Here is a 72,089-nt window from a genome sequence, read left to right on the forward strand (position 1 = left end):
GTGATTTAGCTGTTGCAAATCCTAAATTACACCGTTTGTGGTGATGACGCAGAAAAAGAAGGACTAACAAATATTCATATATCATGTAACCAAAATCGTATAAGGTAGTGTGATTTTAGCAAAGAAAATAATGTACGTGGAAAATTGTGCCCATGGAGTAGTTAGCCATTATTATAAACGGGCTTAATTAATCATGAAGAATCAGCAAATGTAGTGATCCGTCATAATTGCAAATGTATTCTATGATTTCTTGTTGAAACTGTTTTATGCTTAGCTTAAATTTAGCAGAGGCTTTGGCCTAGTTGCCGGTTCTCAAATTTAACTGCGTGGTTTTCACTTGCACTAACAAAGACATATTATTTCATTTTAAAGGTTGTATTTTTCCAGTAGAAATGACTAATACACTTATCTCAAGGTTTCGTGCTAGGATGGTTTCATCCCTTTTGATGCAAGGTCAGCTCCTGCAGGTGCGGACAATAAAAGCACTGATACCGAAATAATTGGCAAACTTTGTTGCAACTTGTGTTCCAAGGCTCCAAGGACACCTTATGCATAAATGAGTACTAGGAGAAAGACACTATTCATTGGTCAAATTGAAGCCACCCTATGAACCCTCCAATGGAAGACCCTGAAGAATTTGGAATGTTTCTTACTTAAACCCACCGGACAAAGAGAAGTCAGACATTTTCTACGATGCCATTTTTAAGCAAGATTCAAGAAGCCATTTTAGAGTGACCTCTTGATGCCTTTTCTCTGTCGCAGAGAAAGAGACTTTAAAGAATTTTCACCCTAGAGACTTTAACTTTAATGTTGCCCCGTTTTGCCCATGCAGTAACTCTTGCCCCAATCTCCTTGCTGCCGCAAGTAAACTTGCCCTTAACTTTGCCCCTTTGAAATCTGCCCCATGCTGATCGAACCGATACCTGAAGGACGAAGATTTTCCTTGAATGCTGATTGTATTTGGTAAATATGAAAGGATAATTTTATTATGCATTATGTTTTCCTTCCTAGGTACCAACTGCTTATTTTGATAGGGCCCAAGCTAGAAGTTTTCTAAATTTGTGTTGACTAAATTCGTTTTGCATGAAGCCCCACATGCCAATGCTAATTAGAGGCTAGTCGAGGTATTCATCTGATGCACCATGCTAAATTGAAATCTTGTTATGCCGACCGATGTATGCAATTAGTCAAATTCAGTTACTTATATTAGTGATTTGCATTGCTATAACCGAGTGCATTATAATTCAGATTTTGCGTAGATTGCGTTTCTTAAGCCGTTCTGGACAGCTAGTAATGTTCGTATACATATATCATTTGATTTTGAGATTCACTTATATTATGCTAGCTTTGTTAATATAGGGAAATAAATTAATTAACTTTTAATAAACTGGTGTGGTTATTCATGACTGAAAGGTCATGGCGTGTGAAAATACAAATTGTTAATTATTTTAATGCATTGTTTGATCTATTAATTGAGTATTGGTTATTGATTATGAACGGTTATTGATTATTGATTCGAGTGATCCGACTATTCTAGGATGAGGAGAACCCAACTCGGTTAAAAGGTTCACCGACCTCCAGCGTGTTCAAGTACAGGTAATTTATAAAGACTGGACGCGGTATCAGTAGATGGTAGCAGAGATTGATGGTTTGGCCCTTTGGGACCCCATCCGAACAATAGGCGGAGTCAAGTTAGAATTTACTTTAATAAAACAAGCTGGAGAGATGATGATGCCCTAAATCCCCAATGACTTTCCCGGAATCTCGGAGCTTGCGAATGGAGGAAATGGAGGTGTGAGAATGTTTTTGGCGTTTCTAGTGACGGTATGAATGAAGTTAGGGTTTCGCTCTTGCAAAGCTTATGCCGCAGATGAATTGTGAAGGTTGTGAGGATTTTAGGGGATTACGAACTCCAATTGAAATTTTAGAGGAGTGGTACTCCAAAGTGTGAGAGTAGGGAAGTCGTCGAACTTCACATGTGTGTAGCGCTTTTTGCAGGAAAAATTGTCCACATGGTTGTAGAGACGGGCCCTGCGAGGTCAAGAGACTCCGGAGTATGTTGAAAAGTGTATGAGACGCTTGATTGATGTTGTAATATGTTTGGTTTAATAGGTTGATCGGGTGTGGTCAACGAGTCAGCATGACTATTGAGGAATGAAAGAAAATTTTCGACTTTGAGATTTGACTAATTCTAAGGCGCGCTAGAATAGTTCATTGATCAGTTGAGAGTAAAATTTGTGGGTCAAATTTTGCTTGCGAAAGTGGGAAACCGAGATAGATGGAATAACTGCAGAGGCTAGTGAAAAATCCCTAAGGTTTCTGAAGCGATTGTATTACCTTTCCTGTAGTAAACCGGCAGATTTGTTTTCTTCTTTTTGGTTAGTGCTCGCAAGATATTGAAATTAGTTTTGAGTGAAGCTGAATGAAGGAGGACAAGCCGCGAGACTTTGTCAGCCGCAGTGTGTGGGTGTGACGTCACTAGGAGCCGCGCTGGGATAGGTTGGTTGGTGAGAAGGGTCGCGCACGGATTGGACACAGTCCATGAAGCGCAATTGGTGGGGAAAGGCAAGCAAAGAGCATTCCGGGAATTAAAGTCACTTATTGATTACAATTTTTTAAGAAAATAAAAGACGGAAAGATGAAATTTTTCAAGGCATTTAAGAGTGCCTTAAGGGGAGATGTATATATTAAAGCAAACGTAGGAGAAGAAACACCGCCTGAGGGTACACCAGCTTACATCGTGATTGAAGAAAAGGGTGTCGCACCATGTCTTTGGTTGAAGCAATGGTGCAAATTAACAGAAAAGCATGGAAGTTTAGCGTTCCCTATCCATGGGTCGTTTAATTTAAGAGTTTTGGAGAATCTAAGATTCGCACTATACGACATGAAAGTACCTCCAAGACCAGCACAATTTGAAGCATTAGCGATTTGGGAGCTAATAGCTAGAAGGCAACAACAGAAGAAATTTGAAACAAGAGTGAGAAAAGTAGAAAAGATACTAGCGGATGCTAGATGGGATGCTACTCAAAAGGTTTGGAGATCAGACGTATTGCAGGGAATTAAATTGTTTCCAGCAATTACTGACGAAGCAGAGACGGAAGGAAGGAAAGCTACCTATAAAACAAACAGGAGTCAGTCCAGAGATAGAGAAAACAACAGAAATTCGAAAAGGTCAGACGAGTCAGACGATGAGGAGTTCATTATGCAATTGCTAAATGACCGCCCGCCACCATATGTGGAAAGCGAGAATGGCCCAAGTACTAGTATTGCCCCCCCCAGAACCAGTACAGGGTACTGTAACACCAAATTTGAGAATACCGCAGAGGCACAGTAGTCCCGACATGCCTTTTACACTAGAGATACCACAAGTTCAGAGAATATATCCCGATGTGCCTAAATTGAAACCTGTCAATGATTACCAGCCACAGGTTCAAAGGCGCTATTATGATGAGCATAATTTAGAAATGACTTCTAGTTTAATGGCACAGGGAGGACAGAATTATCAAAGACCGACATTGATTCAAGCCGAATCAACACAAATTTTGATGCCTCAGAAGCAGATGCAAGAAGTGCTGAGGTACACTCAAACAGCAGAAATCCAGTTAGATATACCAGCAATGATGAATCATAATGTGGGAATTAACATGCCACAGAATTCGGGGAACAGACAGAATCCGGATGCAATATCCTTGCCTATCACTGTAGGTCCGCCAGTACCATTGTATATACAGGCAAAGCCGAATGCATGCGACTAAGGGGTAATGACACAAAATGAGACAGGGAGGAGATGCATAGAAAATACCCCAGAAACAACCCCGGTAGTTACACTGCCAAAAAGATCTGGGTCTTTGTTGGAATTTAGTCCAATTCCAGCTTGTGTTCCATCAACTGTGGTAAGGTCAAGTCTACCACTAGTAGTACCGCTAACCTCAAAAACAGAAACGTTACACAAAGCATCAGTAGCAGTCGATGTAAGTGCTACATTGATGGGACTGAACGCGGAACAGTTAACACAATGGTTGAACAGCCTGAACTCCCAACAGAGTACACCCAGCGGAAAGGTAGAAGAATATTTGAATAAGATAAGATTGGGCATGGAAGCAGACGAACTAGTAGAGGGAACAATGGGTCTGAACAGGTTAGAATCATACACAGAAGAAGAGCTGAGATACATGTGCCCTAGAATTACAAGAGAAGTAAGTAACATACATAAAAGGTTACAAGAAATTGCAGACAGAAACCAAGTCGACATAGGTAAAACCAAACACTTGAGCAGAAGTTACAGGTTAGACTTTGAGACAAAAGACTTTGAACACATGAGATCTGCAGGAATCAAAACACACCTTAAAGAGATACTGCAAAGCGCGCAGGTTTGGAGATGTCTAGATAAGTGGGAGAGCATGTGGGTTAAGAAAAAGGACAAGAAGAAAGAAAGTACCCCAGACAGGAATGAGAAAGTACAACAGAATGATGATCTGATAACCATGTTGCCAATGAGAAAAACGGCAGGGGGAAAACTTGTACATGTACCATGGCATAGGTGCGATATTCAGTCCTTTACGGATGATTTCCCCAAATTAAGAGAGAAACCGATCGAATGGTATCAACAAACAGATAGATTTGTGAAACTCGCAAAATGTCTTTGGGAAGACCTAAATACATTGTTCGAAATCGTGGTTCCGGCAGATTTGTGGGAAGATTGTAAAAGGGCCGTAGGGTGGCCAACAAGTGAACCAGAAAGAGATAGGGACACAGGTGCACCATCACCTACGGTGATGAGTTTGTACCACAAGGTGATTGAACATTTGAAAACAAAGGTTGCGTCGAAAAATGTAGATTGGCAGAAAATTGACAGAACAGCATAAGAAGTTAAAGAGTCGATACATGCATACTATGAGAGATTGTTGAAAGCATTTAAAAATTACAGTGGCACGGAAACGATTGAGCCAAAGGACATGCTCCATTTTGTGTTCAGATTTGTGGAAGGATTGAGACCCGAAATCAGCCAGATGATTAAAATGCATCTGATTTGTTGGCAGTCAAAGTCGATCGATGAGGTGTTGAATTATACAAAATACTGCAGTGATGAGATTGAGACGAAGCAGAAAAAGTTGAAGGAACAGGTGATGGTAATGCAGCTTAGAGCAGCTCAGACAGGTTTGCAAAGTTTGCAAGGTTTTTAACAACAGTTGCCGCAGCAGCAACAACAGGGAAATGCTATGTTTCAGCCACAGATGAGAGGCAGAGGCTGAGGAGGTTTTGTGAATAATGGGCCTGATTTAAATACTGTTATGATTCCAAATGGTATACAGGCAATGAAGAAGGTGATGCCGTGTCACACGTGCGGAATCGTCGGGCATTGGAAACGGGAGTGCCCAATGTTGGTGCAGGAAGGTGTAGGTCAGCAAAACAATGATGTCAATTCATTTCAGAATATGAGAGGACCGAAAATGAGGGGTCCAAATCAAAATTTTCTAAATAATGTGAATCATATGCAGGGTTTACAACCCATACAACCACAGCAGGTGCAAATGCCCTGTGTACAAATGGCCCAGTTGCAGCCAATGCAACAGCAGTTTCCCATGGTACCTAATCAGCAAATGCAAATACCCTTAGGCCCAATTAATCAGCAACAAGTAATGCTTCCTCAACAGGTAACGGGTCAAGGAGTGAATCAAAATGACCCAGTACACCAATTCCCGTTACACAGTGAGAATGAAATAAACGATGTGTGGGAGAGTGAAAGTTCAGATGAGGAGGGAAATTGTGTGCTTGCAGCATCCTTGGAAGTTGATCAAAAGGGACCATATGTGGAAGGACGAGTTATGGGTCATAGTGTTTCATTCTTGGTTGATACAGGAGCTACACGCTCTACAGTCAGAAGTATCGAAGTACCAAACTTGCCACTTTCAGGGAGAACGGTTCAAGTAGTGGGAGTAGCAAATAGGTATCTGACAAACCCAATCACAGATCCAGTGCAAGTCAGGATTGGTAACTTTCAAGGGTAGCATAAGTTTGTGGTGTGTGACTCGAGTCCAATATCCCTGTTAGGGAGAGATTTGCTGTGCAAGTTGGAATGTTCGATTATGTGCTCAAACGATGGAATTAAAATACAGACAAACAGTGATGAGGAAGAAGAGGACAGTTTAGGAGGAGACGAAGTGGAAACTGTCGATGAAGAGTATCCCCTGATTAATCTTTATCCAATGCTCACTGAAGCAGATATTCCTACAGAATTACAGGAAACAGTTGGAAAGGAAGTGTGGGACATGACAGGGGAAGAAGTAGGCTTGGTTAAAGGTGCAGAACCAGTGAAAGTGACTGTAAAACCCAATGCGGATTTTCCTCAGACTCCACAATACCATATGTCACAAGACACTCTCATAAAAGTCTCCCAACTCATTGATGAGTTTGTGAAACAGGGAGTACTGAAAGAAGTACTAAGTAGTCCATGTAATTCACCAATCATGGGATTAATAAAACCGAGTGGAAAGGTCCGAATTGTTCAGGATTTGGGAAAAATAAATGACATAATAGTCAAATGTTGTCCCGTGGTACCAAATCCAGCTGTGATAATGTTTCAAATTCCCTGTGATGCAGAGTGGTTTTCAGTCATTGACTTGTCACAAGCATTCTTTTCTGTACCTCTTCATGAGGACAGCCAATTTCTCTTTTGCTTCAAATTCCTAGACAGAGTCTACAGTTGGTGTCGAATTCCTCAAGGGTTTTCGGAGTCACCATCAATATTCAATCAGATCCTAAAGAAAGATTTGGAATCATTGGAATTACCATTTGAATCAAACTTGGTACAGTATATTGACGATTTACTAATCGCATCCAAGACAGAGAATGACTGTACGGTTGACACTATTGCCCTATTGAACCACTTGGGAAGGAATGGACACAAAGGGGGTCATTCTGACCTCGGCGGTAAAAGGCTCTTACCGCCGGTCAGAAGACCGCCATTATACCGCCGCGGCCGCGGTAAACCGCCACGGTCATTCTGACCCACAACTGCCAAACCGCCAAAAACCCGACATCCACGTAAGGCCGCCTCATCAGCGGTCAGCGATAAACTGGAGATGACCAAACATCCACCGTCACGCCAACACAAACACGCCCATGCCATTACGACCCACGAATCCACGTGGCGGTCTTTCAACCGCGTTATTCCATTGGCGGTACACACCGCCGCGCTCAAAATACACACACCTTTACAAAACACAGCCACATTGGCCAATTCGAAATACACACACCTGATACACATACTAACAACACACCCACACACCCATCACTATATAAAACACACACCCACATCACCCTCAAACCCCCACAAATCGAAATTCAGAGACAAGGCGCAATACACAGAGAGAGAGCACAGGGAATGCAAAGCACAACACAAGCAGGAACCCAACACCATCACCCACAGCACATCTACGCACAAAACACCACACACCACCACACTCATCACCACAAACACCACCCCACACCTCATCCACACCACCCCATGGCACCCCAAAGACACCCCAGGTTCTCGGACCAAGAACTCAGGGTCATGGTGGAGGAAATAATTAGGGTAGAGCCCCAGCTCTTCGGCACACAGGTGCAGCACACCACAATAGCCAGGAAGGCGGAGCTATGGCAAAGGATCGTCGACAGGGTCAACGCTGTGGGACAGCATCCCAGAAATCTGGAAGACATCCAAAAGCGCTGGAACGACCTACGGGGGAAGGTGCGGTCGATGGTGTCAAGACACAACATCGCTGTGCAGAAGACTGGCGGCGGACCCCCACCCGAATTCACAGCATGGGAGCAAGAGGTCTTGAACATCCTGCATCCTGAGGGCCTCGCTGGAGTAGGCGGAGGAATGGACTCTGGTAAGTCTGATCTCAACTACTTCACCCCCCCCAACCACCAGCATGCCAACCCACACCCCCACCCTCACTCCCAACCCCCAGCACACAAACTCCCTGTTAATATCTCACCAGCACAACCCACCCAACCCCAACCCAACCCCTGAATGCCAACACAAACCATGGACACCCATCACCTAAGCATGACCACTGCACATACCCATCCCCCCCCATAAACCTCCCTCACAACTCCTCCCACATGGGACTGCCAGCACTGGGGGACAAGGGCACCCACAAATCGCACGCCATGGCACACACAAAAGCTATAACCATACTCTTTTACCCCTGCAGGGCCCGAACGCCAACACACCGGCCAGGAGGGTCCAGATTTGTCCATCCCACCCCCAGAACAGGCCCCCAGTGATGACAGCAGCTCTGTCGACCTAGAACCTGATGACCAGCCTGGCCCATCGGGGACCTCTGGACAGTCTGTTACCCTCAGTCAGCCACAGGCCACAGCAGACCTACCCCCCTCTGGAAACACCAGCACAGCACCCACCCAGCGGGCCCATGCTTCTGTCTCCAGGACAGGTCAAGCAGCGGTGTGTCTACCAGTACAGGGCACCCAGGGTAACCCACAACCCCAACAACAACAGGGACCTGGGGGCACTGGTAGTGGGCACACCGTCCAGGGGACAGAGGCCCAGGAACAAAGGGGAACTGGGAGGGCTGCTGTGCGACAGAGGGAGGACAGGCCTAGGGAACCCACTGTCCAAGAGGCCCTCACCACCATCATGGGAGCGTACCACCACTCCCAAGAGACAATGGCGACGGTCCTGGCCAGGTTGCAGGAGATCCTGCTTCTGCATGAGCAACAGAATATGGGGTTCCGGGAAGAACTGCGCAGCATCAGTGCCGTAATGGGTACAATGGTGGTGGCATTCAAACACATTGTCACCACTTTGCGGGACCATGTGGCCCCCCAAAGGGCCCCTGCCACTAGCATGGAGGAAGAACAGCCCACCACCTCGACCGGCGCTAGTTGTCAGGAGGCCCCGACACAACAGCAACGGCTCACCCGGACCCCACCCCCTGCAGAACAAGAACCACCCCGCAAGAAAGGCCTGAGATCTAGGAAGAAGACAGAGTAGGATGTCAAGACCCCCGCCATGCACGGAAACCCCCGGATGTCATCCCACTGTCCCACTTGTTCACCCTGTCCAACCTTGAACTGCCCCTGCTCCACCTTCCACAGGCATATGGACAATGGACCTGTAGGAACGACAGTCTGGACACTGCCATGGACATGCCTCCACCATCACCCATCACCCTTTTTGAACTATACACCTATTTGAAAACTTCAATAAACACAATTAATGCACAAAAACCAACTGGATTCTGCTATCTATTTATTTAAACCAAATGTATTCGATATAACCAACAAAACATTTCTATTTACATTGTGATGACAACATACCAGTGTCACACAGCGGTAGTCCATGGGGAAAAGAACCAGAGGGCACTTCGTGGGGATCAGATCACTGAAATAGGAAGTGATATACACAACTAAGTTACCATACATTGGGGTGAAAAGTCAGACAGTAGAGAGCCACTACAGTTACAGACATAATACAATGCAGGAGTAGATTATTACCTGTGTGTCACTGGAAATACTGCAGTATCACTCTGTCCCTGTTGTCTGTGTCATCCTCTTCGTCTTCCTCCTCTTCACTCTCCGCAGGCTCCACAGCGGCCACAACACCACCATCTGGATCATCCCCCTGCAGGAAAGGCACCTGGCGTCGCAAAGCCAGGTTGTGAAGCATGCAGCAGGCCACGATGATATGACACACCTTCTTTGGTGAGTACATTAGGGATCCACCAGTCATATGCAGGCACCTAAACCTGGCCTTCAGGAGGCCTAAGGTCCGCTCAATCACCCTCCTAGTACGCCCATGGGCCTCATTGTACCGTTCCTCTGCCCTGGTCCTGGGATTCCTCACTGGGGTCAATAGCCAAGGCAGGTTGGGGTAACCAGAGTCACCAATTAGCCACACACGGTGTCTCTGTAGCTGTTCCATCACATAAGGGATGCTGCTATTTCGCATGATGTACGCGTCATGCACTGACCCTGGGAACTTGGCATTTAAATGGGAGATGTACTGGTCAGCCAAACAGACCACCTGGACATTCATCGAATTATAACTTTTTCGGTTCCTGTACACCTGTTCATTGTCTTTTGGGGGAACCAAAGCCACATGGGTCCCATCAATGGCAAAAATGATATTGGGAATGTGTCCAAGGGCATAGAAATCACCCTTCACTGTAGGCAAGTCACCCACCTCAGGGAAAATGATGTAGCTCCGCATGTATTTCATCAGGGCAGACAACACTCTGGACAACACCTTTGAAAACATAGGCTGAGACATCCCAGATGAAATGGCCACTGTAGTTTGAAATGATCCACTGGCAAAAAAATGCAGTACTGACAGCACCTGCACTAGAGGCGGAATCCCTGTGGGTTGGCAGATGGGTGACATCAGGTCTGGCTCCAGCTGGGCACACAGTTCCTGTATAGTGGCACGGTTGAGTCTGTAGGTGAGTATGACATGTCTTTCTTCCATTGTCGACAGGTCCACCAGCGGTCTGTACACGGGAACATTCCTCCGTCTCCTCGCAAGTCCCAGCGGACGGTGCCTAGGAAGGACAACATGGAGCACAGAGTCAAGCAACCCACAGGTAAGTGCCCACAGCATGCACAGTACACGAATCTCTCGGGATTGAATAGCTAGTATGATTGTCGGCGCAAGGCCTAGCCATGTGTGACGCAGTAGGAATTAAGCCATGTGGGCCCTTGACCTGTGAAGTGTGACAATGTGAAGTGAGGTCATTGCGCAAGTGTGGCACACCGTGGCGGTAGGCGGTCGCAGTCCGCGGCGCAAAGCCGCATTGGACAACATTGAACCCTATGGGTTTCAGGAGCCAATGGCGGTGAGCGCCGGCGGTCGCGGTACGCACCGCGGCGGCCGTAACCGCCATTTTCTCTCTGCTTGATCACACGAGACCTGAGCATCCACAGGAGAGGACCTATACTGCAAGTGCTGCTGTGACCTCGGTCTGAAAGTGACAATGGCTGCTGCGACTGGGGAAAGGGCCCCCGCCTTCAGTTCCGAGGAGTTGGAGAAGCTCGTGGACGGGGTCCTCCCCCAGTATGCGCTACTCTACGGGCCTCCAGACCAACAGGTGAGTACACGGGGGGCAATGCATAGTGCCCAATGCCTGGGTTGAGTGGGGAGGATGTACGATGGAGGGGAGGGGAGGGCAGCGAATGACGAATGCATGACACGACAGATGAGAGCATGTGCCACATGGCAAGGTTGGGGAGGGGGGGCCACTCACATCGAGCATGCAGAAAAGTGATGATGTTTCTCTTCCCCCCTGTACATGTCACATAGGTCAGCGCCCATCAGAAGATCGACATTTGGCGTGCCATCGCCAAGGACGTCCGGGCCCTGGGGGTCCACAACAGAAGGGGCAGCCACTGCCGCAAGAGGTGGGAGGACATCTGCCGCGGGAGCAGGAAGACGGCGGAGGCTCTGCTGGGGATGGCCTCCCAACCTAGGAGGGGTGCCAGTCGTACCTTGACCCCCCTGATGTCCCGGATCCTGGCGGTGGCCTACCCTGATTTAGATGGGCGCTTGAGGACATCACAGCAGACACAAGGGGGTGAGTACCAGCACATTCAGCTATTTTGCGCCCAGTGGAGGTGCCTGGGTGGGGGAGGAGGGCTGTGGGTATCCCTAGGCCATGGCGATTTCTGTAGGATAGGCCCGTCCGTGAGGTATGGTCCTGTGCCCCCGCCCCCTACCTCTGTAGGGTGCCTAGTAACGCGATTCATGGACCAGTGTATACTCTGTGGGCAGTTGTCGCCCATAGGCTTGTAGGGCATGTCCCAGTGAATGAGTAGTGTACCCCAAGTGCGCAGCGTAGTGCAGGGGGCTTCTGTGTCTGTCCTCTCCGCCAACGGTGTCCACAATGCATGCACTCAACTTGTCTTTATGTTTTCCACCCCCCCCCCATTTTCTTTGTTTCTCTGTGAATGTGTGCATTAGCATCATCAGGCGGAGGAGAAGTGGCATCGGCGCAAGAGGGAGCTGCATCTCACATGGCCCCGGAGGGCCATGCAACGGACTCCGACATGACCAGTGAGACGGAGGGCGAGGGGGGCTCCACCACGGGACCCGTGGAGACGTCAGCGACACCGACACGTCCTCGGAAGGGAGCTCCCTTGCGGTGGCAGCAACATCCGTGCCCACCGATCCTACAGGTACAGCCGCCACCCAGCGCACCAGCTCCGCCCTCCCAGCAGCCCCTCGGCCTTCGGCCCGTGCCCGCAAGGCCAGGAAGCTGGCCATCTCCTTCGCCCCAGGCACCTCAGGCCCTGCCCCAGTCACCCCTGCTGCCCTCAGTGAGGAGGTCATTGACCTCCTGAGGACCATCATTGTTGGGCAGTCTACCCTTTTGAATGCCATCCAGGGTGTGGAGAGGGAGGTGCATCAAAGCAATGCATACCTGGAGGGCCTTCATTCGGGTCAGGCTGCCCATAAACGATCATTCAACGCTCTGGCCTCAGCACTCACGGCAGCGATTGTCCCTGTCTCCAGCCTCCCTCTTCTGACTTCCTCCACCCAGTCCCACTCCCCTGTTCCTCTGCCTATCCCATCCACACCTACAGACCAGCCTGCACACCTCAACACCCAAGGGCAGCTCATCCAGACATAAGCACCACAGGACACACAAGCATTCACCCAAGCAACATCCAGATGCAGACATGCCAACAGTCACTACCTCCTCTGTGTCCCCCACCTCCTCGTCTCCCTCCTCCCTCCCTGTGACGTCTCCACACACACCTGCAAGCAGACCACCATCAGCCATTGCACCCATCACCAGCACACCCTCCAGACCAGTCCGCACACGTGCAGTCACCACCCCCACTGCCATGTACACGTCCCCTGTGTCCTCTCCCAGTGTGTCTGTCGCCCCCGCTTCCCAACCACACAAACGCAGGCAGGCACCCAAACAACAGCCATCCACCTCACGTCAGCCTCCAGCCCAAGCACCTGCACCCAAAGACAGCACACTTGACTCTCCTACAACCACATCCTCTTCCTCCACTCCCATACCCACTCCAGCTACCCTTCCCATGGCTCCAAAGAAAATTTTCCTCTCTAAACATGACCCCTTTTCCTCACCTGACCCACCCCCTCCATCCCGTAAGAGTTCCACAAACACCTCAGCCACCACCAGCCCAGCAACTCCCAAGAACGTCGTGCCTGGTTTTTGGAGTCCGCCCTTTCCTTGGGCTGGGACATCGTCCAGCAGCAAAGGCACAGCCAGCCCCCCCCCCCTGGGAAGAGGAGCAAAAAACTGAAGGGCAGGCGTGACAGGCCTGATACGCCTGCCCCCAAGGAGGGTAGCCTTGCACCGTCACCTGCCACATCGGGTAAGGGAGCCAAGGGCCACGGACAGTCTGCCAAGGAGGGCAAGGGCAGCAAGGAGCAAAAGGCAGGGAGCAGCCGACCTGGCCATGAGGGCCCCATTCCGGGGGTATCGGAGGAGACCCAGGGCCCCAGGACTCCATCACAGGAGGGCCCCGCAACGGAAAGGTCCGATACACACTGAGCGGCAAGTATTTGCCAGGTGTGGTTCACTGGAAACACAAGACAGGCACCGCTGAACAGGGCCCCGCCGTGAGGAGCACCACTGAACAGGGCCTCGCCAAGACAGGCACCGCTGAACAGGGCCCCGCCTTGAGAAGCACCGCTGAACAGGGCCCTGCCGTGAGAAGCACCGCTGAACAGGGCCCCACCGTGAGGAGCACTGCTGAACAGGGCCCCGCCGTGAGGAGCACCGCTGAACAGGGCCCCGCCAAGACAGGCACTGCTGAACAGGGCCCCGCCGTGAGAAGCAGCGCTGAACAGGGCCCCGCCGTGAGGAGCACCGTGCTCGAACAGGGCCCCGCCGTGAGGAGCACCGTGCTCGAACAGGGCCCCGCCAAGACAGGCACCGCTGAACAGGGCCCCGCCGTCTCAAGCACCGCTCCGCTGGGCCCTTCCTGTCAAGCACCGCTCCGCTGGGCCCTTCCTGTCAAGCACCGCTCTGCTGGGCCCCGCCGTCTCAAGCACGGCTCTGCTGGGCCCTTCCTGTCAAGCACCGCTCCGCTGGGCCCTTCCTGTCAAGCACCGCTCCGCTGGTCCCTTCCTGTCAAGCACCGCTCCGCTGGTCCCTTCCTGTCAAGCACCGCTCCGCTGGGCCCCGCCGTCTCAAGCACCGCTCCGCTGGGCCCTTCCTGTCAAGCACCGCTCCGCTGGGCCCTTCCTGTCAAGCACCGCTCCGCTGGGCCCCGCCGTCTCAAGCACCGCTCCGCTGGGCCCTTCCTGTCAAGCACCGCTCTGCTGGGCCCTTCCTGTCAAGCACCGCTCCGCTGGGCCCTTCCTGTCAAGCACCGCTCCGCTGGGCCCCGCCGTCTCAAGCACCACTCTGCTGGGCCCTTCCTGTCAAGCACCGCTCCGCTGGGCCCTTCCTGTCAAGCACCACTGGCCCATTGGCAGTCCCGGTTCTGTGTCGGGCAGGCCTTCACGACGCACTCTGCCCACCATGCCTCCTCCATGACCAGTGGTCTCTGTAATCCACCTGATGGACTGTGGCTTTGCACTCCCCAGGATGGCACAGTGGGCAATCCACCCACTGTAGAGACTTGTGAGACTGTGGCTTTGCACTCCCCAGGATGGCACAGTGGGCAATCCACCCACTGTAGAGACTTGTGAGACTGTGGCTTTGCACTCCCCAGGATGGCACAGTGGCCATGGAGGGCCTTCGTGGATCTGGCGTCGTGGACTCATGTGGCTGAGGTGCCCCCCCTTCCCTTCCCCCTGAGGTGCCTGTTTTAACTTTTTGTGATGCCCCAGCAGTGTTCTCTCCAATGGACTCGATCTCGTGTGTGGGCTTTGCCCATGTGTTGCTGCACATTGGCCCACGGACATTTTGACTTTGAAAGACTGGGCCGGACTTTTGCTACTTGTATGGATGTGTATTGATTCTTCATATATTGCTAAGTTCGCTATGCTTTATTGTTGCAATAATATAGTTCTACTTTTACATTCATTGCCTTTTGTCTTTGCTTTTTTTGGGGGGGGGGTTTGGGGGTGTCACTCTGTCTTTTTTATCTGCATAGGTGTGTAGGTATTTCGGTGGGGGTGGGGGTGGGGGGGTGGCGCATATGTGTGCCCGTAACCTTTCCTCCTTCCCCCTCCCCTGTGTCGTAGGTGCAGTACTCACCGTTGTCGTCTGCGGCGTGGTTCGTGATCCTGGAAGAAGAGCAGGAAGGCAATGGCTGGGAGGATGTGGAGTTCGGGTTCCATGCTGTTCCGATTCCGCGTGGAGTGTGTCGGGGTAAGCGTTTTCCATTGGAGATGTCTGTTTCTGCCGTGTTTTTATCGGCGGGGCTCCCGCCCCGGAAAAGGTGCCGGATTGGTGAGTCGTGATAGGGTGGGCGGTACATTGTCTGCCGCCTGCCTGTTGGCGGTGACCGCCGCGCTGTTTGTTTGTACCACCGTGGCAGTCGGAGTGTTAATGCGGCGGTCTGTGTTGGCGGTTCCCGCCAGGGTCAGAATTCAGTTTTTTTGTCCGCCAGCCTGTTGGCGGGTTGGCCGCCGCTTTAACACTGACCGCCAGGGTCAGAATGACCCCCAAAGTGTCTCCTTCAAAATTACAGTTCTGTCAGAAGAAAGTGAAATATTTGGGTCACCAAATAGAGAAAGGGTCGAGAAGAATTATGAAAGAGAGAATAACAAGTGTACTTCAAATGAGTCCACCAAAGACGAGAAGAGAGGTGAGGGCTTTTTTGGGAACGGTGAGCTACTGTCGCCAATGGATTCCCAATTTCTCGGCTCTAGCCAAACCTTTGTTGAAACTGACCCAGAAAGAAGCGCTGGATGAAATAGTGTTGAAAAGAGATTAAATGGATGCTTTTGTTGAATTAAAGGAATGCATGTGCAGAGCTCCAGCTTTAGGAATGCCTGATTACACAAAGCCTTTTACATTGTTTTGTCATGAACGTGATGCATGTTCCTTGTCTGTCTTGACTCAAGCCCATGGTGGCATAAACAGACCAGTGGCATATTTTTCAGCTACTTTGGATCCAGTCACAGCAGCCTTACCGGGATGCTTGCGTGCTGTAGCAGCAGTTGGTATAAGCCTAAATCGGAGTGAAGGAATAGTGATGGGACATCTTCTGACAGTCATGGTCCCCCAGTCGAAATACTTTTGACACGTTCCTGAACACAGCACATGACTGGTGCTAGGCTTACAAGGTATGAGACAATCCTTTTGGGGTCACCCAATGTGCAGCTGAAAAGGTGCACTACGTTGAATCCAGCAACTTTGTTTCCCAGTGAAAATGTCGAAATTGAGAACGCTGAAGACATCGAGCACGACTGTCTTCAGGTGACTGAATTTTGTACAAAGCCAAGACCTGATATCAAAGACACCCCTTTGGAAGAAAATTATCAAATTATTTTTGTTGATGGTTCATGTTTAAGAGATGCACTAGGAATATTGAAAGCAGGATATGCTGTCTGTACGATAACAGGTGTTCTGGAAGCAACTTGGCTTCAAGGAGTTTACTCTGCACAGGTAGCAGAACCAGTAGCCCTCACCAGAGCTTGCCAACTATCCGCATTAACGAAAGTCACCATTTACACTGACAGTGAGTACGGATTTGGGATAGTGCATGATTTTGGACAATTGTGGTCGCAGAGAGGTTTTATGACCTCTTCAGGATCACCAGTGAAAAATGGTGAAAGAATAAGAGAACTGTTACATGCCATCCAGTTACCAGGGGAAGTGGCAGTGGTAAAATGCAGTGCACACTCGAAATCACAAGACTTTGGGGGTCATTCTGACCCCGGCGGGCGGCGGGAGCCGCCCGCCTGGAGGGAACCGCCAGAATACCGCTGCGCGGTCAAAAGACCGCTGCGGGTATTCTGGGTTTCCCACTGGGCTGGCGGGCGACCGCCAAAAGGCCGCCCGCCAGCCCAGTGGGAAACACCCCTCCATGGGGATGCCGGCTCCGAATGGAGCCGGCGGAGTGGAGGATGTTCGACGGGTGCAGTAGCACCCGTCGCGAATTTCAGTGTCTGCTGAGCAGACACTGAAATTCAAAGTGGGGCCCTCTTACGGGGGCCCCTGCAGTGCCCATGCCATTGGCATGGGCACTGCAGGGGCCCCCAGGGGCCCCACGACACCCCTCACCGCCATCCTCTTCCTGGCGGGCGGAACCGCCAGGAACAGGATGGCGGTGAGGGGGTCGGAATCCCCATAGCGGCGCAGCAAGCTGCGCCGCCATGGCGGATTCCCATGGGCAGCGGAAAGTCGGCGGTACACCGCCGACTTTCCGCTTCTGGCCGCGGCTGTACCGCTGCGGTCAGAATGCCCGGCAGAGCACCGCCAGCCTGTTGGCGGTGCTACCGCCGACCCCGGCCCCGGCGGTCCTTGACCGCCAGGATCAGAATGACCCCCTTTGTTTCTTTGGGAAATGGATATGCAGATCAAGTTGCAAGGTTTTGCGCATTGAACTGTATATTGCTCAGAGACGAATGGAACCTGATAAATGAGCCAGAACTTGAACCAAATGAAGCCTTTGCTTTAAAAGTTGTAGATACAATTGAAGAATAGAAATTCCTACAAAATAATGTCAGTAAGGATGAGAAACTCTCATGGAGCAAACTACAATGCATAAAGAAACCAGATGATTTGTGGGTTTCAAGTGAAGGGAGGTTGGTTCTGCCAGACAGTCTTCTAACGCAGCTAGCCAGATTGTATCATGGACAAGTCCATTTTGGAAGGGATGCCATGATTAGGCTATTCAAAATTGATTGGTTTAATCCCAAATTCCGCCAAGTTGCTGAAGCAGTTTGTCATTGTTGTGTCATTTGCCAACAAATGAACGCAGGGAAGGGAACAGTAGTCAATTTGAGCCACATTGGAAGAGCAGGTGGCCCATTCAGCAGGATGCAAATGGATTTCATTGAGATGCCTATGCATGCAGGCTTGAAGTATGTGTTGGTGATTGTGTGTATTTTTAGTCATTGGATTGAAGCATACCCTACACGCAGAAATGACAGTCTCACAGTTGCAAAATTACTCTTGAGAGAACTAATACCACGTTTCGGATTCCCGATCTCTTTAGAATCAGATAGGGGAAGTCACTTCAATAACGAAGTAATCAAATTGTTGTGTGCAGCGCTGAACATTGAGCATAAGTTGCATTGTAGCTGCCGCCCTGAAGCATCAGGACTAGTGAAACAAATGAATGGCACATTGAAATTGAGGATGCCGAAAATATGCACATCCACAAACCTGAAATGGCCTGACGCGTTGCCTTTGGTGTTAATGTCAATGAGAAACACACCTGATAGAAAGACTGGACTGTCACCGCATGAAATGCTCATGGGCAGAGCCATGAGACTTCCAGCCGTTCCTGCAAATGCACTTGTAAATATTACCGATGATATGGTATTGGACTATTGCAAAAGTCTAGCTGATGTGGTCCGCTCTTTTTCTCACCAGGTGGAGGCAACCACCTTGCCACCGATCCAAGGTCCAGGACACGCCCTGAAAGCAGGTGACTGGGTCGTGATATAGAAACATGTGAGGAAGTCGTGTCTGGAACCCTGCTGGAAAGGACCTTTCCAAGTGATTCTGACAACTACCACCACTGTGAAGTGTGTGGGAGTTCCCAACTGGATTCACGCCAGTCACACGAAAAGGGTGACGTGCCCCACAGAAGAGGAAGTCGAAGGGCTGAAATTACCAGCAACTGGCAGGGAAGTACCAGGTACCGAGACAAGACAAAAAGAACCTGGAGGCGAACAAGCAGAAATAGAAGAAGGAGAAATATTTTCTGAAGAAGAAGCAGCTGACCCATTTGAGGAGGTTGGAGGAGAAACATCAGAAAGTGACAAAGATCCTTAAGGTGACGAAGAGCCTGCGACAGGTGAAGAAGCAGGAGAGCCTGATCAGAGGAGGGCTTTCCCAGAAGCAGACGATACAGGAAAAGAAAAGGAAAACCTGATTGACCTCCTAGGGGAAGAAAAGGAGGCGGGACAGAGTGAAATCGTTCAACGTCTTCCAGAACCGGTTGCAGGTCCGTCAGGTGAAAACAGTGCGAAAAGAAGAAAAAGCATATCGCCAGTGGGATCAAAGACTAAAGAAATATTAAAAGAAGGTGAAGAGCCAAAGTTGAAGGAGAAAAGAAAAGAAGTGTCTGTCGCAATAACATCACCTAGTGAAGAAAAGGACACAGCCAAAGAACAAGGCGTGAGCAAGAGAGAATTAAAAGGTGATGCAAAATTGAAGAGGAAAAGAATACCAAGCAGAAGATATTTTGGTCCTGATTGGGCATACATAGCCGCTAACGATTGGTCAGACGAATTCCTATTTCTCAGTCTTGAGAACGAAGAAGCAGAACGTCACTTTAGCACATGAGAAATGAAAATTCCATGAACAATACCAAATAAGACATTGACAACCTGATTGACTTTTAACCGTATAAGACATTGTTAACTTGATTGACTTTGAAACCGATCTTGAGACAAAGCTGCTAAACCGATAAGAGACTAAGCTGCTAAAGAAAACTGTGTGAACATTGAACTCTTTCAGCTTTATATATGTACATCTGCAAACCTGATTTGGTAAATTGTCTTAAACTTTCTGATTCTATATAGATCATGACGGGCTACACTACAAAAGGACACAAAATGAAATGTTGTAAATACATGTGTATAGGTCTAATAATTGCATGTGTACTAATAATTGTAGCAATAGTTCTTGAAATGCATGGGAAGAATGAGAGAGAGACGAATGATGCTTCTACTTCTAAACCTACTACTGAACTAACTCCTCATCAGAAACTCGAACAAGACGAGAAATATTTACACGACAAGAAGGAATTGTCTTCAAACGTTTTCTATCGCTTGCTGAATGAGTATGTTGAGACAATGGACGCGAAAGATTGTTATGTGTGCACACAAATGCCTACCTAAGTAAAAGAAGGAGTGACATATCATAGCATGCCTCTTACGTATGGCATTTCATGTAGTGTATTGATGACCAGATTTTATGGCCAGGAGTATATTCACTACTTTTATTCCAATAATGATGTTGTATTTGCATATATCCCCATAATTGAGTACCTGAGTAAAGTAGCAAGAGATTATTATATCAAACTAATGAGGGGTTTCTTTGAGCCATTGTCACCTTTTCACACAGCTCACGCCCACAGAGAAAACCTTACATGCTTGCTTTCACCGATGGAGAAAAGTTTTTTAGATCACACTGACGATAGGAGGAAGGAGGGGAAGGAGGGGAAGGACAAATTAGAAAGGGAATTACACAAGAGGACATCTGTAGATAATTATGCTTTTGCCGCGATAAAGACACAAGGGAAACTAGCTTTAGATGCAATACACGTAGGGAGGCTTTGTGTATATAGACCTAAATCATATTAGGGCACAATCTTTGTGGGAACGAGTGAATGTAAACCTACGTTTTTGTTTCAAGCTAAATGGATGTTCATGTTAAATGGCCTAGATCCAGTTATTCCAGGGGTATATTATATTTGTGGACTCAATGCCTATTACCGTCTTCCAAAAGGATGGTATGGAAGGTGTTATTTGGGAATAGTATTTCCAAAGATTTATCAACTAGACGACTTAAAGAAGCTTCCAAAGCTGTCTAAATCACATCATGTTCAGAAAAGGGAGACAGCTTCTGGTGTGGTAGGAGATATATTTGGAGCAATGATTCCTTCAGTAGGAGTCATATTGAATTCAATCAAAATATGAAAGTTGTCTACTATCGTGGATAACATGTTGACAAAATTCTCAGGAGCTATAATCCTGATGGATGCTGAACTTGCTGCAGAAAGAGCTCTGACTCTTCAAAATTGGCTTGCTTTAGAAATTCTTTTAGCAAAGGATGGCGGCGTTTGAAAAATGCTTGGTGCACGTCACTGTTGTTCTTATATTCCAGACAACAGTGGGCAAATTAGAAAAATGCTTACAAATTTAACTAACGAGAGTACAGATTTGAAAGAATTGAAAGAACCAGGAGTATGGGAGAAGGTTGGAAAAGGATTTGCTTCTGTGGGAAATTGGCTCAGCAACATTTGGAACGGACTATTACTGAAAATAGTAAAAGGAATATTAATAATATTAATTTGCTTATTGGATATTTGGGGAATATGGAAAGCTATTAAAATATTGAAAACAAGAAACAAAAGGAAAAGAGAAGAGAAAGAACAAAACAAAATGGTAGAAATATACAGAGAAAAATCTAAAGGAACCAAAAGAAATAGGGAATTGACTTAAGTGCCAAATTACTAAAACAGAATTTTAATGAGATAGAATTTGTGGGAATATTTGATGTGATGACATAATTAGTCATCAGAGGAGGGATTGATAACGCAGAAAAAGAAGGACTAACAAATATTCATATATCATGTAACCAAAATCGTATAAGGTAGTGTGATTTTAGCAAAGAAAATAATGTACGTGGGAAATTGTGCCCACGGAGTAGTTCGCCATTATTATAAACGGGCTTAATTAATCATGAAGAATCAGCAAATGTAGTAATCCGTCATAATTGCAAATGTATTCCATGATTTCTTGTTGAAACTGTTTTATGCTGAGCTTAAATTTAGCAGAGGCTTTGGCCTAGTTGCCTGATCTCAAATTTAACTGCCTGGTTTTCACTTGCACTAACAAAGACATATTATTTCATTTTAAAGGTTGTATTTTTGTAGTAGAAATGACTAATACACTTATCTCAAGGTTTCGTGCTAGGATGGTTTCATCCCTTTTGATGCAAGGTCAGCTCCTGCAGGTGCGGACAATAAAAGCACTGATACCAAAATAATTAGCAAACTTTGTTGCAACTTGTGTTCCAAGGCTCCAAGGACACCTTATGCATAAATGAGTACTAGGAGAAAGACACTATTCATTGGTCAAATTGAAGCCACCCTATGAACCCTCCAATGGAAGACCCTGAAGAATTTGGAATGTTTCTTACTTAAACCCCCCGGACAAAGAGAAGTCAGCCATTTTCTACGATGCCATTTTGAAGCAAGATTCAAGAAGCCATTTTAGAGTGACCTCTTGATGCCTTTTCTCTGTCGCAGAGAAAGAGACTTTAAAGAATTTTCACCCTAGAGACTTTAACTTTAATGTTGCCCCGTTTTGCCCATGCAGTAACTCTTGCCCCAATCTCCTTGCTGCCGCAAGTAAACTTGCCCTTAACTTTGCCCCTTTTAAATCTGCACCATGCTGATTGAACCGATACCTGAAGGACGAAGATTTTCCTTGAATGCTGATTGTATTTGGTAAATATGAAAGGATAATTGTATTATGCATTATGTTTTCCTTCCTAGGTACCAACTGCTTATTTTGATAGGGCCCAAGCTAGAAGTTTTCTAAATTTGTGTTGACTAAATTCGTTTTGCATGAAGCCCCACATGCCAATGCTAATTAGAGGCTAGTCGAGGTATTCATCTGATGCACCATGCTAAATTGAAATCTTGTTATGCTGACCGATGTATGCAATTAGTCAAATTCAGTTATTTATATTAGTGATTTGCATTGCTATAACCGAGTGCATTATAATTCAGATTTTGCGTCGATTGCATTTCTTCCGCCATTATGGACAGCTAGTAATGTTCGTATACATATATCATTTGATTTTGAGATTCACTTATATCATGCTAGCTTTGTTAATATAGGGAAATAAATTCATTAACTTTTAATAAACTGGTGTGGTTATTCATGACTGAAAGGTCATGGCGTGTGAAAATACAAATTGTTATTGATTTTAATGCATTGTTTGATCTATTAATTGAGTATTGGTTATTGATTATGAACGGTTATTGATTATTGATTCGAGTGATCCGACTATTGTTGGATGAGGAGAACCCAACTCGGTTAAAAGGTTCACCGACCTCCAGCGTGTCCAAGTACAGGTAATTTCTAAAGACTGGACACGCTATCAGTGGCAACTAACGTTTCAGGCCAAGCCTGATAGGTTCTAGGATTTGTGGGAGTAGCTGCTGCCTGTTTTTGTAATAATACGAATATAACAACATAACACAAAACCAATAATATATGCAAAAAGATCATCTTTAATTACTACAACAAGCACAAGATTACAAACCCTATTACAATGAAAATATATATTATATATTCATCTCTATTCCACATTAGCATCAGGCACTTCAAGATGATATTATTTTGAAGAATGGTCAGTGAGAGGTCATACATCCAACACTTATTTTACGTTATCTTCGCAGTTTAAAATAGTTTCTTCAGGGCTGTGAGGAATATTTATAAAGGCATCACCTAAAAAAATACAATTTATGTAAATGAGTCTCTTATCACTTACAATACTTTTTTATACAGAGGAAAGAAATAACAGATGCATTAGATGCATAATATTTAAATCTTATCACCAATGATTACAAAGTCAGGGAGGCAAGAAGCTCCACATCTTTTTACAAGAATTTGCATTTATAATTAAAACTAAACATGCAGATCTGACACCCCCAGCATGCTCCATTATTTGTCCAAAAGTGAAAAAATACTACACAGGGATAAGATTCCCTTCAGTGTAGAAATTGTTGCCATCATTATTATTAATGAGTCAATCAAGCAAGCATTATGTTAAAGCAACAAGTCCACAAATATTTAAAATCTTTTGGCTAATTAAAATGTTAGGGTGGGGCTACTGGAAAACAGTCACTGGGATGAGTATTTTCTTGGTGTGAGTGATAACAGATACAGTTCTGCAATCTAATGTATTCTGGGTGACTTTGCACTTACAAAATCATATTTGAATATGTTCTTTCAAATGTCACATATGTAAAGGTTGACACTGCACAAATGGCTTATGAAGGACATTTGAATTTTTGCATTATACACAACTCCGGCTAAGGTGGACAGCTTGAGGAAGAAACATGGGCAATGATATACTACCAACCAATACTAGTTAACACATTATTAATTAGGAGGTTTCCTTTTTTGCCAGAGGCATTGGCTCACTGAAAGTAAAAACTGTAATTCTCAGACACAAAAATGACCTCAGGAACTGTCAAGGAAAAGACCATCAGTAGGGAGTGTGCCATGATGGCCAGAAACTAAAAGCGGTGTATTTAAAATAATATACGTACTGGTGAAAGGTTAGAATTATTAAAGTCTCAGGTGGATGTCGAATATTGGTATTTGGAAAAAAAAGGGGGCTCAATTCAGTGAATAAGCTTATATTAAAATTAGTATTTGTGGGAGCAAGTTACATTAAGGCATAACTAAACACTGTCTGACCCAGAATGGTGCTTTTGTCACCTAAAAAAAGAAAAACATTCATGAGTCTGTGGAAAATAAATGAATAACAGCTTGAGGGGAGAAAATAATATTTTTTACTTTAATATATGAGCTGGGTAGACTGGCATCATCTTCCCACAGTGGGGAACTCTGTATTTTCTTGATTCTGAAATCTGGATGCAAGGGAAAGTCAGACCTGACTCTCCATCTATAAATAGCCTCTGGACACAAGCCTGACTTTGGTGCTGGCCACAGGGCAAGAGGCAATTAGAAACAGCTGTGGACAAGTCGAAGAGAAAGATATAGTTTGGGCTTGTATGGATTAGTTATTATATACAATAATAATGAGAAAGTTGATTGTGAATTGGAACAGACGTATAAGTGAGGTGAATTTAATCGATTAGAAATAAATACTGAGCAGAAATAAAAAAAGGGGAAAAAAGGTCAAATGGAGAATTGAGCCTAGTACCTCAGCCTTAAGAAGTAATGGAATTGCCACAGAGTCATCCAGAAGATGATCAGAGTGCGATCCCAAAATAAGGGATAAATAAATACTCAGTGGAAATAAAAAAAGGGAAAATAGGTTGAATGAAAATTCAAACCTAGTACCTCGGCCTTAACAGGTAATGGAATTAACACAGACCCATCCAGAAGATGATTGGAGCGGTTTCCTAAAATAAGGGTAAATGTAATTTGGACTAATGGGTCACTAATACCAATAATTCGAGAGAATTAATGATCTTCTCGGAATCCAGAAACTGCAAGTAAATTAAATACTTTGTGGGAGAAAGAATTAATAACAAAAAATATATAAAAAATCCAAAATACATAAAAAGGTCGAAATAGCGTCAAACTTGGCTACTTGGCAGGTAACGGAAGTGTCACACAGCCCCCAAGGAGATGATTGAAATAACTTCTGAATAATGGTGAAAAATCTGTTTTACCACTGATTCAGGAGCATTACAAACATCATTGGAGTGGATATAGTTCACTCAGCCAATATGATGTGTATTTGTGGGATAGGAATTTTGTGGCTATGTTCACTCTGCCAACATATATGTAAAAGAGTTTCTACGAAGTGCTAGATGTGGGGCATGAACAATGAGGGAAGTAAAAAATGTTCAGATAGGAAATTAATGAGGTAAAGGACATAAAGAACGAGTAAAAGGACATAATAACAGTGGCACCATCAAATTCAAGTAGTAAAAAAACAGGTTGCAACAGCAGCATTCAAACAAAGGAGAAACATTGTTTTCCAACTAAAAGTGAATGATTCACAACTTAACAGGCATATTTGTGATTGTTTTGCAAAATGTCCTTTATAAGGTTTTTCCTCATGCCCAGAGGTATAAAATGTCAGTTCATGAATTGTGTTTGTAAAGAACATAGCCCATATTCAATTTGTTCAGTTGCTGTACGTTTACACACAGCAACATGTCAACAAATGACCATCCATGCTTCCCTATTTTGTACCCTGTACAAATGACAAGGCATGTTGTTTTGTGTTCTGCAATATGCACCATATGTGCAATATTTGTCATACTCTGTATCAACGATGCTGAGAATTTGTGCTCTCATGTATTCCTGTAGAGACATCTGTTGCTTAAATTTGTATTTTCCATAATGAGTGACATTACAATATGACCTCTCTAGTGCAATTCTTGGGATTTAGAATGTATTTGCACCTAGTGTTTATAGCAATCTGCATATTAAGCAATACCAATTTGTTATTTTTATGATGTCATTTATATCATTTGCAGAAATACTTCATTTGTTCAATATTTCAACACTTAGGACATGCAACTCTTTGAACTGATTTGTTGCAGATGTAGTCATGAAAAGCAGTGTATTGTTTGGAAAACAGGATAAACTGTCACTAGAACGATAAACAGTATTGTCAGAAGTGCTATCATCACATGAATGATAAATAGCACTACTCCATTCAGATACCACAGGTTCAATGTCCTCGGCTCACTCCAGCTCCATCTTCTTCTTTTTAGTAACATGAGAAGCACTATCCTTCTGTAACCACTTTAGCAAATGCATCTCCACCATGTAGATTGAACTTGTGTTCTGTCTAGTTAATGTCTGATTCGGACATCCCTGACATTTGCAAGGTCTGATAAAGCCCAATGCAGTGAAACTGAAACAGAGGAAAAAAAGATTTTGCTTTGAGCTGCAGTGACAATACATAGAGGTACGAATGGGGTAAACTTACTTAGCAATGTGAAGGCTGGAATGAAGTGACAGTATTACAGGCATAGTTTACATCTTGAGAAGATCACACTATCCAAGTGAAGGAAAGTACCCTCTTTCTTGGCATGGTTACCCCTTTTTTCTGCCAGATGTCAGAGTGTTTGACTATGTTCACTGGGATCCTGCTAACCAGGAGCCCAGTGATTATGCTCTCTCTCCCAAAACTCTGTATTTCATCCCACAGTTGGCATACTGGTACCTCCATGTTAGCCCCTAGTATATGTTACCTAGGTACCTAGTGCATTAGGGCTCCAGTTATTCTACTACCCATAGGGAGCCCATGCAAAGGGTTCTGCAGGACTGCCTTTGCAGACTGCGTGAGCCAGGTGCATGCACCCGTTTTTACTATAGGTCACTTCACCAGGTCACTTTAAGTTACCCCTATTGTAGGCCCTCTCAGCCCAGAGGACAAGGGTGCAGATACCTGTGTGTGAGGGTACCCCCGCACTAGCAGAGGTGCCCGCTCAAACTCCAGACCCACTTTCCTGGACTTTGTGAGTGTGGGGAAGCCATTTTACATGAGTACAGGACATAGGTCACTACCTATGTCCAGTGTTAGACTTGGCATCCTTGGCGTGGTCTCACACAATGCAGTCTCCAACCCCCTGGTGTGTGTCTGGGGCCTGGCCTGGGCAAGGCAGGATCTTACAAACAAAAGAGACTTTCCTTTGAAGTTTCCCTTGCTTGGACAGGGGTAACCTGAATGCCAACCAAAGTCCCCATTTCCATCACTGGTGATCAGCAGTGAGGATTTGAGTTTGTATTCATACTTGACATACAGTGATTAAGTGAACATTACTGTTTTCAGTGCAGACCATTGCGTGACCAGGTACAGTTTTGTGCTTTTGCTCTCCTTTGGACTTTTCCCCTACTTCCATATTTTTGGTAATCGCTATATTGACTTTTTCAACTTCATTGGGAACTCTTTTTCTGCCTTTGGAACTTTGCACTTTTGTTAATTCATCATCATGTCTTAATGTGGCGATGCATCAGCTGGAACTTCTTTTGACTTAGGTGAACTGGAGAGCTATACAGTTGCTCAGTTGAAGCTGTTTTGCAAGAATATTGCCAGTCCAATTAAGGGCTCCACCAGGAAGAAGGAGCTGCAAAAGGCACTGAGGGCCTGGGTGACAGCCAAGGAAGCTGGGGAGGAGGAGGAGGATGAAGATGAGGAGGTGCAATCCATACACAATGGTATAGTGGGTGGGCCTGTATTATCCAGAAAGAGGGTCTCCAAGAGCAGGTAGCAGTGTATCATCCAATGGTCTGACTCCTGAAGAGTTACAGGACAGACAGGCAGAGAAGGCTCACCAGTTGGAGTTGGAAAGGTTTAGGATGGAAGAAGGAGGATGGCCATAGAAGAGAAGAGGTTACTGCTGGCTCAAGAGCTTAGCTTGAGGGAGCTGGATCATAGGAGCCAGTCCAGTAGCGATGGTGGCAGAAATATCACAGTGCAGCCTGAGAGGAAGGTGCACATTTCAAAAGACCTGGTGAAAGACTGCAAAAGGGAGGATGACATATTCTTGTGGTTCAAGGGGTATGAGTCTGCTCTAAATATGAATCTGGTCCCAGAAGCTCATTGGGGGACAGGTCTGTGGAAGCACTTTGAGGTAGAAGGGAGGGACACTCTGTCATCCTTAGGGGATCCTCAGGGACTAACCTTCACCAGAATGAAAGTCGGCCTGGTTTCAAGGTGATCTTGATAAATGTGTATGTAAAATCTGTCTCACGTGGCACAGAGTCTAATGTTCGAACTCAGTTAGTCGATTATATGGAGCTCCTGCATCCATCAGTTTACCTGATGGTTGCGGTGATTTTAACTGTTTCTTGGTATCAAAGAACATTATTAGCAGCCTGACAACAGAGGAAGATGAGCTATGGGGTATTCCCCAATCTAAGGAGGTTGTCTCCCCCTCTGCTTCTTTTGTCGCCTCACAGATGGCCTCTGTATGTTTAAAATTTGGACTAAGAGAATGCAATGGCCACACTAGATTTGATCCTAACCGTGCTTCCACCTTTAAGCGAGGGTTTTCCTCTAGCACCATTGACTACCTCCTTGTGGACATTAGGCTTCGGACAAGTACCTTAGATATGGAAATAATATCTTGCCATGATAGCGACCATAACTCTTTGTGTCTTACTCTAACTAATCATGTATTTGTAAGAGCCCAGCACTTAGAGACCACTGTTGTTCTGTCTCCTTGTTTGAATCTTAGACAAACCTGTGTCAGTTGGCCAAAAGTGATCTGAAATCCATATCTGATCAAGGAAATCTATTTATCGTTTCTAAAAAAATTCTCTAGTTTTGGGGAACAAGAGGCTGCCGTTGCCACTATCCAATCAAGACTATTCATATAGAAATGGTAGGTACCCTACAGGCCATCTTTTATCAGGAAACTTCTTCTAGGCAGAAATCTGATAATACTCAATGTAGGGAATGGTTTAATAAGGATTGTGTTAATGCAAGATCCAACTTAAAAGCAGCTCTAAAAAAAAACTCACCGGTGGAGATTAGGAATGCCAGACTTAGGTACACCAGGGCCCAGGAACGAGCCAAAACAGCTGGGAATTTGAGATTTGGCAGAGGTTGTTGGATGCAGTCAAGAATCGAGACAATGGCTCCTTTTGGAGGCTGCTGGCTAGTAGATCAAGGGGGTGCAATGACACTATTAGTATGTATATCCAGCCTGAAAGATAGGTTGCTTATTTCTCCGAGATCTATGCTTCCCCTGCACAACAGGACTTTGCGGATATTGGGTGTGATGACTACAGAGTTTCCACCAAAGGTACTGCGGAGGACATTGTTTTTACAATAGCCAAAACAACACCAGCCATCAATTCCTTGAAACCAGCGAAGGCCCCTGGCCCTGATAAGATACCGGGAGACCTGTTCAAATCCGAACCCATCATATGGGCATGGTATATAAATACACTGTCAAATGCTATAGCAGCAGAGAGTCCCATTCCGGATTCATGGCATGGGGCAGAAATAATCCTTGTGAGAAAAAAGGGCTGATTGCAGAGGCCCCATAACCTTTTGCCCCCATTTTCCTCTTTTTGCTGGTGTTTTCCTGACTTTGATGGTGCCCTGGGTACTGCTAACCAGTCCCAGGGCCTGTGCTCTGTGTAAAATGGATATGCAAATTAGGCTAATTATAATTGGCTAAGTTAACCTACCTATAAGTCCCTAGTATATGGTAGGGCATGTAGGTTTAGGGACCACAGCATAGGTGGTGCACACCTAGGTGCACTGCTGAGGTGCCCAGTGTCATTTTAAAAGCAAGCCTGCCTTGCTGGCTGCTTTTAAGTTAAAGTTATATGCAAATTCGACTTTGGAATTAAAGGTACTTCCAAAGTCTTAAACTACCTTATTTTTACATATAAGTCACCCCTAAGGTGTGCCCTATGTGCCCCTAGGGCTGGGTGCCATGTAACTATAAGCAGGGACTTTATAAAAATAGATTTATAAGCCCTGGTGAGGTAAAAACAGCCAAATTTGTTTTTCCCTCATTGAAGTAAATGGCCTTCATAGGCTAGAATGGGCATACTTTATTTTACATTTTAAAGTCTCCTTAAATGTTACATACCAAGAATTTGGTATCAAATTAATTGTTGTAATAAATCCCACAACTTCCAGTTGTTGGATTTAATATAACTTGTTCAGGTAAAAAGTTTAGACTTTACCTAAAAAGTTGCCAATTTCAGCTCTGCATTGTTTTTGCTGCTGTGCTCTGATTGGCCAGCCTGCAGCAGCTTCTGCCAGGCTGCCTTGATGAGGTGTGAAGTGGCCAGGCTTCACACAAAGGAATGTGCTTGGGGGAGAGAATCTCCCCTCAGCAGATGGTGAGGCAGGAAGGGGGAGGGCTGCCAAACTGGTCTTCAAAGGCAGAGAAGGACATTTGCAGCACCCAGCAACACCCCCACATCCTGCAACCCCAGACAATTAGGTGCCCCCTTGATTAGATTAGGAGAGGGCAGGAGAGGGGTGTGTTTATGATTTTTAGCCACACCAGTGGGTGGGCTCAGCCAGATGTAACCTCCAAAAATCAGATTCATCCATGTTGGATTTTTAGAGACTGTTGCCTTCTGGGATGGATTTTTGCCACACTTCCCAGGAAGTGGTCATCACAGGGGGACGACCCTGTCCCTGATTGGAGAACCAGGGCCCCCCTGCTTTTCACCCAGGATCAAGGATAAAACTGGCAGACCTGCACCCACACCTCAGATCCCCACCAAATTTCAAGAAGAAAGAACTTAAGGAGAAGAAGGACTGCCCTGCTGGACCTCTGGCCTGCACCTGGAACCTGCACTCAGAAGGACTGCACCAGCTGCACACTTGGGCTTCACCACAAGAAGGACTTTGCCTGGCTTCAACTGGTTCAAGGAGGGACTCCCTGTTTGCTACAGGTGAAAAATTGCTAACCAGAGTCCCCTGCACCAACTCCTGAAGAAAGCGACCAGCTGACCACTGTCCAGTGGCCAAAAAGGAGTTTGCGCCAGGTGCATTCTGGGAGTTGAAGTCCGCACCCCCCAAGGACCATCACAGAACTTCTGGACCCTTGGGGTGAGCTGTGAGCTGTGGACCCCAAAAGAACCTTAAAAGAACATCTGGGTGAAGCCCCAGAAGTTTGGAAAAGATTTGAGAATTTTTGGAAAAAAGCTCCAGAGAGGGACCGACCCGCCGCGGAAATTCTAGCCGGCTTGCCTCAACCGTGACCCGGGTCCGAAGGTAAAAAGTTGACCGGGACCTCCCAGCCATCGTAACCGAGAAGGGCTCCATGGACGTCGGATCAAGATCCAGGTTTACCCCGGTCGAAGGATTTTCATCTCGAAAAAACGACTAAGTCCGAAGGTAAAAGTCTCCACCGAGGAAACCCACATCGCGTATCCGGACAAGGGCTCCAGGAGGTCGGATTCAACTGGCAGGTTCGTCCCGGTGAAGAAAAACTTCAAAATAAAGACTAAGTCAGAAGGTAACTTTTTAACCGAGGCCTCCCGCGACCTGTAGCCGAGCAGGGCTCCATCGCGGTCGGCCTGAAAGTTTGACTTTGCCCCGGTCGAGGTGCAACCAGATGACCCGATTGGCGCTTTTTGTTTCTAAGCGCTAGAAAAGTAATAATTCTTTAAAAATTCATATCTCCGGTTCCCCTGAACCGATTTTAATCGTTTTTGTGTCATTTTAAAGATAAAAATATAAACTATTTTTATAAATTGGTTTTGGATTTTTAAACTGTTTCCTGTGTTTTATTTAATTACTGTTTTGTGATATTTGAATGCTTTACACTTTGTCTCCTAAGTTAAGCCTTGACGCTCGTTGCCAAGCTACCAAGGGTTGAGCTGGGATTAATTTACTGAGACCTAACTGTACCTAGGTGGAGGTTAGTGGCTTGTTGCTAGGTGTAGGTACCTACCTGCCCTACCAATAACCCATTTTCCAACAATCCTTATATATAAAAAAGGTGATGTGGGTTTGCCAGCTAATTACTGACCAATCAGTCTTACTGATAACCTGCAAAAGATCTTTTCCAAGCAAGTCCTAGACAGGCTCACGGAATGGGTTCAAGACAACCAGGTTTTATCCCCTCTTCAGGCCGGTTTTCGTCCAAAAACCAGCACCATGGACCAAGTCTTTAGGCTTTCATTGCTATTTTGGAAATACGTCACCTTAGCTAAACAAAAATTGTATGTTGCTTTTGTAGATTTAAGATCTGCCTTTGATCTTGTCCCTAGAGAGAAGCTATGGGAAGTTCTGAACAAGGTTGGTACCCCAGGGAACTTAGTGCATTTAATTCAAAGGTTGCATGAGAACAAATACTCACGAGTAAGATGGGGCAGCCAGGGGGAACTCACCGACAGAATAGATATCAGGCGGGGAGTGCGCCAGGGCTATGTCCTTGCCACAACCCTTTTCACCCTGTTTATTAATGAGGTGGTGCAAGTTGTAACCGATTGCCATAATGACACGCCCTCCTTGAACAATCACAAAATCCCGATTTTATTATTTGTCGATGATTCCCTTTTGATCTCCAAATCTCCTATGGGTCTTCAGGTCCTAGTGGACAGGTTCAGTTCATTCTGTGCTGAATACGGATTGGAGCTTAATCATAATAAAACTAAACTTATGACCCTGGGCTGTAGTCTCACTAAAAGATATACCATGCTTCACAGTGGGATCCCCCTAAGCAAGGTATATTCTATCGATTACTTGGGGGTAAGAATTAGTGATAACATGCAATGGGAGGCCCAGATTGATAAAAGCACAGCCCTCCTATCGCCCAGATCTGGGGCCCTTTTGCGATTCTATAAATCCACCACTGAGAAAGTGGTTTCTCCAGCCATTAAAATCTTTCTGTCGAAGGCTCAGGGTGCTGCGGCCTATGGTGCAGAGGTCTGGGAATGCTCTAATGTTAGTTAACTTTCTGTGGGGGAAAACAGCTTTGGAAGGTCGCTTTTGGCATGCCCTCGAAACACCCCATTGATCCCAATGTTCTGGGATCTTGGACTTTCTTGTATCTCAAACGTAATTGCCCTAAGACCACTGCTTTTCTGGGTACGTATCTGGACCACTCCTGAATTAATTGTATACAAGGAGTCTCTTCAGGACATCCTAGATAGACCCAATGAACTTTCCATTCCTTGGCTTAAGTATATCTCAAGATGGTTTCATACTTTGGGACTTAGTAACTTCTGGAGTCAACCCCACAACCTAAGGAGGGACCAGAAGAAACACTTGAAAACGGTTTATTGGGCTTATGTCAGGGAAAACTATTTGCTACGTATGTCACACAGCAGATTGACATCCCAATTCCTTGACTTCAAGTGGTACCCTCACTTTGAACCATTTATGGATCTAATCTTTGACTCCTTAAGTAAAAGCTTGTATGTCCAGTTTAGATACGGATGTTTACCTCTCAAATCTTTTAGCAGCTCCTCGAGTTCTGCCTTGATAATCGATTTATGTCCCAGCTGCAATTGTACCTCAGAAACTGTAGTACATTTTATGTTTATCTGTCCTGCATATAGGATTGCTCGGCGGAAGTGGCTCCGCCCAGTTTGCAGGAATATGGGCATGAGACACTGTAAAGATGCTCTAAGGATTATGATGAGGGACACCTCTACTCCCTTATTCTGTGCGGTCAGCAAGTTCCTTGCGGCCGCACGGCATATACGCATACGTCACCTAAAAAGCTAAAATGAGTTGTCTCAAGTTTTATAGTTTTAATTATTTATTCTTGATTAATATTATAGTTTTATGAGGATGATAAGAGAGATGGGCTTTTAGGTGGTTAAATATAATTCGCAGGAAAAGTATGCCAAGGATTTTAAGTATTTATGTTTTTATTCCTTTTCTTAATTATCCTTGATAGCATGATAGTTGTGTTTTCTTTCTTGGATTTGATTTTATTCTTTTAACATTATGATGTTATTGCTTTGATGGTTGAATATATAACCGAATAAAGCTTGTTTCTTTGTGAAAGACGCCCTACTTACAAGGAATGGTCTGACCCCTGATCAGTAAAAGGCTAAGAGAAAGAGTCTCAAACCTGGTTGGAGTGTGTGGATTCTTTTTGCAGGTCACTGGATGGATGGATGAATGAGGGGGAGTAAGGTGACAATGTATGAGGGGCTTTACAATTTAATTGCTTGGGAGCATTTGTACAGTTTATGTTTTCTAGAACTGCGCCAGCACCTGATTGACAGCAAGCTCACTGATCCCAGGAAGCTTGTGCAGGAAGTGGACCATTGGGAGAGCACCAGGATCCAGTAGAGGTATGGGGGAGACCAGGTCAAGGGTGGGCAGGGTCCCTCTCAGAAGAAAGGGGAGATAAGGGTAAACAGGGGGAGTTCTCAAAACGGCCCCAACCTAGTTCGCAGGGTAAGGATTCCTCCCCCCCCCCCAGTGAGAAGAAAACATGGTTCTACAAAGGGAAATCTGCAGAGGGGGGTCCCCGCAAGTACTTTGCATGTGACCAGATAGGTCATGTAAGCGGGGACCCCAAATGCCCCAAGGGTACACCAGCACTCACTGGTGCTCAGCCACAGTGTTTGGCTAGTGTGGGGCTTGGGGAGGAGTTGGTTTCAGGTGAGTAGGAGCCAGGTGAGATAACCCTTGTCTCACTAGGGGACAGTGAGATGGTCCAGAGAACCCTAGTGCCTGAGAACACTAAAAATTACAGGCAGTGGGTGACCATCAATGGACAGATGGTGGAAGATCTGAGAGATACAGGAGCCAGTGTGACCACAGTGAGGAGTCACCTGGTGTCTGAGGAGCAAATAGATCCCTGTGTACTCCACTAAGTAGTTGCAGTGGACAACTCAGAGCACCTGTGCAGAGTGGCTCAGGTTCCTTGAAAGTACCTGTGAGTCCAACCATGCCTATGCGGATTGTTTGCTTGGCAATGACCCAGAGGATTCCCCTTAGAAGGAGGTGGAACACATGTCACACTTGGAGATGTTGGGTCTTGCTCGGTGGGTATGCATATCTACCCAGTCAATGGCAGCTCATCAGGGTGGTCAGAAGCCCCTGGAGCCTGAAAGTGGCCCAGGGGTCCGCCAGGAAGAGGAAGGGCAAGGGGTACAGGAATCTGGACCCTGAACTTCCCAGTGCCCAGGAGAAGGCTGAACCTGAGGGTGACGCCCAGGAGCCTACATGGGAACAGGTGGCTGAGCTGGAGGAGGTCCCTGAGCTGTCACAGAGACAGCAGGAAGGGGGACACACCGGGAAGCCTTCTGTGAAGCACAGAAAGTATGCTCTACTCTAGAGGGTTTGCGGCAGCAGGCTGCAGACCAGGTGGCTGGTAAGGAGCCAGGATCTCACCTGATCTATTGAGAGGACGGCCTCCCATATAGTGAGCCTAAGGTTGCTGAGCATGGGTCATCCCATGTGCTGGTGGTACCCCAATGCTACAGAGCCTTCCTACTGGGTCTGGCTCATGATGTGCATTTAGCTGGACATTTGGGGCAGGGAAAGACCTTTGAATGGCTTGTCACCCACTTTCACTGGTCCCTAATGCACAGGCACTCAGATGCACACTGTAGGTCTTGCCCAACTTGTCAGGTAAATGGCAAGAGTGGGGGGGAAATGCAAGGCTCCCCTCAAACATTTTCCAGTGGTTAGTAGCCCCTTTGAAATGGTTTGTATTGACATTGTGGGGCCTCTGGGTCCAAAGACAGCCATGGGCAACAGGTTCATCCTGGTCTTGGTGGACCATGCCACCTGGTTCCCAGAAGCCATTCCGCTGAGGTCAATCACCTCCCCTGTGGTAGGACGTGCATTGATGGGTGTTTTTACCCACATGGCGTTCCCAAAGGAAGTGGTATCTGATAGGGGTACCAATTTCATATCTACGTACATAAAGTCTGTGTGGCAGGAGTTTGGGGTATGTATAAGTTCCACTACTTACCACCCACAAAGCAATGATCTGGTTGAGAGATTCAACCGCACCTTAAAAGGCATGATCATGGGCCTGTCAGAGCCCTTGAGGTGGAAGTGGGATGCCCTTTTGCCATGCCCTCTGTTCGCCTGCAGGGAGGTGCCTCAAAGAGGACTTGGATTTAGTCCTTTTAAGTTACTGTATGGCCACTCTGTCAGGGGACCTTTGAGTCTAGTGAAGGAGGGCTTAGCGAAAGCCTCCAGTAAACCTCCCCAGGATGTATTTAGTTATATGCTGGCTTTCAGAAACCAGACTGTCCGCTTCAGGAGTCTCGCACAGGAGAACCTAGAAGCAAGCCAGGAGGATATGAAACGCTGGTATAACCAGAATGCCACTTTAGTCGAGTTTCAGCCTGGGCAAAAAGTGTGGGTAATGGTGCCAGTGGAGCCTAGGGTGCTCCAGAACAAGTGGACTGGGTCATTTGAGATGGTGGAGCGCAAGAGTGAAGTCACCCTTGAGGGTCCTGCATGTGAACCGTCTCAAGCCACACTTTGAGCAGACTGATTTGTCCATGCTCTTAGCGACAGATGATGGGGTGGAGGAAGAGATTAAGCCTCTTCCTGACCTCCTGTCTGCTGGAGAGAAGGATGGGTCTGTGGAGGGTGGGAACCTCCCCCCCGACCTCAGAACAACAGAGTGACTCTCACCAGGTATTGGGTCAGTTTGCCTCCCTGTACTCCTTGATCCCAGGGGATCACACAGTTGTGTACACATGATGTGGACACTGGGGACAGTTCACCTATTAAACAGAAGTTTTACCAGGTTACTGATAAGATCAGGGCTAGCATCAAAGATGAGGTTTCTAATTTGTTAACCGTAGGGGTGATTGAGTTTTCTAGCAGTCCTTGGGCCAGCCCTGTGGTCTTGGTACCAAAGGCTGCTGCTCCTGGTGCCACCCCAGAGCTCCAGTTCTATGTGGACTACCGGGGTCTCAATACATTCACTAAGACTGATGCGCACCCCATACCCCGAGCAGATGAGCTCATTGATCACTTGGGAGCTGCCAAATACCTCAGCACATTTGATTTGACGTCTGGGTATTGGCAGATTGCCCTAACTGAGGGGGCCAAGGAGAGATCAGCATTTTCTACCCCAGATGGGCACATCCAGTTTAAAGTGATGTCTTTTGGGGTGAAAAATGCCCCTGCCACATTGCAGAGGTTGGTCATCCATGTGTTGACTGGGCCAGATGATTTCAGCGCAGCCTACCTGGATGACATTGCAGTGTTTAGTTTCACTTGGGAGGAACATTTCCAGCACCTCTGCAAAGGCCTCACTATTAAGTCCTGTATGTGCCAAATAGGGCAGGGTTCAGTGCTGTATTTGGGACACCAGGTATGGAGTGCCCAGGTGGCACCCCTACAGCCAAAAATTGACACCATTCTGGCTTGCGAGCCTCCCAAGACCCAGACTGAGGTGAGGGCCTTTCTAGGCCTCACTGGTTATTACAGGAGGTTTGTCAAGGGATATAGCACCATTGTTGTCCCCTTGAATGAGTTGGCTTCCAAGAACCAACCAAGGAAAGTGATCTAGACAGAGGCTTACCAGACCGCTTTTGAAGCCCTGAAGGCTGCCACGTGCACAGCACCTGTGCAGAGGGCACCTGACTACTCCAAGGAGTTTGTTATGCAAACCAAAGCCTCGGAGCATGATATAGGAGCAGTACTCTCACAGCTTAATGAAGAGGGCCTAGATCAACCTGTAGCCTTCATTAGCAGGAGGTTACTTCCCAGGGAAAGTAGGGTGGGTGCAATAGAGCGTGAAGCTTTTGTTTTGTGGTCTGGATACTGAAGAAGCTAAGACCCTACTTGTTTGGGACTCACTTCTGGGTTCAGACCGTCCACAGGCCCTCAGACAGTTAATGCAAATGAAGGGTGGGAATCCAAAACTGTTGAGGTGGTCCATTTCCCTACAGGGGATAGACTTTATGGTGGAACACCACCCTGGTACAGAACACCCCAATGCTGATGGTCTGTTCAGATTCTTCCGCCTTAGTGAGGAAAACTCCCATGAGGTTGGGTAGTTGCTCCCCACTTTTAGCTGGGGGGACACGTGCTAGACTTGGCATCCTTGGCGTGGTCTCCCCTAATTTTTCGTCTCTGTTTCTCAGGTTGTTGATGAGTGCTGGACTCTGTTTTTGCTGTTTTTGATACTCTGTGCACTTTACCACTGCTATCCAGTGCTAAAGTGCAAGTGCTCCCATGTAAAGTATATGTGTAATTGGCTTTCCATGATTGGCATATTTGATTTACTAGTACGTTCCTAGAACAGTGCACTAGAGGTGCCCAGGGCCTGTGAATCAAATGCTACTAGTGGGCCTGCAGCACTGGTTGTGCCACCCACACGAGGAGCTCTGTAAACATGGCTAAGACCTGCCACTGCAGTATCTGTGTGTGCAGTTTTGCAAGGCCTAAACCTTCCCTTTTTATACACGTAAGGCACCCCTAAGGTAGGCCCTAGGTAGTCCCACAGGCAGGGTGCAGTGTATGTTTAAGATAGGACATATATGAATGTGTTTTATATGTCCTAGCAGTGTACTACTGCCACATTTGGTTTTCATTGTGCAAGGCCTATCTCTCTCATAGGTTAACCTGGGGGCTGCCTTTAAACAATATTAAAGTGTAGATTTATTTTGGGAGCAGATAGAAATTGGAGTTTAGGGTCTCTGAACTCACAATTTAAAAATACATCTTTTGGTAAGGGTTGTTTTTAGATTGTGTGGTTGAAAATGCCACTTTTAGAAAGTAGGCGTTTTCTTGCTTAAACCATTCTGTGACTCTGCCTGTTTGTGGATTTCCTTTTATGGGTCAGTTTGACAGCTGAGCTGTTTGCACCTCTCCTCTAGACAGTGACACAAAGGGAGCTGGGGTGTAGCCTGCATATCCTGATGACTGTCTGTGTTGGGAGGGAGGGGAGGAGTGGTCACTCACACCTGAAAGGGCTGTGCCTGCCACACAATGCAATCTACAACCCCCTGGTGTGTGTCTGGGGCCTGGCCTGGGCAAGGTAGGTTCTCACAAACAAGAGAGATTTTCCTTTGAAATTTGCCTACTTCAGAGGCAGAAAGGGGTATAAGTAGTGGACCCAAAACCCCTAAAAATTAAAAGACTTCAAGGAGTCAAGAGGAATCTCTGCCTGGAGAAGATCTGAAGAGCTGAGGAGAAGTGTTGCCCTGGCCTGTGACTGTGCTGTGTTGGGATATCCTGCAGATGCTGCTTCTGTCTGTGCAAGGGGACAGAGACTGTACTTTGTTGCATTCCTGCTTGAGAACTCACTCCAAGGGCTTGGAGTAGAGCTTACCTCCTGTTTTGAAGCCTCAGGGACAGCAAAGGGTTCACCAACCAGACCCGAGTCTACTTGCTGTGGACTCTAGCTTGCCAGAGGGTGCCATTCCAGTTTCTGGTACCTGGAAGTGAATTCCTGGAGAAAACATAGTCTAGCGACGATGGACGACTCTGTGCAACTTTGCAAAGGATGCCGATGTCCGGAACTGCGACACTGCCTGCCCCCATTCAGTGGACCTTCCTGAGTGCGACAAACCCAACAACCCTGTAAGCTGATGCTGCTACCCCGGAACCGCAACGCCATCTGTCCTGGGGCCGTGGACCTCGTAGAACTCCAACGACCCTGTAGGACTTGCGTTGCTGTAGCCACCGATCGCACCCAATTTCGTTGACACTGGAGTGTCATAAGTCCGATGTCCATGACGAACCAATGCCGTTGCAGCGCCTGTGATCCTGTGACGACATCGCTACCCAGTGAGGTTGCACTGCAACATCGTGACTCCACCGGACTTCGCATCTGCGGGAACCAAGGGACAAACTTCGCATCCAATGCCGCTTCACCTCCACCACTCTGCAGTAAGGACCCGACGCCGCAGTGCGACACCTCTGCCCTTCTGCCCCGTGGCACCGGAACCGATGCAGCATTGGACCTAGCGAAACCACTCTCCCCGACTCCGTGCACCGGCCTGTTTGCTACTTGTCTACTAAGGTACTGTACCTTGGGGTCGAACGACTCTGTAAACAGCACCATTGACATCGAGTTGTAGGAACGACTCCGTCACTACGCTGCTTGGTACCAACTTTCAGTATTTGTGCCTCAAGGCACTGTTTGCATGCCTAAATGCAGTGCTAAATTTGTATTTTTAACTGTATATTGTGGATTTTTATCGTATTTGGTCTTGTTTATTTAGATAAAATAAAATAATAACAATTTCCCAGTTTCATAGAAATGACCACTAAATTTGCACAGATGCATTTTGATTGATAAAATTATAAATCACACAAGGATAATATGTGGAAACCTAGTTCCAGTCAGTGGGGTAGCCAGTGTGTCATGAGCCTGTATGCAAAGAAGGAAATGGACCCCTAAAACCCATGTTTGATCACTGAAATACAGCAATAAACAGGATATAGCGGGGCCTTCAGGCCTCTGTGCTTTGATGCCACTGCATTAATGGAAGCTATGCCCCTAGTTCAAGCGAATATTTATTGTTTGTACATTACATAATAAAGTATCGTGCTTTATACTGACCCCATTAAAATCTTCCATGGCATTCCAGCATTACAAAGAACATGTTTCATTTGTCCTTCAACTATTACTTTAAAATATTAATACAGTTCAATTAGATATTCATGGTTTGTTGTATTACAAAACAATTACATCCTACAGCCCTACCAATATCCTCTCATCCTGCAAGCAGAGAAAAAGTAAACATCAATCACCAGATTAGAAGAATACTTGGCAATTTGACCAATGGACCTCTGTTACAAAACAAAATGTAAAGGAATCTTTTTTGCTCTAACACCTTAACACCATAATGGCTATTTACAAGATACCCATCACCTTACAAAAACACAAAAGAATATGCTCACTGAGCACTAGAATTGGTCTCAATGAAAATATTTCACACATTTATCTTAACTTTTTTATCCTGTGGTGAAAAATTGAGTTGTTGGTTGACTGGGTTGTGAGCCCTGGCCAAGCAGCAGCCACAATCCTTGTCTGGGTAAGATATAAGCAAACCCCAAATTAACCTGTGCTAACTCTCTGGTAGCTTGAGTTGGATAATCGCAGAAACAAGAATTCTGTCTCTACGTGTAGTATACATCAGCACCATTACTGCAAGATCGGATATATACTTTAATTACACAATCTTTGCGGTATGATTTACACATTCTTACCTTTTCAATGATTGATCTTTATGCGCTCTCCACTATTGTGACCACATTCAGATGGGTTTCATGCTTGTCACGGGTTTCACCAGGTTGTGTCTCTGTCACATATGGGGTCATTTGGAGTTTGTCACGTGTGTTTGTGAACCCTAGCTGGACACATGGGCATGCCATGAAATGTTGATCAACACTGAATTTCCACAGATGGCCTCCAATATTTTGTTGGAGGCACCTCACTAGGACACCACTGTTTTTTGTTTTGTTTTGTGTATAGTTGTTTGGAAGTATAAACAAAGTTTAGTAACTTAATTTGTAGACAGTCGAAATTAGTTAGCTGATGAGCTTTCCTTTATGAACTGTATTTGCAGCCTTGAAAAAGTCAAGTATTGACGAAACACGTGTCGGCTGTGGATGGTTTTGAACTGTCACATCTGTTGCGGTTGTTGACGTTTTCGATTTCTACAGACTTTGTGAACATCATCTGTTTGGACACCGACTAACTTATCACGGAAAAATAAAATAAGAAATATGGAAGATGTGATGTGCCATGGTTGGATCTTCGTAAAAGAGCAGTCAGGCTTAACCTGAAGGCAATGTGTCAAATATTTGTGCAGCGCTTTAAACAGTAAAACTTTGAAAAGCCACACAAAAGGGTCCCACACCAGGTAAGGAAAATAGAACTAAATGTAATAAATAACACAGAACCAAAACAAAAACTTCCAATCGGTAAAACTTGGGATAGGAATTTTTGAAGAATAAACAGTTGCATAGCACCTAAAAGTACAACCTAGAACATCAGGTCATGCTGGACGGTGACAAAACCATAGTTCAGAGTGACCGCGAAGGAGTGTGGGCCAGCTACGGGGATCAGCTGGGCTCGCTGAACAAAATACCTTAAATCATAGTTTTGAAGCTTTCTGTGGATCCAAGGCAAAGATACATCTCGCAGCTGATGCAATGTGCTGCTTCCGAGACGTGGCAAGGTTGCAGTGGAAGGTCCTGTTGCATTGACATAGACATGGCTTGCGATGCGAAGCATGCATTGTGCAGACATGGCGAGGACCTGCTCTCGGGAAGTGTTGGCTCTAAAGACGATGCTTCAAATCCAAGTTGTGGGATGTAGCAGCAACGAGTCTCCTGTGCTGGACCCAGTCCTGGTAACAGTGGCGATACCTTGGTTCTGCTCGAGTATGTGCCCCTCAGCCGAAAAGATGCATAGGTTCAACTCAGAGATGCACTGCTCAGCAGAAAGGATGTGTCTGTTCTACTGAGAAGCACCTTAGGCATACTTCCAAGAGTCTAGGACTGAGGTGGCACCACTTGGCAGGGTAGACTCACAGATGGCAGAGACCAGGTGCAGAAGGAAGGTGGTTGGAAGTCATTTATGTCCCTGAGGGTCTGTTTCAGGAGGCCAGCAAACTAGTCTTTGGAGTCACTCTGAGTTGGAGTCCTCATTCCCAGGCAAAAGGGCAGCAGTCAACAGGTCAGCACAGCAAAGCAGGAGTCCAGCAGAGTGCAGTCCTTCAGCAGCACAGTAGCCCTTCTTCCTGGCAGAGTATTCACAGGTCCAAAATTATGATGAAATGGCGATGTCTGAAGTCCATTTCTTACACCCAGTGGTGCCTTTGATGTGGTAGAGACTTCAAAGTAATGCCTTTGAAGTGCACAGATGTCCTTCCCTTTCTGCACTAGCTCCGGACTGGCTACAGGGGATAAGCAGCCCTTTGTGTGGGAACAGGACACAGCCTACTCAGGTGTAGGTGAGGCTGTGTCTAGCTCCTTCCTCCCATCCATCCCTCCATCCCAAGTTGACCCATCAAGTCGCAAATGGCTCATCAGGTCACATCTGAGCTCCCACCGTCTGTGCCTCTCTAGAAGGAATACACAAAGCCCAGCTGCTAATTACACCCAGTCGTGACCAGAGGCAGGCTGCAGGCACTAAACGAATAAGGCAAGAAAATGCTACCTTTCTAAAAGTGGTATTTTCAGAATTGAAATTTAAAAAGGAAATTACAGTTTTAAAAGGTAACCAGTAACCCCAATGTTCTCGTATGGGAGAGATAGTCCTTGCAGTAGTGTAAAGAGTTTTTCACCACTAAGACATGTAAAACTTTCAGGGTCAACCCTAGGTTTGAACTATATGTATTAAAAAGGAAGGTTTGGCCTGGCCAAAGGGTTATTTTGTCAGGTAAAAATGACAGTTTAAAACTGCACGCACAGACTCTTCAGTGGCAGGCCTGAGACATGTTGTGGGTGGCACAATCAGTGCTGCAAACCCACTAGTATCATTTAACTTAAAGGCCCTTGGCATAGGTGGTGCACTTTATTATAAAGTTATAAGTAAATTAAATATGCCAATTGGGTATATGCCAATGTTACCATGTTTTAGGGAAGGAGCACAGGCACTTCAGCACTAGTTAGCAGTGGCAAGGTACGCAAAATCCTAAGGCCAGCAAAAACCAAGTCCGCAAAAACAGGAGGCCTGAAGGCAAGACATTAAAGGGAAATCACACTAAGACTGTCAGGTCTAAAATGTGTCCCCCATCTGAAAGTGGGAAAAACTACCCAATCCCTTGACAATTCTCTTCAATAAGGTGGGAGAACCTAGAGAGACCATCAGCACTGATGTGGTATGTTCCAGGTCAGTGTTCCACCACAAAGTCCATTCCTTTTAGGGAGCTGGACCACCTTAGCAGTTTGGGATTCTTAACCCTTATCTGCTTTAAAGATCTGAAGGGTCTGTGGCCTGTCTGAACTAGGAAATGAGTACCAAACAGATATGGTCTCAGCTTCTTCATTTTCCAGACCACAGCAAAGGCTTCCCATTCTATTGCACCACACCTCTGTTCCCTGGGAAACAACTTCCTACTGATAAAGGGTACAGGTTGATCTAGATCCTCTTCGTTTAGCTGTCAGAGCATGGGCCATACACCATGCTCTGAAACATCTGTCTGCACAATTAATTCTTGGTAGAAGCTGGGGGATTTGAGCACTGGTGTTGTGTACATGGTCTTTGTCAGGATGTCAAAAGCTTTCTGACATGCCTCTGTCCATATTACCTGATGTGGCTGTTTCATGGAATCAGCTCTGTCAAGGGTGCCACAATGGTGCCATACCCCTTGACAAATCTCCTGTAGTAGCTAGTGATGTCTAGGAAGGCCCTCAACTCTGCCGGGTTCTCGGGGTGGGGGTTCTAAAGCGAGAATGTTTCAATCTTGGCCCCAAGGGACTGCACCTTGCCTCCTCCCACGTGGTGTTCCAAGTAGACCACTGCCTACTGCCCTATCTGGTACTTACTGGCCTTGATACAAAGGCTGGCCCTCTGGAGAGCCTGAAGCACTTTCCTGAGGTGGCACAGGTAGTCCTCCTATCTAGGACTGAAGTCTACAATGTCATCTAGATAGGCAGCACTGAAGTTCTCCAACCCACCTAGGACCTGGTTTACCACCTGCTGGAATGTGGCAAGGGCATTCTTCAACCCAAAAGGCATTTCCTGGAACTTGAAGTGGCTTTTTGGGGTGGCGATCACAGACCTCCCTTTTGCCCCCTAAGTTAAAGCAATCTACCAGTACCCAGACATTAAATCAAACATGCTGAGGAACGTGGCAGCTCCTAGCCTATCTATGGGCTCATCAGTTCCGGGGAAGGGGTGTGCATCAGTTTTGGTGACTGCATGGAGCCACAGTAGTCTACACAGATCGCAAGTTCTGGAGTCATACATGGAGGGGTAGCCTTGGTGACCAACCCTTGGTGACCAACACCACTGGTCGGTACCAAGGGCTGTTTGAGGGCTCAATAATACCTAAATCCAGCATCTTGGACACTTCTTCCTTAATGCTGGCTCTCACCTTATTACACAACCTGTACATTTAACTCTTCACAGGCATTCTGTCCTCAGTATCAATATCATGGGAACATCATGTAGTGAGTTCTGGGGTAAGGGAGAATAAAGAGACAAAATGCCCCAACAACTGGTGGCAGTCTCTGTTGTTCTAGGGTCAGTGTAGAGGAGAGACTGAGACCATCCACTGACCCATCCTGCTCCTTGGAAGAGAAGAGGTCGGGGAGCGGTTCCCTCTCCTCTTCCACTCCATTATCCTTGACCAGATGCTTGGTCAACTCAAACCTCCCAAAGTGGGCTTGCTGGAAAATCGTAGAGGTTAAATGGGGACAAATCATTTCAGAACAGTGACTGGTACACCAGGAAAACCGTGTCCCGAGAGGTTCCCCATCTGGCTGCTCCCTTGAATGACGTGGAAAAGACTGATTGGAAAGCTAAGTCAGGAAGCCTCCCTGGGACATAGAAAAGAGGAGAAAGACAGAAAGTGGGAGTTCAGCGGCATGGTAGAAGCGAACAGAACCGCAGAAAGGGAAGAGAGTAGCAGGAGTCTTGATGTGTCCAGGGCAGAGCCGAAGGACAATCCTGAAAGATAACCCTGCAACCCTTGAGTGGACAAGGAAAACACACCTGACAGCTGCATCCCTGGAGGGACATGGCTCTTCAAGGTACGTGATCTCATACTCTGTCAGAACGGGTGGTTACAGGAAAGAGGGGGAGGACGGAGGGCAGAAAGCGGAAAAGGGGGCATCACCAATGCATGAATCTTGTTTTTCCTTCTTGTTTCATGACACACTTGACAGCAGTGTGCATGAGGGTAAATACTGGAAAGGAAAGCATGCAATTAAAGAGTGAAGGGGCACACAAAACCTATTACTTTGGTGAAACCAAAAGTGTGCACTGGGTCCCTTTACCCCACCTTCTTTCCCCCACACATCCGTCTTTCCTCCCCTTTCTCATCGCTTACACAGAGAAAGACCTCAGACATCCACGTACCAGTTATTGTGCCTTCTTTCTGAGGTACCAAGAGTCATCCCAGGAGCCAAGATGTACCTAAAGAAGAAATAAAAGCTGGGAAGAAATTATATTAACCCAACGTTACGGACATTTCTCCTGGTCAAAAGAAAGGGACACAAGACAAAGATAAAGGAAAAGACGGCACAACTGTGAAAATAAAGCAAGTTCAGTGAAACTATTTCCCTGTTTTGGGCCTATTTATTCTAAGAAATAGGAAACAGCCATGGACAGTCCCTACACAGATTCACAAACCCTGGTACAGTGGGTCTTGAGGCAATGGACGTGTAGTACCCTCAAATGGTTTCTTGGAGTTTTGAGGTCCACGAGGTAGGTGGCATCATTCACTCCTTCACCTTATAAGGCCCAGACCAGTCTTGCAAGGCCCTGGGCTCCACAGGCTTAATTTGAAGGTAAAAAGTTATGAGGGAAACCATTCCAAGGATGCCAGGTCTAACTTCAGTGAAGAGTGTGGGGCACTGGAAAGGATCTCAATAACATGTGCTGGATGGATGGAGGGCCCAGCAGCTGTTGGATTCGAGTACCAGTGTCCTGGATGCAGAACATCTTTTGGTGGACAGAGGGGCCCAGCTGCAAGAATCCGATGCTTACTTCCTTGAGCGTCGGTTGACCTGGATGTAACTATCCAGTCTTGGGTCCCTGGATCAAACCTTGCAAGATTCAGGTCCTTGCTGCTGATGATGATCCTCGTCAACCTGGCTGGCACTGGAGGTTAACCTGCTCTGTGTAGGTGCTATCTCTAGATGCTCTTTTCTGGTCCTCAACTTGCTGTTATAATGCAAAGAAGAAAGGGAAGGCCATCAAGAATTGCATTTTTAAAGGGCTTCAATGCCTTCACGTAATAAAGCAACCGAGAAGGTGGCATTACTTATTGTACTGAAGTGTCCTTGGCTCATCACTGCTGCTGTGAAATGGTAATTATTTGAGCATGCACCACAAAGAAGAAATGCTGTGAATGTTCACATGATAAACATTTATTTTTAAACTCCCAGCATGCTATAGTGATTATCAGTATTCTCCTTAGACATGGAGAAGTTCCGGTACTAATGGGAGGCGGGGAGGGGAAATTGCCAAAATTAAGTACCAGCGAGTATTAGCTCATTTAAAGTATTGTCCCTAAGAAGGCCTTACTGCTCATAAGGCAGGATGCATGATGTTAACAAGTAGGACATGTAAACGCTTATTACAAATTTCCTTACAGTGAAAATGCCCCAAAGCCATTTTTACATTAGCAAGGCTGACTGTTCCATAAGAAAACACAGGGATATAATAGTAAGTACTAATACTGGATCTTAGGATTGGGACCAGCTGCAAAAATAATTAAACAACTACTTAATAGTTATTATGCTGAAAATGTTTTATTTGCCACTTCTGCTAGCCAGAAATTATCGTTTGAATAACCCCTTGACGAGGTGTGAACTTGCTCCCAGAGTTGAGACAAAGGCTTTGGGTGTTGGGAAGTGGTGCTTTTCTCTTGACAGTTTGCCACCTGGCTGTGCCCAGATGCTTGATAAACTTCAAAGAGGACTACAGGTCACAAACAGATGGAGCTAACACTCAGGCTTGCCCCCCAGCTAGGCCGACCTGAATCACATTGGCCCTCTATTTGATGTTACAGTGCCAAAGCGTGCTTCACGGATCTGGTGGGTTTACATATAAAACACGGGTTCACTTCAAAGGAGAGATGCAGGATACCAAAATTATTCTCCCGAAAATCACACTTTTTATTCTACTAGACTTCTTTCTCTGGGTTTTTGGGGCTCTTGTGGCTATTTCAAACTGGATTTTAATGTTAGATGTTGAAGAACACTAGGAGTACCATATTACACTCCCACCACATAACCCCAGAGGCCACGTTTACTCTGGTTAAAGACTGCTGCCATCTTGAAAATGCCCAAAGTGAGTAGGGGTAGCCCTGGCAACATTTACCCCATTGGTAAGGACATAGCCAAAGTTCATTCCCACCCACTAGCTTGTGCGAGGCATAAATGTGGCACCTCCAGACACCCACTTTAGAACACTCCTGGACTTGTGAAAGATCAGAGGAGGTCTAGGCCTGAACAGAATAATTCCACTGGCAGAGTCGGAAGAATTTGTTAATTTGGCTATACTCTTGTAACACAGAATAACTTTTAAAATCTGCCGCTACATCAGCTGCATTCATCTACAGCAATTATTTGTTTCTAAGAGGGATGGACAGGGAGCAGTCCCTGCATGTTTACAAACCACTGCAGAATAAAGTTTAATATGCAGTGGTTTTTAAACATAGAAGGACTGCACCCTCTTGCAGCCCTGTTTAGAAACAACCACTGCAGTGCACACCCTCGGCGCCCTTAGATACCCTTCAGTAATTATTACTACACAGTATGTAAGGGTGCTGAAGAGTGTGCACTGCAGTGATTTTTTATACAGGGCAGAAAGAGGGAGAAGTCCCTCCTGGTTCAAAAACTCCTGCAGGGCATAGTCGATGATGGCCTTATATACTTTGCAGTAATTACTTCAGAGTAATTAAGGAGTATGCATTGTAGAGTGGTATGCTGTGGTTTCTGAAGTTTAAAAACCACTGCATACCACTTGGCTGCAGCACTCATACATACTCTGCAGTAATCACTGCAGATTATATAAGGGCACTGAGTGAAGTTCGGTTGTGTTATTTTCTTAGCCCAAAATGCATACTCGCATTCAGTTTTAGAAGTAAGGGTGCCTTTTGCACTAAGAAAATAGCACCAAATGCCCACACCGCCCCACCACTGAATCTTAATGTAACTTTGCAGATTTTAATAGAATCAAATTCTGCCAATTCCACCCACCTCTAATGAGGAGTGAACTTGCTGTCTGATATCTGAGAAGAGCAATTGCCAAGAGTCAACTGGGAGTCAGAGGCTGACCTGTCATTCTGCCCACCTGATTTAGATGTTTTCACTGCCTGTCACCACCAGAAAACCCTGGTAGTAAGGGGCTGTGAAAACTGATAAGTTCTCCACTCACCATGGGAGAGGACTCCCATAGTGAGGGGAATACTGTATTTTTTATTTTTCAAAAAAGAAATATCCAATTTCAGGATTTTCTGTCTGAAAATTAGAAAAGGAACCTGCTTGGTTGAGGGCTCTGTCCTGCTGATGGAGCACTGTACAGCACAGAAAAAAGCATTGACAGGAACTGCTGTGACAGCGGCTCCTGACAGTGCTTTATGAATGACTGCAGCTTTCCGGTCATTTATATATCTGGTGGGCGGTCCCTTCACCAGGGCAATGGAGTAATTTACTCCATTGACCTTGCAGAACAACAGGATTTCCACAAATATTTAAATGAGGCCCTAAGTCAGAAGGTAAAGTATTTTGCCCAGGACGAACCTGGTTGGTGTATACGACCTTTACTCCATCACAACCGGCATCAAATTGTACATAGGTCCTATTCTACTGCGACCAATGACCATCAATGGCGCTTTGTGCTTTTTGGCACTCTTTATTTGTAAAACTTTAATTATTATTTTTTATTTTGTTTAGTAAATGTTACTCTATTTTTTTAATTTGCTTTGAGATTTTTATTGTTTTAGTTTTCACCTTCATTACTGTCTAGTTCTGTGTAATTCATTGAAATATCTAATTTAAGCATGTTTGCTCCGTGCCATATATACCAGCAGTGCTTGATTTGTGAACTAAAGAGTGCAGGTGTCCAGATATCTGCTCAGAAACTCGTGGATGGAGCAATTAAGCTTCAGCACATTGAATAGGAAAGCTGGCAGTCTTTAATGTACTACCGGACACCACTCACCCTTTTTTCTTGCTCTTGCGGGCTCCTGCTTTCTTCCTTTATGACGGTTTTGCCGTCCTCTCCTCCCTCCCCCTACCCGATCTGTTTTTTCATACTTTTGCACTCTGTATATAGCTCATATGAAAAAACTAAGTGCTGGCCCCCAAAAATAAGTGCTGGCGCCCCCACCAGATCAAATTAAGCACTGGCTACCAGGATGTTGAGCTCAGGTTTATTTAGTGACTTGAGGAGATCACCCTAACAAAGATTGCGATTATTACTTGAAGTGGGCACTTAGACACCTCAAGTAATAAACCAATTTCTTATAGCAAATGATACAGATATACTGAAGAAATAACAAAGGCCGCAGACCAGGTTGACTTACATTTAATGGGGTGTTGATTCATAAATAATGATTGTGAAAAAACAGGTAAGCCCTTAATAAGGCATGCCTGAGGATGTATACGTTTATACTAACTAATTCATTGAGCGTCATTGCCATAAGTGTAAGGAACAACAACATAAACAAAAATCTTGCATGGCTACCTTCCAGTTTATCGTATGAGGCTTGATTTTCTAGGAAGTACTAACCAGAGATCTACTTATCTGCACATAGACTTAAAATATTTGTTATAGTTCAATAGAAAACATAACTTCAGCAACGACTGTAATCTATGTCGCAATAAATAATAGTATCTTACTGTTCCTTAAAAGGTTCCTAAAAATGAAAATAATTCAGAACTATTATAGTAAAGGAAAAATGAATATATGTATCTACAAAGCAGACTCGCCAAGATTAAATATAGATCTCGTAAAATTATTGAAACACCAACTTTTCACAATCAAATATTGTAGATTCCTCACGTGTAGTAGATTTCCAAATTAGCTGATCCGCCATTTTTGTTTAGAATTTTCAACATCCCTGTGCCATAGGTTTCTCAGGATTATATTAACGCTCTGAAAAGGAGTGAATAAAACTCATAATAGGCCCCAGAATACAAAGGATTCGCAAAACCTAAGAAACCACAAAGTTTCCCTCTATCAAACATGGGTGATGTTATTAACAGACCGCATGGTATGTTTAATTCACAGTCGTCCTGAAACAAAGCCACTCATTTTGTAACAACAAAAATTAAAGAGCTATTGTGACTACTAACTGGCGTCCTACAAGCACTGTTACTGGCGAGCTCAAACACTTTTTAATTTACATCTTTCAGTCACGTTGTGGATAGAAGCTGGATTCTTGTCAAACTACCCTGGAACCCTATATTCTGAAACTACCATCTGCAGTGCCCCTCGCAATGCAACATCCTCAATCCATCAAGTCGAATTCGTATCCAGCCATCCAAAATCCAAATATTGTGAAACTAAGCGCCCCTCTCATTCCAACAGACCTCAGCAAATCACTCCGGCTGCTAGCCATATCCATTTCACTAGTCACCAGCATCCTACATAAACAAGTAATTTACAAACCAACTATACTTTGCATCTGACCTGCATAAACAATATAAGTCTCCGAGCACACTTTTTCATCTGTAACGTTTTCGTCTCATTAGGGACGGAGGACAAGTTCATACCAAGTAAAATGAGATCTCAGTATATTGTAGCAACCATATGCCGAGCCCCTCAAATGTAATAACCCCAATCAAACAAACACACTTATGACTCTCATCATTCCGATCCCTAGGGGTGAGGGGGGGGAGCGGTCACATCTCTTTAAACAAACAGTAAAGCACCTTGCATTTTTTTTTAGCGAAACAGTGATTCATTCCAACTTGAAATGATTTATAATGAAACTCGTTCATGTCAGAAAAACATTATTTTTCACCCTGCAAAGAAAATGCGCCCACAAAATTGTTATTCTCAAACGAAATCACTGTTTTGTTTTAACCACTTACCCATGGCAAAGATTCTTCATCGCGAGCGACGTTGAATTGAGTCCCGCAAACGTGGGAGTTTTAAAAGCTCCTACAAACTTTGTTAACTCAACAGTCTTTTAAGTATTCCCTCAATCGCAGGTTACAGGTTTCGAAACACCGTTAAGTGATTAGGGCTCGATTGAATTAAATAGACGAGCCAATCGCTAATTGAATTACCGAGCCACTATCAAAACGGAATTCACAGAACACTTTATTCTAATTCCATTTCTAAATCATCTTTTTTCCTGAACTGAATTTGAACAAGGACACACACAAATTGTTAACGAGTTATAACTATAATTGTACAAACCATTCAATAAAAATATTTTAAATATATCTTAACATTACCCATGGCAAGAATAGATCTCAACACAAAACATTAACTGTGCCAATCGGCTGAGACTTTGTTCCTGTTGCCACACTGCTGCCCTTCCCAATCTAGCCATCAATATATACACACCAAATTACATTGTGCACGTAGGAAAACAGAAGAGGAGAAAGACATTTCTGTATTACTCTTGACAAGGAAGAAATTGAACCCACCACTTTAGCCAGGGCCGGCTTTAGGGAAATGCGGCAGGTGCAGCCGCACCTAACACTGACCTTTGCAGGAGGCGCTGTGTTAAAAAAAGATCTTATGGGTTTAAAAGATGTAAACTTCACTCTGTCTCCAGCAGTTTCCAAAAATGTCAAGATAACTGGTGATTAATGTTCCAGCTGATGAGAGATCAGAATGCTGTCTAGTGGCAGTTTTGACTCAGCATAGTCGTGCAGAGGGTAATGGGCCTGCTGCAAAGAAAGTGTACCATGCAGATCACAGAACTGAGTGTGAGTGAATTATGAGTTGCAAAATATGAATGTACTAACCATATTAAGCAATTCGGAAAACAACTCTCTACAACAAAATGTTAAGCGTGAATGTTCCTTCCAAAATATTGAATTGTTAAGGTATGTATCAAGGGTTTGTGACTGTAATTATCGTTGCAAACCATTGATCTGTTACATGTCACATGTTGGGGTGGCAACTGTTTTGCAAATGGGAAGGGGTTGCCTTTACACCCTTTCCTCTTAGAGAAAAAATGAGTTAGATTCAAGGGCTACAGGTGGTGATCGGGATGACCACTGCCTGCTCTAACTGAAGTTTTCCTTAAGGTAGTCGGGCCACTTTAAATAAAAGGTTTCTGCTTTGTAATACATTCATAGGAATGGTGGTTTGCTGTCCCTTGCAGGAAGCCATCCTAGTGAATGTTGGCAATCACATGGGGTTGCAAATTGTGACCTGCGTAATAATAATTAGGCAGGTTACTCTGCCATCCCCTGCAAATCAAAATTTTCTGAAGAACTTATTTGTATAGAGGTCTTTTTTGCCAAATCAAATTGCTTTCTCAAATAGTCAGAGCCAACACGAGACCACTTTTCTAAATTAAACTATGTACATTAGGCTACATCTTCACTAAGGAGCACTGTACAGAGTGAGTATACTAATCCGGGCAGCCATTTGCTCTATTGGAAAGTAATCCCAGGATAGAAACTTTTTAAAAATATTTATTTAAAGTTTATTTCTAGATTTTAATGTTAATCTCTGTTTGAAGCTATAAATCACGGAGTCCTTTTTAATTTATAATTTACATTTTGTTTGAAAGTGATGCTCCTAGATATTTTGCTGGAATTCTCTCTCCACCTATCTTTGTTTTTTTTTCAGAAATTCGTCTTTTAGGTGTAATTTTCCCTTTGCCATTACATTGGAAAGTTAGCATTCTAGTGCCTCAGGTTAAGACAACAGTGTACCTCCAGAGCATTATATAATGCCACCAGGTGGACATCCATGGTAATTAAGAATCCACTTCAATTGCACTAAATCGTAATCGTCATATATCAATATGGACAGACACTTGCTCTTTGCATACGTGATCGCAGCATGTCGCAATGGTTTTACTTGTATTCTTTTTTAGTGTTCATTTCTACTTGACGCTGCAAGCAGTAGGATACTTTGGGGCATATTTATACTCTGTTTGCGCCGGAATTGCGTCGTTTTTTTTGACGCAATTCCGACGCAAAACTAACTCCATATTTATACTTTGGCGTTAAACGCGTCTAGCGCCAAAGTCCATGGAGTTTGCGTCATTTTTTAGCGTGGACACCTACTTTGCGTTAATGATATGCAAGGTAGGCGTTCCCGTCTAAAAAATTGACTCCGAGGCATGTGCGCCGTATTTACACTCCCGGGCAAAATTCACGGTAAGTATTTTGTAAAAAAATGTTTGTGGCATAGGGGGGCCTAATTTGTGCCCCCCTACATGCCACTATGCACAATGACCATGCCCAGGGGACAGAAGTCCCCTGGGCATGGCCATTGGGCAAGACAGGAGTCATTTCTATGGGGGTTGGGAGTCGAAAAAAATGGCGCAAATCGGGTTGAGGTGAAAAATTTGCCTCAGCCTCACTTGCCCCATTTTTTGACGCCCAAGCTCCATTTTCCCCTACGCCGGCGCTGCCTGGTGTACGTCGTTTTTTTCCACGCACACCAGGCAGCGCCCGCGGCTAACGCCGGCTAACGTCATTGATTAAATACGGTGCCCGCATGGCGCTTCAGAATGGCGTTAGCCGGCGCTAATTTTTTTGACGCAAAACTGCGTTAGCGCAGTTTTGCGTCAAAAAGTATAAATATGGCCCTTTGTATTCTGTTAATCACGTTCGACATGATACTTGTCTTCAGCCTTACCCGCAGCTTGCTGGATGTAAGCGGGGGTTCCAGATATTTTGACAGTGATCATCTATCAATCGCGAGATATTATTTGCAAAGGTAATCTTTTAGGAGCCAATCTGTCTTTGCCAATATGGTGAAGAGTTAGCCCTCTAGTGATTCAGCTAGATCATAAGACGAACCCCATATCACTGTATGATGTGATCAGATGTATGTCCGCACAGTGAATGTTCTCTAAGGGTGCGCTGCCAGTGCACTAAAAGCAAACTTGTCTGAGCTTGTCAGTGCTTAATGTGTAAAAAAAACGTGCTGGTGCCCAAAGTTCTCCTCTGAAACACGCGGCTGCTGCAATTAAATGTGCGAGCACCGAATGCTGAGGCAGCCTAATCCTGAAGCTGTCCTGTTTAATACATCAACAACCAGTCCATGCCCCTTCAGGTCACTCTTGCAGTTTTGTAATTTCTCCCTTTGTGAAGCTTTTTTGTTTTTGTCTTCCTCCGACTTTCCCATAAGAGGCTTTTGCTCACAGTAAGTGGCTGAGGCACAAAAATAAGTGCTGGCCCTCAAAAGTAAGTGCTGGTGACCGCACCAGAAACCACCAGCTCAGTTTAAGCACTGGTGCTTGTTTGCTCTCCGGCCAGGCACAGGACAGGCCATGCTTCAGGTTTGGTCCCCCAACATCAGGAGAAAGAAGGGCTCTCACACTCTCACTTAGACACTCAGCTAGATGTAATTTAATCCCTAGCGACATTTTGAAATCAGTGCCTATCTTGGAGGTCAATTATTCTTCACCTAAAATTGCTAAGGTACGGCCAGGACCTCAATCATCCTATTCAGCTCTCAGATCATCTAAGCAGCTGCGGCTCCTCTGCAATGACGGAGGAGCGTTGTCCCACTGGCTAAGAGCTAGAAATTGAAAAATAAAATCTTATTTCATTTTATTTTTCAGCTGCTGGTTCAGCTGAGCCAGCGTGTGAAGGCAGGGGCGGTGCTGGGCCATGGGATTGGGGGCGGGAGGGGAGTGGAGTGCACTCAAGTGTGCATGTTAGTTTAGCCGGCCAAACTGATATGCGCACTTAGGTTTCTCCAACGCGGTTGTGTTACACAGCTGGGTTAGAGAAACCTCACAGACTCCACCGCAGTGTCTGAGCGGCAGACTAAGCCACTCAGACCAATCTTGGTGCTGCTCTCATCCTAGGTATAGCATGAGAGTAGTGCCAGAATTGTGTCGGGATCCTGTGCTGGTTTCCCGGGTCCTGCTGGGACACCATTAGAAGGGGGGGCACGAGGAAGCCAGCAGCGTTGGGACAGGTAAGTTAATTATTTTTTTTACTCACCCCCCTCCCATCACCAATGCCCCTGCACCCCCGATGAGATTTGTGGCACCAACTCCTACATCTAAGAGGGTTCTACCAGAAAATCTTTTAGTGTAAAAATTAACTACAAAATAAGGATAAAACACGTGATTGAAGTCCATTATTCCATTACTAACTATAATACTGGCTTACTTTTATAACAGACACATTGATTAGAGATTCCTCTTGCTCTGTAATCCAAAAGCCAACCTTGTAGGATAAATAATTAATTACGTATGACCTTAAGATCTGCAGTTTGGTGGAACAGTGCTATGTTGTTGTGAAGATTGCAATGCCTCAAAGGTTAATATCAATCCCATACCCATGCCTGGAGTCATCCCACTAAATATTAAACTTAATGCCACACAGAAGCATAAACCCATAGTGATATATAGGCCTCCTTATTATTTAAAGTTCACTATTGAACATCTTATTGATCATCTCATACCACCGACTTTCCCCCATCAAAATCATTTTAGTGGGATACTTTAATATCTAGGTTGATGACCCCTCAATAAATATGCAACGGGACAGACTTGGTTTACAGACCTATACATAGAGGTAATCACAAAATGTTTACATTTTTTTATTGGGCAGTACATTACCAGTACATGAAAAATAAATTAAGAGTTTCTATCCGTATACATACAAGATGGACAGATACACAACATACCATGTGAAAACGCAATCCATTAAGTCATTATAAAGTAAAAGTGAGAGAGGTGCCAAGTGCAAACATCATCAATTCATGTTGTACTGGATAACATCTGACAGTTTTCACAATTAAGACAGTGCGAAAAGGTATTTGAAAAATGTTAAATACTCAGGATACCCATGCGTTAGTGGCTTTCCAATTCATCATTAATAAAGAAGAAGATCTAGTACTTAGTGTGACTTGATTAAAAAAGAAATTCTTGAGAAATATATATATGAATCAAACAAATGTGTGACATATAGCAGTGCAAACTACGAAAACAATGTAAATTGCGGGCTAAAAACGGTGTCTAGTGCAAGTGATAGTGTCAATAAGCAGAGTGCAGAATATAATCTGACAAGTTGCTCCATTCTCCAATTTAACCAATGAGTAAGGGTTTTGTGACAAAACCACACATGGTAGAACCACGCATGGCTTAACAACGTGGTTGAAACCACTTCTGCGTCTTTACCACACATACCTTTACCGCGCATACCTTTAAAGCGAATTTCATTGTAAAAGCATGCTTAGTAAAGGTACATGTGATAATGCCATGTGTGGTTGTGTGATACAACCCCTGACCCCCCTTGCCCCACCCCAAACCCTAAAACCTACTCTGTCCTAAAAACTATGCTGACCCCTCGCCCCGCCCTAAAACCTACCCTGCCTTGTCCTAAAAACTACCCTGACCCCGCCCTGAACCCTAAAGGCTACCTTACCCTGACCTAAAACCTACCCCACCCTGTTCTAAAAACGACCTCGACCCCCTGCCCCCACCCTAGACTGTAAAACCTCCCCTGTCCTAAAAACTACCCTGACAACCCCACCCTAAACCATAAAACCTACCATGTACTAAAAACTACCCCACCCGGTTCTAAAAACTACCCCAACCCAGGCCTCCACCCCCACCTTAAACCCTAAACCCTACCCTATCCTAAAAACTACCACACCCTGTCCAAAAAACTACCCTGACCCCCACACTGAACCCTAAAAACTACCATGCCCTGTCCTAAAAATTACCCTGACCCTGACCCCCACCCTAAAACCTACCCCACTCTGTCCTAAAAACTACCCCGGCCCCCCACCTTGAACCCTAAAATCTACCCCACCCTGTCCTAAAAACGACCCAACCCCCACCCCTGAACCCTAAAACCTACCCTGCCCTAAGAACTATCCCACTCTGTCCTTAAAACTACCCCGACCCCCTGCTCCGAACCCTAAAACCTACCCTGCTATGTCCAAAAAACTACCCTCACCCTGACCCCCTGCCCTCTCCTTAAACCCTAAAACCTACTCTGTCCTAAAAACTACCCCACCCTGTCCTAAAACCTACCTCGATCCCCTGCCCTAAACCCTAAAAGCTACCCTGCCCTTTCCTAAAAACGACCTCGACCCCTGCCCTTGCTCTCAACCCTAAAACCTACCCTGTCCTAAAAACAACCCCACCCTGACCTAAAAACGACCCTAACCCCCACCCTAAACCCTGAAACCTACCCCACCCTGTCCTGAAACTTATCCCACTCTGTTTTAAAAACTACCCCAACCCCTCACCCTGCCCTGAACCCTAAAACCTATCATGTCCTAAAATTACTCCAACTTGTCCTAAAAACTAACTGGACCCCCTGCCCTGAAACTTAAATCCTACCCCTCCCAAAAACACCCCATCCTATAAACTTCCTCAGCCCCCCACCCCTGCCCTGAAGCCTACCCTGGCATGTTCTAAGAATTACCCTGATCACCCACCCTGAACCCTAAAACCTATCCCACTACGTCCTAAAAACTACCCCACCCTTTTTTTAAAACTACACTGACCCTCACCCTGAACCCTAAAACCTACCCCACCCTGTCCTAAAATCTACCCCAACACCCTGCCCTATACTCTAAAACCTACCCCACCCTTTTCTTAAAAATTTCCCCACCTGCCCCAGCCTCACTTACCCAGTCGCCTCGTTCCTCTCCCAGCTGTTCCTGCTGTGTGCCTGAACCACGCTTATGCATGGTGCTTTACCCACACATTTGCGTGGTTCAGGCACATTCTTGGTTCAGGCAAGTGTGGTAACACTCGTGTGGCTACACTATGCTTAACTCCAACCACGTAGAAAAGGCTGTTTCCCATGAATAAAAGCTGTGCTATTGCCATAAGATCCACACAGCCTGAAGGCCATCACAGGAGGACGAGATGCTCATCAAGCGATACAGACATATTTACCCCTTCTCACCTATACCTGATGTCCAGCTTGTCCAGACTGTCAACTATGCACCTCAACTTTTACACATACTGAGGAGAACCTCAGGAACACCCCACTCATCTGGCATAGGCTTCCACAAATACTTTGGTTCTCTGAATTTTAGCCTGCCCTTGATATAGGGATGGAATCTCTGTAGTTCTCTATTTTTGTCATATTAGGCGACAGGTCTCTGCTATACCAAATGAACGCCAAGTACTGGACATTCTTATTAGCTTTCCAGACAGTGTGGGAAGAGCCAAATAGTGCAAGTCTGCATTGGGGTACATCGGAAAATGCTTTGGGGCATATTTATACTCCGTTTGCGCCGATCAGCGCAAATGTTGCCCCATATTTAAACTCTGACGCCCGAGCCCGCGGACGACAAAATTCCTCCGTGTGCGTCATTTCTTGGATGCGGCAACCCGCCCTGCGTTAATGATATGCAGGGTAGGCGTTCCCGTCCAAAAAACTACGCAAACGGCCGTGCGTCGTATTTATGCTTCCGGGCAAAAATGGCACACGGCCGGGAGGCGGAGCCAGAAAATGACGCACAGCCCGATTTGCGTCAAAATTTAACACCTGGGTCAGGGCAGGCGTTAAAATGGGGCAAACACACCTGTATTTAATCAGAACACACAGAACAAACAGCAGAGCAGCAGAGCAGCAACAGGGAGCCATGGAGGTGATTCTTATCCAGCATGCACGCAGACGCAGAGCCCAGCAGCAACAACAGCAGCTACCACAACACCAGCAGGGACCCCAAAGGCAGCGCAGAAGGCAGGAGAGGATATTCCGCCCAAGAACAACCCTTCAGGGCCTCAGGGAACACGACATCATACAGAGGTACCGGTTGAACTGGCAGGCCATCCAGCAGCAGCTGCGAAACATTGAACAGCAGTTGGCCCCCACTTTGGTGACACCCCGCACCATACCAACAGAAACAAAGCTGCTTGCCGTACTTTACATGCTGGCAAGTGGCTCATTTCAAACAACTGGTGCCCTGGTTGGCGGAATCTCAAAACCATCATTCTCCGCATTTCTGCCAAAAGTACTGGATGCCATCATTCGCCTGACACCCGCCACATCTCCTTCCCTAACACACTGCAGAAGCAGCAGGAAACTAAACAGGGGTTCTACGCAATCAGTGGCTTCCCACACGTCCTTGGTGCAATCGACTGCACACATGTACACCTTGTGCCACCTGCTGCGACTGAACACCTCTACCGCAACAGGAAGCACACACATTCAATCAACGTGCAGGCCATTGTTGATCACCAAGGAATGTTCACAAACATCGTGGCTAAATATCCTGGGAGTGTCCATGACTCATTCATCCTCCGTCACTGCACCATCAACCAACACTTCCAGGATGGACGGTATGGCAATGGACTACTTGTTGGTAAGTACTAAAACCTACTTATTCACACACTGCAAAGCAACCCTCTAGAACACACAACACATACACCACAACAGCAACATCTAGACAGGAACACACTGAGGTCCTGACATCACTAGCCATGTTTCGTATGCCACCATTGAACCTGTCACACATTGGAATTTACTGTACAGCCTAATGTGAAGACATTAATGAGTGTGGTAGCCGAAATGTCACCTTGCAAATTGTAAGTGTCACAATGACCTTTACATTAATACACTGCCTAAGTCTAACGGTATGGGATGTCCAGGGTACTTTCATATGAACGTGCTAATAACACTTATAAATTAAACTCTACATTGAACTATCTACTCACCCCAAGTGAAGACACAAGGACACCTGTATCACAAGTCACAATGTTAGGGAGGGCACACTGCACTGAAAATCACAAAACATACTGATGACAAACTGTTAGCAGACAAACACATGCTCAGCCAAGGTAAAAACACAATGCAGATGGTATAGCCTACAAGTATAGGATGTCACATCAGTACACAAAAGAGTCACAGACAACACAAGACAACTACTGCCATGAACGGTCTTTTCAATAATGAAAGCTACATCAACATGATCCCATTGTTTTTTTTCTTTCAGCTGATCAGGGGTATGGCATCCAGCCATGGCTAATGACACCATTTGGGAACCCGAGTACTGCTGCAGAGCGGGCATACAACGACGCCCATAAGAGGACACGCAGCATTGTCGAGCGGACCTTCGGCATCCTCAAGTCAAGGTTCCGCTGCCTCGACATCACTGGTGGTAGCCTACTATATTCCCCTGAGATGGTCTGTAGGATCATACTAACATGTGCAATATTGCACAACATTTGTGTCAAAAGGAACATTCCCCTCCTCGAACCAGACCTATACATGCCTGAAGACGAGGAAGAGGAGGATGCTGGCCTGCAACAGGAGGGGGTACAACCAAACACGGCTGCTGGAGTGCGTAGGCGCCAACAGATTGTAAAAAATTTCTTTTCATAATTATCACCATCACCACTTAATGCACTATTGTAAATAAATACTGATAACAAACACCACATCATGGTTTGGCCTATTCATTTCTGCCCACCTTCAGCTTTAAATATCAGAAGAAGAATGTCATCTCATGGAGCAATAATGATATAACAATCAGGACACAGAAAAACACACAACAAATGTAATGCCCATCATACAATGGTCACATACACACACAATGTAAATGACTGACATCCTGTACAGTTCACCTTTGAAGGGCAATAGCTGAGGACCACACATATGACACACATACATGTAGGAAACATGGTTCATCGCAGCAGATGGCACACAACTAAAACACCATCACTCAACTAGGGGAAAACAGGCCTCATACATCAGGCAGTTGACGTGCTTATGCTTCAGGAACAGGAATGTATTACCAGACTCTTGGCAGCAGTAATTCCAGCTACTTACAATCTTTGCAATGACTATCTGTCACTAGAGTTACACATAAGCAGAACATACACAGCACAAGTGCCACACATATGACAAGCATCCAGCACATCACTACCCATCTACATGTCAGCCCTTTTCTAAAAACATTACACACACATGCGGCTGGTCACACCCCACCTGTCTGAAGAGGTCCCTGGAATGCTGATATGTGTACACTGAGATTCCCTCATCTACACACACACACTCACAAGAGTCATCCAGTGTGCCACACTCCTATGCCTACGATTGTCATAGTACCATCTCACTGCATGGAACTCAGCTCATATAATACACTGGCTTGGAGTTTTTAAGGCTTGGTATCACCTGTAGATTGATTCTCGTGTGAAAGGTACTGTAGGCTAATTTTCAGCAAATCTCATCCGACAGGACTAGTGAGACACTGATGGAGGCCACACCAGTGATCCCCTCCATGCACACCACCCAAATGTACATGCCCCGTCCCTGCTGATGCCTCCTACAGCATAGATGTTGGCATTTGGGCAATTACATCATTAAGCATTGCTACTAATGTTGCCGTGTAACACTTTATCAGGGTTCATGTGTCACCTTCAAGACAACACAGGACATACACAGTGTGACATGTCAACTGTCTACTCCTCCCTCTGACCAGTCCTAGTCAGACTACTGATCAGGTAATTTGTGAAAGAGCTGGCTCCTGTGTGACCCAGCATCCTGTCAGCCTGACTGGCACCTGTCCGTGGGTCACCCTAAAGATGCCTGAGGTCCACCTATGGACCACACGTGCTGTCCAAAACCTCTTGTACCTCAGAGACTAATTTGTCATTTGCCTCATCAATGTATACTCAAATACATAGTATAGCATAATCTGACTGTTATTTGTATCATATTTGTGACAGTGCCCTTGAATAGCTAAATCATGGCCCTTCCGTTGTCTGGGCCTCATTAATGCCTAAACTACAAAGTGTGACAGTGTACCTGGACCATAGCGTTTGATGGTGTACGTGGCCTCCAGCCGAACCAGCAACCTCATATAATGTCCATGAAAAGTCAACACATATGAGGACCCAGACAGTTCACACGCTGAGTTACATTGTTCAAATAATAGAGATGAGTTGTGTGTGCTGAATACCACCCATTTACTTCTGCACAGAGGCTATGATGTTTTCTGATACATTACCATCCACAGAGGCCAACTTGAGTACAAATGTTGCAATGACACATGCAAGATCCAGACACCTGAGACATTCTCTCACTCAGCGCACCAAGGTTGCCCAGTTGAAAGTCTCATTACACGTCTTCAGTGACAGGGTGGGACCATCCACGTATAGGTTACCATGTCCTCAATGACTTTTCTCACATTTAGCTACAAACTATACTCATTAGATACACGATTAGCTGCCACTAACTCATGAGGAGACGTGGACGTTACAGTGACAACATACACCTTAACAGTTGATACTGGATCAAATATGGACCACACACATGTACATGTACCATCCAATCAACAAAATGATTGCAAGCAGCCTATCACAGTAGTGTCCCAGTTGTAACCTAGCAGGAAGAATGAAACATGCCACTAAACCAGGTAATGCATAAAGGGCCACATACATCAACAACCTATTTGCTATCATGACATAAGGAACGTAGAGAATTTGCTATTAAATCAATGCTAATTGGTATGTCAGAATTCTACAAAGAATCAATAGGGCAAACGTCAAATGGGCAAATGGGATTACAGATTAGCAAACAGGGAATCATACCCAATTTGCTTCCATGGGCCTGCTGCCATTGGTTTTGCATTACTGAATTTGGGAAAACCTTGGATAAAGTTGCAAGTCAGGAACAGCAAGCCCCAGGGTGCTGGGGGCCTAAGTCCCCCTCTGCAGCACCCCAAATATACATTTTTTATGCACATGTGAAGCACACACATGCATAAGGCGCATGTGTGCCCTACATGTCAATAGTGAAACACATTTTAGATACATTAACTGGTAATTAGGACATGGTTACCCCCAAAAAAGGTTTAGGCGACAATTGCAGGCCTTTATGCAATTTGGAATAGCTTGATACATGTGGACACAATTTTGCTAAGGAATACATCCTGGTATCTCTTTCATATATTGAAATTAGCAATCAAAAATTACCTACATATGTGCACAATTATGAGTAATATCCATTCTGGCCAATCATTACTATTGCACTGTGAATACCTTCTATACATCCCATAAGGGACATTTGCTATAGCTAACCCCAAAGTTTATCACTTAGCACCGTTTGGTCATGCCAAAATTAATTTCTCATTTGGACCAATTAAATACATATTTGTCAGAATGCGTCATATTTTCACGCATACAGCTTGTGCGTCATAATTTTTGACACACAGGAGTGCAGATAATGCAGAGTCAAAAATATATTTCATAAATAGATATCATAATATCCTGCATAACATGGCCACCGTTTTTTTCCATTATGCGTCATATTTCCTTGCATACAGCTTGTGCGTCATATTTTTTGATGCACAGGAGTGCAGATAATGCTGAGTCAAAAATATTTTTCATAAATAGATATCATAATTTGCTGCGGCTTAATTTTCACCTCTAGAAATGTAAAATATGCCTCAAACAAATATTATATCCCAATTATGAAAAATATTTTGACTCTGCATTATTTGCACTCCTGTGCGTCAAAAAATATGACGCACAAGCTGTATGCGTGAAAATATGACGCATAATGGAAAAAAACGGCAGCCATTTTATGCAGGATGTGATGTAATAGGATATCCTGTTTACAGAATCTGTACAGTGGGTGTACTTTCACTTTCACTTTGCAGTCTCTGATTATTCTAGACTGTGTGGCTGTGTGCAAAGTGTTGTCCTGTGTATTAGTGCTTTTGTGTCCAGTGTGCCATCTCACTTGTTCTTTTGTCATCATTATCTTGTTGTAGAATACTGTCTGAGTCTGTGTTGTATAAATTTGTCAAGTCCAGTGTTGTATATATTGTCTGTGGGAGTCTGTTGTGGGTACTGTGATATAGGGGATAGTTGGGCTCTTCTTTTTGTTAAGTTTTCTTTGTAGTTCCCCACTCTAACTTTCCCCATTTCCCCCTTTTCCTTTTTTCTACTACTTTTTCCCCTTTTTCAGTGCTGAAATGTCTGGTAGGCCACGGCTTTCCAGGATGGGTGAGGAGGATTTGGGGGGTTTTATATGGCTTGTTTGCCATTTCCTCCCACTTATGCTGGAGGCTGGGGGTCGGGTGATACAGGGGTATCACACGGAGGCCCGAAAAGTCCGGTGGGGGAAGGTGCGCCATCACTTGGTGCGTCTATATGGTAGCCAACGGAATGACCATCAATTGAAGCACCGATGGGCTGATCTGAACTCCAGGGAGCAAGATCTGCTGGACCACCTGGGAATCAGGATTGGTGGCCATGTTGGTGAGTACAAATCATGTAAATGTGCACAATTTAAAGCTGTGTTATGACATGTGATGATTGTTACCCAATCTGCCAGATAAGTAGCTGACTGTGTGTAATGGTAGGGAAACATACAGGGTAATTGATGCACTATGTGAAGGATGACAAATGCTAGCAGTCAGGTAGCTCATGTTTTCAACAAATACAGGTTGCTTGTAGCAGAATGTAATGTAGTGCCGCCTTTGTGTCAGACAAGCGACACATTAATGACGCAATCAGGACTCTATAGGCCACAATAGCCAGTGAAGTATGGATGTAGAAACATCATACCTACATATGTTGACGCTATAGCTAGACTGACATTTGTAAACCCTACATGATGCTGAAAATGAGTGCTGCCTTCACGTCAATTGAAGTTAGCAATGTGGCCCACACATATGTCACATGTGTGTCTGGTTGGTGTGTAGGCAAAATGTTCACGGAAGTGCCATGCCTTGTCGTGATAAATGTGCTCCTTCACATTTAATTGTTACATGCCAGATCTGAGCATGAACCATATTTGTAAAGGACTCAGGTGCCCTCAGCTAACATATTAGACAGGTATTTATTGTCACTTGTGCCCAAATCAGAATAGGGATGGCAGTCCAAAGGTACGGACTAGGGTACAAACATCTATGTTTGGTGCCAATCACCATTGTTTGGACACATCAATGTATGAAACTGTAACAACATGAGGTATTGCAAAAGTACCTGGCCCTCTGTACCATGTACCTATCTGTCACATATGTGTCATGACCACATAGGCTGTTTGACAGGTCAGGCAGTCCTCAAGTAACCAGCTTTTGGATGTCTCTCTTGGATGCACATGATGAGATGAATGCACACCTATATTGTTGCTGCATACTAATGGAGGTGCATCTTTGCCACCACATGACAGTCCGGGCCACTGCATGTGTGTAGAACTGTGTGTAACTGTAGCAGGAGACTCATCCGATGTAAATGTTGCGCATGAATAATTCCATGCAGTATGAGCATGTGTGAAAGTGTTTCATTACTCATGTCATATTATCACATTGTGTTTGTATTTGCAATTGTTTGTCAGTGCACGGATTCTGAGTATATTCTTCCTTCCATGCTTTACAGGTGGACCTGCACCGTACACAGTGGGAGAGGTGGCTCATTTTGAGGACCCCAACACCTACAGTGAGTGTTGCATGTGTGGTATGTTTTGTGTTTGCTGGTGATGCGTGATGGACTACTGTGTGTTGAACACATTGCAAGGTTTGATGCGCTGCCCAATCATTAGTCTTGTTCCATTAGTGGGATTTCAGTTATCACTTCATTTTGAGTTGACCTATGCTTATCCATTTGTCTGAATTTGGGTCTGTAAGCCATTCCTGTAGGGCCCGCTATGGAAAATGGGGTGAGTCATGTGGAATACACTAGTTAATGTAAGAGTTGCACTGGGACTCGTCTTGGACTGAGTCTGCATGTCAGACTGACATTCTCCCAGATAGCTTCTGCAAATGGCTTGTCTGAAATCTGCTGCTTCTCTAGTAACCGATGTACTGAGTACACTGTAGGTTGGATCTTCCGGGGGCATGTACTTCCACAAGTTGTACTAGAAGTGTGTGGGACTAGAGTGCAATGGCCTAGGTGTGCATGCTATTCATGATCATGGGTGTTCTTGCTCCTCTGTGTCTGTAGAAAAATATGCCTCACTGGAAGTATGTGATGTTGGCCTAGATCAGTACATTTTGACATGTGTGGACCTTGGATAGGACAAGGTTTAGCTGACTCCAATTTGTTGATAGCCCTTCGCTGGTGGTGTGTGTGTTGAGGCAAAAACATGTTGAGCTTTCTATACACTCCTGGGTGTGCATCTATTTTGGGATTGTTGGTTGTTCTTCCCACCCCCCCCCCTAAAAGACAGGCATGTGTTTGGAAATAGGGTACCTAGGACTGAAGCAACCAGTATGTTACACATACTTGTGACCATTTGAAACTTTGTTTTGAACCTAGTGTACACACTCGGTTATGGCACATGAGTTCTATACTAGCGAATCCCATTACAAATTGCAGATCTTGAGGTTTGTGATTGTTATCACATACACTGACATATGTAGTCCAGGCAATAGGCGGAGGAGGTGCAGCATGATTGTTGGCTGCATTTGTAATTTTTATGATGACAAGTTTTGGCTGATGTTACCCATCATGTAGATTATTGTATATGCTATGTGTGAGATGACCTTTGTATGCAGGCTTCCCATGTACTTCCTCTGAGACTTTCAATGATCTATATGGTGATATGAGCTGTTACAACTACAGTAAATTTAATTTCCGATTGACCACTTGTGCTATTCCACACAATGCAGTTCCTATGGTAAATAGTTGCCCTTTCTCTTCACAGCTGCAAACATGAGTGCCGCACAGAGGCATGAATTTGAGAGGCGGGCCATGAGGTACCGACACATCCTGCAGGTGCAGTCGGGGTTTTGACGGATGGCCCAAAAATACCAGGCGGATCGGGCCTCCGGAACATGGTGTGCTTCACCACAGGGTGGCCCAACGCCACCACCACCACAACCACCGGTTCTCCCCAAGTGGCCCCAAGTGGCCCCAGCCACGGCGGGGACAGTTGTCCCTGCCTCTGCAGTACAACCAGGACCCAGCATTATGAGAGCTGCAGGACAGTCCAGTGGGCTAGGCTCAACACCCACACAGAGCACCTCTGCCGGGACCCAGACAGCAGCACCTCCAATTGACCCTGCGGCATTCCAGGCTTTGGAACGCAAAATGGACAAATTTATAAGGAAGGTGGACAAGCTGAGCCAGGATGTGGCCTACATCAAGAAGCGGGTCAGGTCCATCAGGCGGACCCTCCGGAGGGCCAACCTCTAGGACTGATATGGTCAATTTACATTAATCCCTCCCCTCCCTCCTCTTTCCTTTTTATCATGATCAGTGGGCTTTGGGGGATTAGTGTTAGGTTAGTATAGGTTGTTAGCTTAGTTAATGTTAGGGATGAGGGTGGGGGGTCCTTATTCTTTCTACTTTTCATTATTAAGTGTGTGGGTGGGCGGGGGTCAATGTTGGGGTTCCTGTGTGTTTAAAAAAATAAATATTTTAATTTAAAAATTTGAAAAAAACTATACAAAAAAATATATGATTGTTTGGGATAGTATAGTATGTGTGTAGGTTAGTATGTGTTGTCCTGCATGTGTCCTGTCTCATAATGGTGGGTGGGGGGTTGATGTTTAGATCGATTCGTTATATGTGTAGAGTAAGTTTAGCTTAGGTTAGTTAGGGACAGTTGTGGGTAATGAGTAGTCAGGTTAGATTAGTGTAGGTATGACTTTTCCCTTAGTTGCCTCTGGTGTGATTACTTATGAATAAATATATAGTTAACCCTTTGCATTATGTGTTAACTGCTACTTGATCATGGCCTTGCCATCAGTGTAGGTGATTGTTGTTCTATGACATTTGTGTCCTATGCTACAAACCAAAGAAAAAAGAGGTTTAAAATGGCAGCTACCCCTGTGCTAAATTGGTAAGTATCCACCATTTGATAGAACCACCATTTAGAGTTTACAGGGATCACAAAGGATTTGTGTCGATGAGTATGTTTTCTACATCACAAAGTGTGCTTCCAGATTTGGTATTGTGGGGAATTTTTTAGGTCGGACTGCAGTGTGATGTTCAGGGACATCTTTGAAGATGAGGTGTTGTTAACACTCTTGTCTTCTTGTCTACATTACTGACATAGATCATGTGTGCAAACAATCAGCATGATTACCTATTTGGAAGTTTACTCAGAAAGGTTGATTGATGCTGTGTTTAGTTGTGTTTGCTTAGATTAGACTGCATAATTCAAAGTATTAGTATTGCATGGTGACAACATTTATCAGCCACCATTAGTTGACCTTGATTTATCTTGATGAAGCATTTTTCTGTTCAACACAGCATGATTGTGTGTGGTTTCTCCCTTCATCAGTTATTCTCCTCAGGATGGGCAGGCTATGATGCAATCCTGGCCACTGCACAGATGTATCTGACTACATGATGTCAGGACAGTTGTATTGACAAGCTACATGGTTGTCACACAGGCACTTTTGTGTTATCTACTGCACAGTTGATGTGTCAAATTACACAGAGACATATTAGATGTGCAAGTGCTATTTATTGATAGGTGCTGTAGTGCAATATGTACATTGTCCATGTTTGCTGAGTCCGTTCTAGTGAAATCTTACATGGTGATCCTACAGAAGGGGTGTGGATAATGCTCCTGACATGCTGGGGTGATGTTACCGACAGTGCAGAGGGACAGGATTTGCCAATTAGTAGGAGAGAGACATTCACTGGCAATGCTGACAAGTTATACATGCGCATCCGATACTCATATATGGTATTCGGCAGGCTGTCTCCTCCACTTGTATTTGCCCGACTACTGTCTCGACTGGTCGTTCAGTTCCTCTAGTGAGGGCTTTCAGCGCCTCCTCATGCCTTTCGTTCCGGGAGTCACAATTTGATTATATGTAATATATTGATAGCTAGTGCGGGTTCTATGTGTACAGTGTTTAGAGTTTATGTTTCGGGCAATATCCCTTTCTTTTGGATAAAAACAACACCTCACATATTAGAAACGAAGGGCGTCACAGAGATTATTTGCACTAATATTAGTGAACTGCTGCTGTGTTAAATATTGAACATTCAAGGCACCATCTACGAATATTAAATATAAACACATTTAAACTTTAAATGAGTGTGTCTGTGCGCTGCTAGTGACCTGGCCAAAGAGGGCATAAAGGAGCTGAAACTGGACTATAAATTCAAAGCTGTTGTTAACAGGGGCCCCTAAAATCCATATCGCCCGGCACCCCAAAATCCTTTGCCCTTCCATCTGTTAAAGCGATTCCATCTGTGATGCTTAATAAAGAAAGACATTATATTCTTTTTTGCATTTTGACAGCTGGTTGATGGACGCCTTTGGGCAGCTAGGTTTGATGTTATCTATGTGCCCAAGTGCACCAGCCAGTCCTGGCATCCACCAAGCGGCTGGTTGTTGGTCAAAATCTAAAAAGGGTATTTCTTTCTTTAAACATGACATGCAGTATTGCTTCAGTTTCTGTACTGAGTTGAAGTGATTCCGCATGCTGTGTTTAAAGAAAGAAAACCCCTTTTTTGCATTTTGACAACTGCTGGGTGGATGGTGTCATCTGTCAATCACTCAATCAATCAATATTTGTAAAGCGTGACTACTCATCGGTGAGGGTCTCAAGGCGCTGGGATGGAGGGAAGGGGCCTCATCCGAAGAGCCATGTCTTGAGGTTCTTCCTGATATGGCTTTGTCTGAGGTGCAGGGGGAGGTTGTTCCACCTCTGTGCTGCAGTGTAGGTGAAAGATCATGGTTTTGCACAGGGGAGGGATCTGTGTAGTAGCCACCAAGAGGTCCTCAAAATGCAAACAAACATAGGTAAATCCATTAGGTTTCACCTATGCGATTAACAATAAGCTATTTTTTATTGTAAGTTGTAGCTTGCAGAGTAGTTTTACAAAATGAGCTACAGAAAGTCCACAGCACCTGCTGAACAATTCAAATCATAACCCCAGTGCTTGCAAGGTAACTGTGATTGTGACTGCCTGGTTAGTAGTTAAATATAGCAATATTTTGTGTTTAGAGGCTTTTTGGCCGCAATGCCACTGCATCTTCAGCACCATTGAAATCATGACCCTAGTGCCTCCTAGTTACCTCCCCTTATGACTGCCTGTTTAGTAGTAATATATAGCAATATTAGGTATTTAGTGGGGTGTCTAGTGCTATTGGTCATGGTGTCACTGCACCTGCTGCACCATTTAAATCATGACCCTGTTGTCTGCAACGTAACTGCACTTGTGACTGCCTGTTCAGTTTGATATTTTAGCAATAACCTGGGTTTAGTGGGACCCCTGGAGCTTCTGGCCCCAGTGCCACTGTACCTGCTGCACTATTCAAATCACGACCCTGTTGTTGCAAGGTAACTGCACTTGTGACTGCTTGCTTAGTAGTAAAACATAGTAGTATTAGGTGTTTAGTGGGGTGCCTAGAGCTTTTGGTCCTGCTGTCACTTCACCTGCTGCACCATAAAATATATTATTCTAATGTATGATAGATAGCTGGACCTCTGACTGTCTTGTTTAGTAGTAAAATTTAGCAATAATCTGTGTTTAGTGGGGTCCCTAGAGCTTTTAGCCCCAGTGCCACTGCAACTGCTGCACCATCCAAATTATGTCCCTTTTAACTGCAAGGTAACTGCAACCGTGACTGCCAGTTTAGTAGTAACATATAGCAATATTATGAGTTTAAAGGAGTTCTGACAACGTTTTGGCCCTGTGCCACTGCACCTGCTGCACAATTCAAATCATGACCCTAGTGCCTAAAAGATAACTGCTCTTGTGACTGCCTGTTTAGTTGTAAAATGTACCAATAATCGGTGTTTAGTCGGGCACCTGGAGCTTTTGGTCCCAGTGTCACTGCATCTGCGCACTATTGAAATCATGACCCTAGTGCTTGCTAGGTAACTGCACTTATGACTGCGTGTTTAATTGTAAAATATAGCAATATTAGGTGTTTAGAGGAGTTCTGAAAACTTTTGGGCCCAGTGCCACTGCACCTGCTGCACCATTCAAATAGTGGCCCTGTTGCCTGCAGGATAATGACACTTGTGACTGCCTGTTAAGTTGTGAAATATAGCAATAATCATTTTAGTGGGGTGCCTAAAGCTTTTGGTTCCAGTGCCACTGCATTTGCTGCACTATTGAAATCACGGCCCCAGTGCCTGCTGGATAACTGCACATATGACTGCCTGTTTGGCAGTAAACAAGCAATATTCAGTGGTTAGTGGAGTTCTTCCAACTTTTGGGCCCAGTGCCACTGCACCTGCTGCACCATTAAAATCATGACCCTAGTGCCTGCAAAATAACTGCATTTGTGACTGCCTGGTTAGTAGTAAACTATAGCAATAATTTGTGTTTAGTGGGGGGCTTAGAGCTTTTGGTTCCAGTGCCACTGCACTTGCTGCACTATTGAAATCCTGGCCCTAGTGAAGGGACAGACTGCAATCACAAATCTCAAGGAGTACTTTTAGAACAGGAACAT

The 72,089-nt window shown here is 45.2% G+C and overlaps 1 long non-coding RNA gene across 4 annotated transcripts; it reads right to left on the bottom strand.

Moving 5' to 3' along the window:
- Positions 1-23,164: 23,164 nt before the first annotated feature.
- Positions 23,165-51,753, bottom strand: LOC138300844 (uncharacterized). 4 transcript variants are annotated; one of them, XR_011205027.1, is made up of 4 exons: positions 51,672-51,753; positions 50,638-50,730; positions 45,982-46,038; positions 23,331-26,423 (listed from the first exon to the last, which is right to left on the bottom strand). It is a non-coding gene; the product is annotated as an uncharacterized lncRNA (long non-coding RNA). The 4 variants fall into 4 exon arrangements; XR_011205028.1 differs by lacking the exons at positions 23,331-26,423; positions 45,982-46,038 and adding an exon at positions 23,165-23,302; XR_011205026.1 differs by lacking the exon at positions 23,331-26,423 and having other exon boundaries at positions 45,040-46,038.
- Positions 51,754-72,089: the final 20,336 nt, after the last annotated feature.

Source organism: Pleurodeles waltl, chromosome 6 (assembly GCF_031143425.1).
Source record: "Pleurodeles waltl isolate 20211129_DDA chromosome 6, aPleWal1.hap1.20221129, whole genome shotgun sequence".
NCBI classification, from domain to species: domain Eukaryota; kingdom Metazoa; phylum Chordata; class Amphibia; order Caudata; family Salamandridae; genus Pleurodeles; species Pleurodeles waltl.